Source organism: Protomyctophum parallelum, assembly GCF_964188405.1.
Source record: "Protomyctophum parallelum genome assembly, chromosome: 2".
Lineage (NCBI taxonomy): Eukaryota > Metazoa > Chordata > Actinopteri > Myctophiformes > Myctophidae > Protomyctophum > Protomyctophum parallelum.
In genome coordinates, this window is record NC_139699.1 from 27,968,834 (window position 1) to 28,040,922 (window position 72,089).

The following is a 72,089-nucleotide window of genomic DNA, read 5'->3' on the forward strand; positions in this document are numbered from 1 at the left end:
TAATTTAGTCCCTTCTTTGTGCCGAATCTGGGTTGCACATGGTTTGTTGAACAACTGGTGTTGTGGGTGTGAACTTGACATTGAGGAAGTATTTAGACGGGTACATGCATCTTGGTGGTGTAGCGAATCTTGTGGACCAGACCCATTGCAAGATACTGTATAGTACTCTGTCGTCAACCCTAAGCCAGTTTGTTTTGGGAAGATGCCAGCCACCTGTTTGAGAAAACTAATTTTGGCTGCTGGGCAGCAGAGGCTGACTTTCGGGACACATGCAGGGTTGAATATGGGACGATAATCATCATTATTGTTTATCGCAATAAAACATTTTTTATATGAAATTGTCCTCAGTCATATATGGGATACATTTGCTTTTGCTAAGCTGCATATCCAGTCTGGTGTTGGCTGTACTTGGAGGTCCTGCATTTTTTACTCTCTATACTCCCCAAAAATAGCCAATTAATACACAGCGGACACATATCTTTGTAGTTGCATGCGTATAAAATTGCATCAGGATAATTTCATTATTACGATCCCAGTAATCCGATTAATGTGAAGGGATCATGCACAAATTGTATCTGACTTCAATGTCACTTTACTGAAAGTCTCGATCAGATGCATGAACGAATGTCAAAAGAACAGAAAAAGATTAGTCATATCTAGAATGTAATATTTTCAGAAGGCTATAGTAGACTATTGGACAGTTGGACATTAACAGCAGAAAATGTTGTATTTATTAAAGTAAAGCTCAGTAATTTCATGGTAGCAATTATTGTAAAACGAATGAATTGTGTGTGCGTGTGTGCGTGCGTGTGCGTGCGTGTGCGCGCGAGAGAGAGAGAGAAGTCAGCTGATCTGCTTCCTAAAAACACCACGTGACCACTGGCAACACATGACAGTTCTGTGGACGAGAGCATCATGGCTGCCGCAGCAGAGTGAGTTGAGCTCTTACACATTATACGTGTCACTTATTATGATTTCTTTATAGAACGATGTAAGACATTTTAGAAAGTGTAAGAGCATGTGTTGGTTTTTTTTAATGCCGCGGTCATTTTCCCTCTTTTACAGAATAATGCTCCATAGAATGTGCTTTTTATGTGTCTTGACTCTTGAGTCAAGAGCTGCTCGCTGAAAGTTCACTACAAGTAACCGTATACAATATTAATTAACATGGAAAACTGATATAACACAATTTATGTCAAATGTATAAAATACCCTGTGGAATGTATGGGGAATTTTATGCTAGGCCTATCCAGATAGATAATTATGATATTGAGATTTATTTTGAAATTGCTTGATTTGCCCTAAACCTTTGCAAAATAGCAGTACTAACTATAGCTCTGATTCATAGCCTTCCTGATACGATTCTGCGAATTTAATCGTATCAGGAAGGCTATGAATCAGAGCTATACTAACTATAGCATTGTTGACATTTTATATACTATAGTATACAAACAAAGTATACTGTTACTGTCAGCTGCTATAGAGCGGCGCAGTCCCTCCCCCTTTCAGAACAACGAACGGCCCAGGAAATGAAAACGCAATGCATTTCCCCATAGGCAGTTTTTATTTAATTTATTTAAAGACCTTTTAAGCGTCGTACGAAGCCAACTCTTGTCGTGACAAATCATGACAACACACACAATATTTCGGGCCAAACAAACAATTAGAAAGTAGAAAAAAACGGCAGGTTACAACACTTTTTTGTTGTTTTTCTTCTTTGTAATTATTATTAATTAATTAATGAATTATTATTAAGGTTTCATGACATCTATTTTTATTTTTCGTGTTTCTTTTAGGTTTTATGACCTCAATTACACCCAAACAACCTGAACTCTGAACATTCAGTGGATTTTCTGTGGTCTGGGGTTTTCTCTGTGTGTTCTGAAGCCTTTTAAGCTGCAATGAAAACATGCAAAATCCCTCAACAGACATCTGAACATCTGCTGGCAAATTGTTATGTCATATTGGGATTTGTGGACTGTAAAGGTCCCTGCACAGTGCACACTGGACACGTTTTCGGATTTTTAGCTGTGTTTTCTGAAAAACGTGTCCAGTGTGCAACCACCTTAAAGGCTCATTCATAGTCTGGATTTTCGGTGGTGAGGTGACCACTGCTCCGGTTGTGAGCTGATCACTGGAGCTGAAATAATGTTGAGCGTTGGTGAGTAAAAACAGAGAGAAGGGCTGGGGTGGTGGCGGTGGTTTGTTCTTCACTGCGGCTCGTGACGTCATGTTGTAGTTCGGTGGTCACCTCACCACCGAAAATCCAGACTATGAATGAGCCTTTAGTGTTACATCACAGTCCACAGGCAAATCAGAGCACTTGTTTGAGCCTAATTATTCAGAAAACCACAAATGTTCAATTGAGTGCAATTGAGCTCAGAAAACATAAAATAAGAACAAAAAATATGTTACCTTTAAAGTTTTGGGGTTATTTACATTTCCATAGATTGATGTATTCTTTTTTATGTCTCTCAAGAGTTGCTTGCTTATAGTTCACTGCTACAATATTAACACGGACAAATATGATAACATAATTTAGCTCTGAAAATGATGAAATAAGTATCCCCCTGCTTCTTTTAATTTGAGGGGATTTTCTTTTTATTGGGGCATTTTATGCTGTCTAATTGTCTATACGACTGCCATACACTGATGAATGAATACCTTAAACAGCAGTACTACAGGTGTACTGTTGTCGTCTTAGTGTATACACTGCTATGTCAGTTGCTTCTATGGAGTTCAGTGGCAGCAGTGAAGAGCAGTGTCAGTGTTATGGTTAGATTAGGTTATATTAACCTTTGAACTGTTAAAGTTGGAGGAGATTTATATTGGTTATTATCTGTGGAGACACGGAGCAAAGATCAAGTTTTATTATAATTTATCTCATTCCCTCTGGGGGCACCACCTCCTGAAACAGGAACTTGGCTCTTCCCCTGTCTTTAGTCCACTTCCTCCTGGGTGCTACTGTGTTTCTCAACCTTTTCAGGCCGTGACTCGCCAGAATAATCATATTTGAACTGGGGGGCCCCCCAAAAAAAACATATTTGAACTGTGGACCTCCCACCACGATAAGCACTTGGAATGTAGGAGTTGAGGCATTAAATCTAGTCTCGGTCGACTCAGTTCCACAGATAAATATCAGATCTATAAACTCTTGAGCTTGTGGATTGGCTATTTTCACAATCTTTGCCTCTTCCTTATATTATTTGACAATTTGCCCAATGTTGTTGGGACCCTCACGGGGGCCCACAGGTTGTGAACCACTGACCTACAGTGAGAAAACCTTACCCATCTGCCTCTCTTCACAGACCTGTCTTCTGGCTTGGGAAGGACACGCTGCGGGTGTCTGCAGCTCTGTTTGCAGAGAACCGCCGCCGCCTGGCGGAGGGGCTAAAGGCTAATGGGGACCTCCAGCCCAAGTCACTGGTGCTGCTGCAGGGAGGCGAGCAGAAGCAGAGGTACTGCACCGACACGGACCTTGTCTTCAGACAGGTAGGAGGAGCTCAACGACCACTGTCATGACATTTTACTTGATGATTAATTGTCATAATAAATCATTGCGATTATAACAATCTGCATTGAACATTGGAACATATCGTATGAATACAAATTCCATTTCCGTTTGCTTTGAGGTTGTGTAAAAATAAATTGAGGAAGGCAGGGCTTCATGTGTTTCTGGTAATATTATTGGTAATCAGGTCTCGGGTCTCACTGTGGGTTGTCAGTTCAAAGTCTGGGCTGCGGCCTCCATGGGGGCCACCAGGTGGTGCCACTGCCTGGGGGTGCCAATTGGAACGGAGAGGGAGACATAGGGCTCTATTTTCGTCCCTGCCGTTACCCGCGTCGCTGCCCGCTAAGGTTGGGCGATATGCCAATTTTTTTCAACCGCCAATCGTCTGACCAATATTCGCCGATTGACGATGTATTCGTGTCATAAAAGTAAAGTGAGAACAGCTCACTGCAGGTCGCAAAAAAGCCAGATCTACAAGCTCTCAAGGCGCCGCGTCCTGCCTGTTTTCGCAGCTCCGTTCGCTAGGCGTTGAGAGCTTGTAGATCAGTCTGTTTCTGCAGACTGCAGCGCAGCCAGGCAGGGTAACTAGCTCCCTTCCCTCCCCGCACGTCGGAGGCTCGGAGCGGAGCCCACAAGCTGCTGCGGCCGCCCCGGGCTGATCCACACAGGCTCTCAAGGCATCGCGTCCTGCCTCTTTTTGCAGTGCCGTTCGCTACGCGTTGAGAGCTTGTAGATCTGTCTATTTTTGCAGCGCTGGTGTCGGGGTTCGTTCACGTTGTCAATAAAAATAACTTGGATTACAGGCGGAGATGAAGTTCAATCAGTGGGTTGCACCAGTATTGGCTACACGCTAAGCTAATGCTAAGCTAAGCGCTATTATGATCCCCGAGCCTATACACTAACACTAGTAGAAAGTTTTTTTTATTTCCCCCCCCCGCCACTCACGGGTGGCGCATTGGGATTGTGATGAGACACGAGACAGCAGTGTGCATTCTGTTGTGACTGTATATTATTAAACTGCATGGGTCTGGACTCCGGAGCTTAAACAACATGTAGGCTACATCCTCCCAGCTCCCAGCCTTTACTTTGGCTGGCGGCTGCCGTAAGTGCCGTGCCCCGGTGCCCGATGCTGGCTGCTGACAGTGCTGAGTGCGGGGACGGTGGGAGGCTGGGAGCATACCATTATAACGGGGGATTTTCACCCGGCCGCTGTTACTACATGTTGCTCACACTTTACATGTTAATTGGGCTAAATCGTCCCGAGAAATCGCCTAATAAAAATATTCGGCGATTGGATTCGTATATTCGCGATTGACGATGTATTCGTATCGTCACCCAACCCTACTGCCCGCAAGTCAGCCGCTGCCCGAAAATTTGAGTATAGGAGCTTGCTCTGTCCCTAAATGGTATTTTGGTCCAGCATCCAGGGCTTCAGCCTATTAGGTCGCAGATGCGACTTAATTTCTTAATGTGCGAGTTAAATTTGAACGAGGTCGCACCGGTGCTACTTATTGCTTTCACTCCCAGCCTCAACCATGAAGCACGGGCATTAGCGCGATAATAAAATATTACTTTATTCTCGCTCATTCCGTGCCTCCTCTCTCTCTTTCTCCCTCCCTCTCTCTCTCTGCCTGTCTGTCTGCACACGACACACGTGAGTTCAACAGCGGCGGCGCGCTCACTGATCAACCCCGAAAAAAACTAAACTGATTTCAGCATCGGCTGTACACATATGTTTCCCTGGAGCACGCATGCTGTGCATTGCTGTCGCTGAATCCACGGAGACAGCAGACACAACATATGGGGGACTGCGCCTCGTCCCCGACCCCAAAAACGGTAAACTTGTTGTTGAAAAATAGCTTCCAATAGCTTGTTATTTTGCGTCGAGTAGCGCTGTGTGCAGGCCATAGACTGTATGCAGGCCAGGCTACATACATGATCGCCTCGAACAAAATACATCTCCCACGTGAAACCTGGTATATTCTTCGTCGTACGACGTGGTCTTGCATGCTGAAAATAGCAGATTTACAAGCTCACAACGCGTCGCATCCACCACACGTTGTGAGCTTGTAGATCAGCACATGGAAATATGCAGGCTGAGACGTTTAGAAACTTTCCCCTTCACAATAAAAGCACATCAGCTTTCACATGTTCATTCCATATAAAGAAAAGACAGGAGGAAAGTGGGCAAGGATTATGAATTTGGTGGCATTTCACATTGCAAAAGGGTGCAGGAAGAGTGAGCAGTGGGCACCTCGGTGTTAAATATCCTTATTGGCTTTAGGTTGAACATGCCCATGCAGAAGGTAAGGGGTGTGTCTCATGGGTGTGTCTCATTTCTGTTTCATATACAGTAGCCAAATGATAATAACGATATGGAAAAATGCACTATAGGTTAATTAATTATAATATATAATATTTCCTATAGAATGTGTGAGTGAGAAATATAACATGTTATGTGCTTAATTTAAGGCATTTATGCTTCAGCCAAGAAAACCTGTGCTAGCCTTGGTGATAAGGTCATGTATTAATACAGCGCTGCGTGCCTGCGTCGCTATACAAAAAAAAGTTGGTGCTACCTAATTTGTGGCGCTACCAACTGAAAAGGTAGGTGGCACCAGTGCTACCTGTGAAAAAGTTAATCTGGAGCCCTGCCAGCATCACCCTCTATTTATTATGCCGACACCGGTATTTGTGCCTATGCGGTCATGGGCGTGTTGACACGCTTTCTCCTAAATTGCTATTTTCACAAACTTTGGGAAGGCGCATAGTGGAGTTTAAAAGCACCCGTAAGCCGTAATGCCAAATTAGTTTGGTATTGAGTGGCGTGCGCCGTGTGCCTGCAATGGAGATGTCCTCAGTGACCGCAGTCACGCTGCTTTATCTCTCCTTATTCTCCTAAACATCTCTGTAATTTTCCTATAATCAGCAGAAGTGAGTGCCTGTCACTTCCTTGTGTCCATTGTGTTTATATAATTGTCTAGCCAAAGAAGTTATTTGACTTGTGCCAGGCATTGTGTGCGATTCCATTTGCTCGTTCAGTTTCATCACCCCATAGAGCAGCAAATGGGGTTTAATCCGATTTTTCGAACTTTCCTTTTCGCTTGATACCATTTCAAGACGGCCTACACGCACTATATACCAAATGAAAGCTCGAATTTCGTAGATTACACAGCACTTTAACATTTTTTAAATGAGCAAGATCTGAGTGGGTCTGTTCTTGGCTCTGTGCGCGTTGGGGTGTGTCCCGATCGGCCTCCTGTTCACCATCGTTTTGTTTGTTTTTTATTTTTAACTGAGCTTTAACTGACCCGGCCTTGTCTCTTCCCGTTTGGCACGGGAAAGGACGAGGGGAAATTGCATGGTTGCAATTAAGTTACAGTATGATGATGATGATGTCTGAGGATGATGCATTGATAAAGTCGGGCAATTACTATAGTGTGGTTGAAAAGTTTTGAATCATTTTGAATTACTGATTGAGAACTACTGATTTAAAAGGCATTTGTAGAATCGGCACTCAGTCAGGTCTTAACCCCCTTGTGGCCAAGACTACGTCAGGCCCATAGACTGCCATGTTAATTGACGTAGTAAATCAACAAATCCCTCCAAGCCAATGACGTTACTGACGTAGTAGACGTACTGCCCTGTCAGTACGTCTTTTTATAACAAAATATTGCAATTGTTTGACATTTTTTTAATTATTTTTATGTAATCTACCAAAAACCGGCTGAAACCCGCGCGATCGTGCACTATCGTGCACGCGCGCCGTCTCTATGTGATCCGCGGCAAAAAAATTGATATTTTGGGATGTTCCTGGCCGTTTTTAAGCTTAATCTGACTAAGTTATGACAAAGCTAATGTTAGCTTAGCAATCCGGACGGCCAAGCTATAAGCTAGGGGTCAAATTAGCTTCCTTTGTTTACCTCGTTTGACAGGAAGTGATTTAGCCAGATTTAACACTTTTGTCAAAATCAGAATAATGGAACGTTCCTGCCATCTGGTGGAACTTCTGGGTATTACTTTGAAATCGAAAGTAAAACTTGATGTATTGTATTTAGATCGCTGATCCCTCTTATTGCATTAAAATTACGAATTAAGAAATGGGGCATTGGCCAGCATTGGCCAGATTTGGCGACTTTTTGAATGGCAATCGAAAAATGTGAGATATGACCACAATGTCACGAAATGTCTCATTTTATAGCTCCAAGTCACTACTTTACAATGAAAAAATAATTATGATTATAGCTTGTTCCATCGTTTACTTATAAGCTTTTTAGTAGACCTTGGTTTCAGTGATAAGTCAAACCAAGGTGTACTAAAGTGCTTATAAGTAAACGAAGGAACATGCTAGGAACATATTATTTTTTTCGGTGTAAACTAGAGATGTGCAGCTTTAAAATGAGATATTTCGTGACATTGTGGTCATATCGCACATTATTCTATTATCATTCAAAAAGTCAGCGAAAGCTGGCCTAAGGCACAATAAGATGTTATTAAGGTTGGCAACTTGGCCATATGGGTTAAAGTCTAGTACTCAAGTAAATGTACTTAAAAGTTTACTGTCCACCACTGTCATAAGTGACACCTGATCTTCTTCGTCATTTAGGAGTCATACTTCCACTGGGCTTTCGGAGTGAGTGAAGCAGATTGCTTTGGAGCCATTGATGTGGATACAGGGAGATCCATCCTGTTTGTCCCTAAACTGCCGGACAGCTATGCCACTTGGATGGGAGAGTGAGTCATGTTGATATCTACAGAGCTTTGAGTCTTAATGAACAATATGCAGAATGGTTTTATTCACATTTCAAAATGATTCTTATTTTCATGCAGTTTTTTCTCTCGACAGCCTAAAGAGAAACCTGTTCTGTAATTCATTCACGGTTAATTGTGTGAAGTAGTTTACGGAAAACAGGACATATATGGACAGACATATTGAATTCCATCATTATTAAATAATGATGGTAGACCAAATCTTGGTCTACAGTATACACTACATAATTATAAACACTCTTATGCTGCCTTGCTTTTGTTCATTAAAAGGCATGACTAATGAAGTGTTCTTGAACAGCAGTATGGGGTCCAGAAATAATATTTGATGCTCTGCTATGGTCTTTGAATTGGGGAATATTCTGCTATCTAATACCGGTATATTGATTTCTGAATTAATACTGAATTCAATCTTCATATATGGCATTATTATACAGTACACATGTACTTGACATTCATTTTGGCCATTTAAATCTAATGTTAATAGAGTGACAGCACTGTAAATCAGTGCTTCTCAAACTTTTTCAAGTGACCCCCAAATTGATATGTATTTGGCCACAGACGGACCCCCATCTCATTATCACCTTTATTTAAACTAGTACAATTGAGGGGCAGGCCTTCATTTTCAATGTAGCCCATCTGAAAAGGTTTTGTGCCAAGGAACCCCAGAAGATAATATATATGTAAAACATTTGTTGTGAGCTTGTAGATCTGCTATTAGAACCACTGCTGTAAATGCCTGAAAATGTTTCATAACCGCCCCACCCCACCAACACCTCCACCCCGGCCCACCCCACCTCTCCAAAAACGACACCAAAAACATTCTTGCAGTAGAACATCAATAATAGAGATGTTGTTGCTGTCCTGCTTACCATGAATAACACTGACGCATACGGGGGGTGTTGTGTTTGGAATGAAACGAAATCATGCCTGCCCTGCGGCATTAAATACAGCTTCCCTAGCGCATACAAGATTATGCTAAAATAGCAGGGGAATTATCACTTTTAGGTGAACTTGGTGGGGGAAAAGGATGTTGATACAAATTTGCATTCGGTGAGGAAAAGAGCTATCCAATTCTTTATGAATACTTGAGTGGCGTATCTTTAGTGTGACACATGAAATGTGAATAATTCATATTTGGATTCTTGGTGGTGGTGAGATTCATCTTAAAGGAGGCATTGCCTCTTTAGAAGATAAGAAAATAATAGTCTTAACTCTATACATGTTTTGACTAGTAGGTGTCACTTTTAGTGAGTAGGGCTGTCAAGATAACAATTTTAAGCTGTCACTCAATAATTGTGATTAACGATTTAATTGTGTTTTTTTGCATTGAACAATGGGACCTTAGCTTACATGTCACAAAGTGACGTTTTGTAAGCTTGTAGATCTGCGTGTAGATCTGCCCTATTTTCACTGGTGCCTTACCCTTACCCCCTTACCCTTATCCATACACTTCTTTGCCGTAGTTTTTCAAATAGTAAAATAATAGTAACAAATAGCCCCCCCCCCCCCCCCCCCCCCGAATAGGGACGCTATGATTCATAAAGGTTTAGTAGTACTTCCTTAGTAGTACTGGTAAAATGTTGAGTAGTACTGCCCCTGTCTTTTATATCACTCATTCAGTTATTTTATTATGTTGACAGGATCCATCCTAGGGAGCACTTCAAGCAGAAATATGCGGTGGATGAAGTGCAGTACACATGTGATGTAAGTCGAGTGTGTGCGCGACGCGCGTACGCGTGTGCGCCCATCCTCATGTGCCCGCTGACCTTTTCCTCATGCAGTGACTGTCTGAACTTTGATAAGTTATTGAGCTGTGAAGTTGGAGGGAGTGGGTGCCGTGCTTCCGTAGGCTGTTTTAAAGGTGAACGCTTTCATTCTTTTATTTGAAGCCGCGGGCAGAAATGTAAGCAGGGGCACCGGATTGTATGATGACCAATGGAGTGGGTGCCAATGACCTTCTGGAACTTGTAATAGGCTCTATGCACAGCAGCCGCAATGGAAATCTATCAGGCCTCTTCTTTAAAACTGTTTAAGTGCCAGGGACGTCATCCCGTATCTAAATCAACTATGCACTGGTTGCCATGCCCGTAAAGACATATAAAAAAAAAAAAGAAAAAAAGAGGTTTGGGTTGAGTAGTTACCTTACCATGATGTAACTCCAAAAAATGTAAGAAAAAAATCACACCCGTGTAAAGTGGGGGGCGCTCTTATCATTGTACGTCATCCATTCATTGTCAATGGGGAATTTAATTTTTGTGTAGGATACCGATTTGCTCATCTACATAATGACGTAAATTCTCTATTCAGTGTCAATGGGGATTTAACAAAGATACTGATTTGCTCGTCTACATATGACGTAAATTATCCATTCATTGTCAATTCATGGTCAAATGTTTTTGGCATCGTAATGTCTGATTTACAATGCTGACATTACGATACCTTGTGAGCTTGTAGATCGGCTATCTTCAGAGTGCAACACCCGATCACAATTCACAACCAACAATAGTCTAGGATCTGGCTAAGATATGTTTGCACTTCATTTAGGAGAGAATATCTCAACTGTTCTTGGCTAATATGACCGCCGCAAACAACTTGGGAACTATGGCTAATTCTCTATCCGGGACGAAACACCTGAAAATGACCACACCCTGTTTAAAATGAACGCTAGTTGGTTTTATACATATGTAGGGTTTTATACGTATATAGGGTTTTATACGTATGTAGGGTTTTATACGTATATAGGGTTTTATACGTATGTAGGGTTTTATACGTACTTAGGCTTTTATACGTATGTATGGTTTTATACGTATGTAGGGTTTTATACGTATGTATGGTTTTATACATATGTATGGTTTTATACATATGTATGGTTTTATACGTACTTAGGCTTTTATACGTATGTATGGTTTTATACGTACTTAGGCTTTTATACGTATGTATGGTTTTATACATATGTATGGTTTTATACGCATGTAGGGTTTTATACGTACTGTATGTATGGTTTTATACGGGTATAGGGTTTTATACGTATGTATGGTTTTATACGTATATAGGGTTTTATACGCATGTAGGGTTTTATACGTATGTAGGGTTTTATACATATGTAGGGTTTTATACGTATGTAGGGTTTTATACATATGTAGGGTTTTATACGTATGTAGGGTTTTATACGTATGTAGGGTTTTATACGCATGTAGGGTTTTATACGTATGTAGGGTTTTATACGTATGTATGGTTTTATACATATGTATGGTTTTATACGTATGTAGGGTTTTATACGCATGTAGGGTTTTATACGTATGTAGGGTTTTATACGTATGTAGGGTTTTATACATATGTAGGGTTTTATACGTATGTAGGGTTTTATACATATGTAGGGTTTTATACGTATGTAGGGTTTTATACGCATGTAGGGTTTTATACGCATGTAGGGTTTTATACGTATGTAGGGTTTTATACGTATGTAGGGTTTTATACGCATGTAGGGTTTTATACGCATGTAGGGTTTTATACGCATGTAGGGTTTTATACGTATGTAGGGTTTTATACGTATGTAGGGTTTTATACGTATGTAGGGTTTTATACGTATGTAGGGTTTTATACGCATGTAGGGTTTTATACGCATGTAGGGTTTTATACGTATGTAGGGTTTTATACGTATGTATGGTTTTATACGTATGTAGGGTTTTATACGTATGTAGGGTTTTATACGTATGTAGGGTTTTATACGTATGTAGGGTTTTATACGTATGTAGGGTTTTATACGCATGTAGGGTTTTATACGCATGTAGGGTTTTATACGTATGTAGGGTTTTATACGTATGTATGGTTTTATACGTATGTAGGGTTTTATACGTATGTAGGGTTTTATACGCATGTAGGGTTTTATACGCATGTAGGGTTTTATACGCATGTAGGGTTTTATACGTATGTAGGGTTTTATACATATGTATGGTTTTATACGTATGTAGGGTTTTATACGTATGTAGGGTTTTATACGTATGTAGGGTTTTATACGCATGTAGGGTTTTATACGTATGTAGGGTTTTATACGTATGTAGGGTTTTATACGTATGTAGGGTTTTATACGTATGTAGGGTTTTATACGTATGTAGGGTTTTATACATATGTAGGGTTTTATACGTATGTAGGGTTTTATACGCATGTATGGTTTTATACGCATGTAGGGTTTTATACGTATGTAGGGTTTTATACATATGTAGGGTTTTATACGTATGTAGGGTTTTATACGTATGTATGGTTTTATACGTATGTAGGGTTTTATACGCATGTATGGTTTTATACGCATGTAGGGTTTTATACGCATGTAGGGTTTTATACGTATGTAGGGTTTTATACGTATGTAGGGTTTTATACGTATGTATGGTTTTATACGTATGTAGGGTTTTATACGCATGTATGGTTTTATACATATGTAGGGTTTTATACGTATGTATGGTTTTATACGCATGTAGGGTTTTATACGTATGTAGGGTTTTATACGTATGTAGGGTTTTATACGCATGTAGGGTTTTATACGCATGTAGGGTTTTATACGCATGTAGGGTTTTATACGTATGTAGGGTTTTATACGTATGTAGGGTTTTATACGTATGTAGGGTTTTATACGCATGTAGGGTTTTATACGCATGTAGGGTTTTATACGCATGTAGGGTTTTATACGCATGTAGGGTTTTATACGCATGTAGGGTTTTATACGCATGTAGGGTTTTATACGCATGTAGGGTTTTATACGTATGTAGGGTTTTATACGTATGTAGGGTTTTATACGCATGTATGGTTTTATACGTATGTAGGGTTTTATACGCATGTAGGGTTTTATACGCATGTAGGGTTTTATACGTATGTAGGGTTTTATACGTATGTATGGTTTTATACGTATGTAGGGTTTTATACGTATGTAGGGTTTTATACGTATGTATGGTTTTATACGCATGTATGGTTTTATACGTATGTAGGGTTTTATACGTATGTAGGGTTTTATACGTATGTAGGGTTTTATACGTATGTAGGGTTTTATACGTATGTAGGGTTTTATACGTATGTAGGGTTTTATACGTATGTAGGGTTTTATACGTATGTAGGGTTTTATACGTATGTATGGTTTTATACGCATGTAGGGTTTTATACGTATGTAGGGTTTTATACGTATGTAGGGTGTCATAGCTGGCTCATGCTATGGCAATGATTGGGAGGCAGGAGACAGCGCAACAGTATAAGAAACTGTATTTATTGTAAAATAGGCCTAGACATTAACTTAAATAACTGGATGATAACATAATCAGGCAACAAATCCTATGAAGTGTAGAGTCAGTAATCAGTGGTGTGGTGGTGATGATGGATGTGTGGAACATGGTGTGGTGTGTGTGTGGATGGAAAGAATAAGGTAAACATCAATAGTGGGACATGGAGGCAAGCAGGCAATGGAGGCACATACAGCAGGTCTTCCTCCTCTGGATCTCTCGTGTGAATGGCAGGGACATTGCTTTTATAGCTCACTGGAGGCACCGGGCCCAGGTGCTCTCCAATGAGCAATCAAGATGGAGTGCCCCACCCAGGCTCACCTATAGGGAGACAATTAGGCAGGTGCTCCCTAACCACTACTGGTACTGGACCACTGTGTGTCTATATGTGCGTGGCATCACACCCCACTTCACATGAAATGAATGGACTACAAGTTAATCAAACACATAAACAAAAACATAATCAACTAAGTGCACTTTATATCAATCAAATTTACATAATGTTAACATTAGCTTTTACCATGGTTTTCCTACATATTAAAATATGTTGGATACTTTTAACCCTAGAGTGCAATAACACTCAGCACCCTGGCCCTGCAACACCCTGGACTATCCGGTAACACTTTAGAATAACTATCCACCGAGTGGCGCGATACGAGCTTGTAGGTCTGCTATTTTTGAAAAAAATCGAAGAACGACTGACATTTTTAGAATCTGATCTCAGGTCAGAATGGGTTCATCAGACCAGTGTGTGTCCGGCGGAAACCTCGTATGAATCTGATCTCAGGTCAGAATGGGTTAAGTTTTAGACACACTAACCTAACAACCGAAAATAAAGTGACAACAGTGCCCTACTATTGCCTACTCTACTCTAATCTAACAAACTGTACAAAAAGCAGGCTTCCGTGGCCCGGTGCTCAGAACATAGGAATGACACAAACTCATCACGCATGTAGCAACTCTTGCTATACGTTACATTACTCCGTGCATGTTCTCTCTGCACGGAGGGCGCGCTGCCTCTAGTCTGCTCCACTCTGGAGTGACTGATGGACAGCGGCCGTGACTGAAGGCTGCAGGACGGCTTTATGCCGTCAGGTGGGCGCAGGTGTAGAAGCCGGTTGGAGGAGCGAGGTGCGGCGCGGGCGACCAACAGCTGAGTGACGGTAATGCTCCCCACCAATGGCTGCGCTGACGGATCTACAGGGAGGGGTTAGGCAAAGGTGGCGCGCACTGTGCGCACCACGCACGCAAAGACATACCTATAGGCCTGCGGCCGTAACACCCCCACCCTCAAGAAACAAACCAGCTGGTTTGTTCTAAACCAACTGCACCCCTACTAACCAAAAATACATCATAGAATATTTACCATACAAACCTACCCAAATCGCACTTAGGTTAAGTTTTCAGACCAACTGTCACGGGTAATAATACAAATACAAACTGCACACAGCTATACTAACGAATCACCTCATGAAAAAAAAAAAGGGAAGATCGAATAATGACTCTCATACCCAATCTCAAGCTAAAGTAGCTATTCTGGTAACAACCACCTCATGAAGCTCTCTCCAGTCGTTCCCACGGTAGGACCGCTGCGGTCCACCGGCTCCCTCGAGCTGAAACGCTATACAATAGCTTGTAGGGCGGCGCAAGCGCTGCACGTCTGCCAGAACAGAACCAAACTGAATTAACATACAAGGCCAGGGACCCATACGAGTACGTTTGCATTTAATTTTCATCTTACACAAATGCATACCTTAAAGTTAGATGACACAAAACAAACCATATTATATTTCCTTCCTATCAGGGATCCTACTGAGAACATCCCCATCTCTGCTGCGGAGCTGCTTTCCATCTCCACTGAGGAGCTCTGCTCTACCCATCTCCACTGAGGAGCACTTTGACTTTAGCTTTGAATATGAACCACATCGAACTCACTCAAGTTCAATAAGAGCGAGGCTAGATTATCCAGCCGCTCTGTATAACAAACCATGTACCGAAAACACACCGAATTTCAGTAAGAGGCTAGACTCTCCAGTCCTCTTAACATAACGACGAACACACATTTGAACTCACTCAAGTTCAATATGAGACTAGACTCTCTATAGTCCTCTTAACATAACGACGAACACACATTTGAACTCACTCAAGTTCAATATGAGACTAGACTCTCTATAGTCCTCTTAACAATATGTTTAGAATCTGCTTCTCCTTATAGGCTACCACTCGGCATTTAATACTGTTACAACATGCTCAGGCATGCATAACATAATATAGAACGGAGAAAAATAAACACGCAAACTAGTCACGTTCCACCCTTTGGTGCAATGGCAAGTGTTGGCATATTGCAAAACCAGAAGCCAATAAACACATGACTGAATTATAGTATGGAGGGTAAAAGGCTGGCCTGGCCAAATACCAGTTCTCAAATATACAAAGTAATAAGTAAAACGAATTTCGAATGTATACCAAAACATTTGTTCATAATGGTGAGCACATCCACTTTATATAAAAAAAAAACACCTTCGTAGGATGTTCCCACAATAACCGAAATAGCCGCGCTATCGGGAAAGCTACATGAATTGAGTAGGCCTATGTAAAACTCTGACGATCATTTCATAGTGGGACCTGAACACATTAAATATTAATCACAAAAACAGGGGACATTCTAAACCACACGATTGGATACACAATCACTGGACAGTCAAATACATGACAACTGGATGGGAGGGACGGTCAGAGATATATGACCACTGAAGGACACATGTCCCATGTCTTCTGCTATCATGCTCTCCCCAGCACACATGCCAGACATGAACAAAAGGGTCACAAACACCCCAAATCATCTCAAAACGAATACTATAATTAAACGCTCATAGTATACATATACTGCCGCATATTCCGTCTAATGAGCCGAATACACAAGATTAACTGGTTGTTAACGAAACAATTAAACGCAGGAGCTTTGCATTAGCCATACGTTCAAACAAATTCACATTTTGGTCGACAGATTTCTTGACAGAACGAAATCTAAGTCTGTAATATTTCACTCAAAAACAAAACAGGATATACCAAAAGCACTTTACTTAAGTCACTATAAACGGAATCATACTGCATACTGCAGCCTGTATATCCCCAGACTGTACAGAGAAAGAGTAGCCATGACCACACGGCCTCGAATTATGCACTATAGCAGCGCATCTTTTTGTCCACTTGAGCGTAGAGGAAATTAAGCAAAATAACAATCCACCGTAAGACTCGATCCCCAAAGTAGCATTAAAACAAGATGCTTAGATACATCAAAAATGACTGGAGTAGTAGTTGAAACACCCGCCGACATACCTGAATCTGATGCGGTGTGAGCCCCTCGTTGAGCGTCCATTTCCATTTGTTTCGCACGGCAGTGTTGCCTCAATCTCCAGTCTCTCTACCTGGAGCTAGTGCTCAAGCTCAGCTTGTCATGTTTGCTTTCATCTGTGCAATACAGACTTCTGCGTCCTCCTTGAACCTTGGATCCATCTGGATCGGGTAGTGGATGACCACCCCCATGTACCTGTATAGCCTACCTGTGGCTGGATCGGCGCCTCGGCACCCTCCTTCACTCTGAGCATCAACTCGAGCGCCACCATTCGTCTCGCCTTGAGACATACTCACCACATCGCCATACAGACAACACCAGCAGGATATTCTTAATTACCAAACCAAACAAATGAGCGTCTTTAGCACTTCCTTACCTGCAACCTTCGGGACGGGAATCCCATAATAGAAAGCCATTTTACTCAAGTCCTCTTTCCACAAGCGCCAATTAAACCAACGTCGGGCTTTTACGAAATATTTTGAAGTAAAAAAAACCAGAGCACTCTACACCACGTTTCCACAACTGTATGCCACTTGAATAAACGGGAACACTATAACCAGGTCCAATTAAGTTCACGAGCCCCCATATGTTACGACTCACCGAGTCTAGGACGGTTAAGAAGGCAAGGTGGTAAGATGCCAAAGTTGTTTTATTGCTTATTCCGTGGCATACAAATTATGGTGGAAAACAATATACATAGGTATTCAATATGAATTACATTATCATTGACAAACATAAATGACACACGGAGCAACTAAGGGAAATAATCAAAAGCGTACTAAAACTAACCTCTTAAGTTTTAGACACACTAACCTAACAACCGAAAATAAAGTGACAACAGTGCCCTACTATTGCCTACTCTACTCTAATCTAACAAACTGTACAAAAAGCAGGCTTCCGTGGCCCGGTGCTCAGAACATAGGAATGACACAAACTCATCACGCATGTAGCAACTCTTGCTATACGTTACATTACTCCGTGCATGTTCTCTCTGCACGGAGGGCGCGCTGCCTCTAGTCTGCTCCACTCTGGAGTGACTGATGGACAGCGGCCGTGACTGAAGGCTGCAGGACGGCTTTATGCCGTCAGGTGGGCGCAGGTGTAGAAGCCGGTTGGAGGAGCGAGGTGCGGCGCGGGCAACCAACAGCTGAGTGACGGTAATGCTCCCCACCAATGGCTGCGCTGACGGATCTACAGGGAGGGGTTAGGCAAAGGTGGCGCGCACTGTGCGCACCACGCACGCAAAGACATACCTATAGGCCTGCGGCCTATATCATGAAACATGCGTAAGCTAAGAAAGTAACAGTGGAATATCTATATAATGAAACTATACATATATACTACTATGCTATACATATGTACTATGACGTGCTATGACTACATACAATGCAATTATAGTGCTGTCTACATAACAATGCAATTATAGTGCTGTCTACATAACATGCTATAAGTCTGTATCAAATGATATCTAAGGGGGTGGGGTAAGTGCTATGAGCCATGATGGAGTCTGAAAAGGTGGGTTTTCAGACTACGGCGGAAGATTGGGAGTGATGCTGCAGTTCTGACTGCAATGGGAAGTGCATTCCACAGTTTTGGAGCCAGAAGGGAGAAGAGTTTGGGACGTGTGGAGCGTTGTCCCGGCGGGTACTTCCAGCTTCCCTGCGTTGGCTGATCTGAGTGCGCAGGAGGGTTTGTAGGGTTCGATCATACTTGCAAGATATGGGGGAGCCATACCTTTGGTTGCTTTGATTGCCAGCATCAGAGTTTTGTATTCTGTGCGGGCAGCAACCGGGAGCCAGTGGAGGGAGCGGAGCAGGGGGGAGACATGTGAGAAGTTTGGCTGGTTGAAGACCAAGCGAGCTGCAGCATTTTGGATCAGCTGGAGAGGCTAGTCATTATTTTAAATAGGGTGTGGTCATTTTCAGGTATTTCGTCCCGGATAGAGAATTAGCTATAGTTCCTAAGGTTCCGGTGGTCATATTAGCCAAGAACAGTTGAGATATTCTCTCCTAAATGAAGTGCATACATACCGGTATCTTAGCCTGGTCCTCTACTACAACATAAAATGACTTTGTTATGCTGTATCTGTTTTTTATAGTCAGCATAGCTTAGTTTAAATTCAGTTTTTATTTTGTTTTCGTCAGTGAAAAAAGGTAGTCGAACAAACATTTTTCATCATAGTTTTAGTCGCTGATATGAACACTGATGCCATCTCACTGTTTCCTACAGATTGTTGATGTCCTGTCCAACCTGACGCCTGCACTGCTCCTCACTCTGGTACGTAGTATGTACTCCTCTTGAGACTTTTCATCCATGTCATGTTCTATTTTCACATGTCTGGCTCTTGAGACTTTTACATTCATGTTCTATTTTCACAGGTCTGCCTCTTGAGACTTTTACATTCATGTTCTATTTTCACAGGTCTGCCTCTTGAGACTTTTACATTCATGTTCTATTTAGACCTGCTGCAGGGGCTTTGCTTGGGCCCATGCCTCTGCTATTGATATCCCTATCCTGGTCATTAATTTCTTATCGCTGTTGGGGATATGTTTTATCTTTTTCTGGTCGGAATGAATTAAAATGCATGCATTTTATGATCTATGTACAATGGCTGCACCAGCAGAGTAAAGGCAAATTTATGCTTCAGAGAAAAATTATACAAAATTGATTTATTATCAACTGAATTTTTCCCCTCAGTGTCACACAACACTTGCACTGAACAGCATGCATTCGGCTTGAGTCTAAATGTCAGTACTGCCATAAATTAACTAATTATTTGTATTTTAATTGGTATGTTGACCACAAATTACTTGAAAGTGAAATAATGAATTAGCTTTTTAATTGTATCTTCCTTGTTTCCAGCGAGGGCAGAACACAGACAGTGGGAGTATCTGCCGCGAAGCGTCCTTTGAAGGAATCAGTGGGTATGTTAGATAAGATTGGCAATGGCATCAGTTAAACGTATTATTCACTAAGTGATCGTACATTGTTCAACAAGGTTGTTGGGAGCTTATTGTCAAGTATATGGTGAGTGGGGCCTCTAGATGTAGATTGTTGCCAGATTATTCTATTTTCTGAGCTAATTTGATAGGACAAATCTCACTTGTATAAATTCAAAGCCAAGTTGCTGTCTCCTCAACTTGCCTTAATCCCTTCATTTTTCTTGTGTGTGTGTGTGTGTGTGTGTGCACGCTACTGTATGCAGTAGTAGTCTTTGATTTGTCTCATGTGCGGGGAAAGACGTAGCTTTATATAGGCCTTCGGTTCAGATGTTGGTCTTTTTTTTTTTTTTTTTTTTATAAGATATTTTTTTGCGGCTTACGCCTTTATTGATTTTTTTAAGGGATAGAAAGTAGGCTGACAGGAAACGGGAGAGAGATGGGGGGATGACATGCGGTAAAGGCCGTGTCGGGTCCGGGAGTCGAACCCGCGGCACACCGCGACTGGATCACCAGTCCGGTGCCCAGACCGTTACGCTACGGCCTGGGCCAGATGTTGGTCTTTTAATGATAATCCCTTCATCTAGGGACTTTATAGATCTTAACAAATTTCAGCATGTCATACAGTTTTCTTATTTTTATTGTAAAAGCATATCTCTGTTTTCAGCTGTACAAAGGTACAAACGAATTGTCCAGTACCATAGCTACGATACACTTATTTCAATTCTAATTTGGTTCTGTGTAATATTTCAAGAAATGATCCCTGCCATGATGGTGCAGGATAACGACTTAGAACAAAGGCTGTCAATTTACTGTACTTACATATATTTCTGTATCTGTGATTTAACAGGTTCCAAGTAAACAACACTCTTTTACACCCAGTTATTGTGGAATGGTAAGTCAGACATTTTTTTCTAAAGTAAGGCTCTCACTATATTAGACTAGTATCAAAGTATCTGAAGTCTGTTAAAGATGGTTTGTATTTGGACATAAACTGCTCAGTTCAGTCATTGAATGGTTGTGGCTTTGCCGCCGGTTATCTACGTAAAGTGTGTATCTAGCATGAAGACTTTCCGTGGGCTGTTTGTGTCAGAGAGCCTATCCAGTGCTGTAATGGTGTCCGTGCCTTTCTGCCTATCACTGGCATTAGACTTTGCACCCTCCAGACAAATTGACATTTCTTGGAATGAGGATGAATGCTCCTCAGGCACACCTTGTTTGGTGCACCCATAGCCTGCTTCCACCCCTCCTCTCTTCTTCTCTCCCTTTCCCCTCTTTAACGCCATTGTTTGCTTGTGTACGGCTGTCCTTTGGGCATTCTTTTCAGGTTCCATTAGCGTTGCCACTGGTTACTGACTTTTTGAGTGGTACAACCACTCCTATAGACAGCTATGTGTGTCCCTGGGTCAATGGCTGGGACACACGAGAATAGTGTTATTCACAACCAACAGTCACTGTTATGCAGCCGCACGCACGCACGCACGCACGCACGCACGCACGCACGCACGCACGCACGCACGCACGCACGCACACGCACGCACGCACACACACACACACACACACACACACACACACACACACACACAGTAAAATCCTCTGTTTTAATGTATCCATTTGTTACTGAGAGTGGCCAAATGGGCCTCTTTGTTACATACAGTATGCACACTGTTGTGCTGTTCACGGCTCTCTGGCTGCATCGGAAACCCCCGGTAATCCAACACAGTAATGTGCATAAACCCATAGGCTAGAATAATGTCACACAATGTCCCCCAAATAGGAGAGCACCTGTCACTGACACATGGCATGGCATTTGAGAATCAGGTGGCGCTTTCCTCTCCTTAACTGAAGTGCCAGCTTGTGGCAGAATGTCGGAAGGACATGCATTCAGAGACATCACTCCCCTTGGAAATACTCCGGCAGTCCTGATAATCCTCTCATGCCTCTTGCACTTGTAGAGGATTTAATAGAGCCAGATGTGCCATTGTTGAGATCAGATGACTGTCAAAGCCCTTGTTTAAATAGGTGTCTTTTTTAACCTATAACACTGTAAACTAGAAAAAGTGCCCTTCCGGGCACAGGTCTCCACCAGGTTATCCACAGATCCGTGCAGTTAGAGGTAAAAACACTTTTCGGCCAGTTATAGCGCCACCTTGAGGCTGAGTTGAAATTGTTCATGTGGCATTTCGTCCTCGGCCTAGTGGGAATGTGGGTGCACAATTTCACGGAAATCACGCGATGTGTTCATGATTTGCAGCATTTTGTTTGAAACTGAGCACTCCTGTGAACTTTGGAAGCCAATCTTAACCAATCAGGATGGAGTCTGATAAATCTGAAAGACCCTTTTCGTTGAATGGCTCTAGAGAGACTGTGTACCAATTTGCGTGATGTTTGGACAAAATCTGTAGGTGTACTGTGCAAAAACTTGTTTTGCACAAAGCGGCCTCCTGGTGGCGCTATAACAGGCCGTTCTGGAAAGTTTGGGGCAGAGGTTCATGGTTGGCATCCAGGGAGTGTGTGTGCAAAATATGGCATTGAAAAACTTGTTTTGCACAAAGCGGCCTCCTGGTGGCGCTATAACAGGCCGTTCTGGAAAGTTTGGGGCAGAGGTTCATGGTTGGCATCCAGGGAGTGTGTGTGCAAAATATGGCATCGACCGGGTTAACGGTGGCCGAGATTAGCTGTTCACGGACACACACACGGACACACGGACGGACGGAGTGCAAAACATACTCTCCCCACATGCCTTCGGCCTGGTGGAGACAACAATGTTTACATTGGTTAATTGCTTGTAATTATGTCAGCTGTTAACCCGGTTATTGGGATAATGTGGATGTAGGATTTTACACAATAGAATATTTTGACATAGGTTACATATTTTTTTAGTAAATAAGTAAATAAGTGGCTGCCACTGCATATTAATTCTTTTCAGATTCCGATTCCAAGCTGAAAAACATTTGCATACAGAAGCTGAGTGTGATTTGAATGTTGGCGAAGCAAACGTCAAACTGATGACAAATTGATAAATGGCAGAGGGAATGCATTGCAATTGCTTTTTGGTTGCACACAAGTTGTTAACATCTTTTCCAATAAAAACTAAAATCACCAAAATACATTACTTGTCAAGGGCTGCCAAAACCTCTGCAAACAACTGTACATACATATGGAAATTGGCCCATACAGTATGTCCCCCCCCCAACCCAGTGTGTGTATCCCCCATGTAAACCGCCTTGAGTACCTAGAAAAGCGCTACATCTGAGATATTAATATTGATGTGGATAATATTATTATTTACTGTTCCTCACAAACAATGTATTGATGACCAAGCAGTTTTTGGTTTGTTTGTTGTAGGGGTTTTTGTGTGTGCAATGTTTAAAACCAAGCTAATTTACTACTTAATTCCTTATGTCTTGAGAAGTGCCATAATTTTGGTTTGAACAACACAGATATTTCTTCTTGGATGTCAGGATAAATGAGGACTAATCTGTACCATATATTTTCACCCGGGGGGAGTAGGAAGTATGGCCGCCAAAGATTTAAATAACAATGTCCTAATCTCAGAGGCTGCTTTTAAAAACATATATTCATAATAGAAGAAAGAATGTTTCAGAGAGCGTCCTGAAGGTATTGTGGTGCCCAGAAGAATCTTAGGCCTGTCAATCATGTTACATGTCAAAGTGAATGGAATCCTCCTCCTCCTGATTCTAAAATTCCAATCACCTCCGCAGTTTTTCATACTTTTTTTCCTTTTTTTCAGACCAGAGAAGAATATAATGCAGTTTTCCATGTGACCTGCAGTACATAATACATATTTCGGTTGCAATATGCTGCAGGAATGACAATGTTTTCATACATTGTGTTGCTAATATTGTCGCTGTCGGGTGGAAACCTCATGCAGTATGTCCAAAACTGTTGCTTTTCAGGACTCAAATTCAAATGTAGAAGATCTACAGCTTGCAGATCAGCTTGTATTAAATTATTGCTATTTTGACGCTTTTGTGTGACACTGTAGTATGATCAAGTAGTTGATAAGTAAAAACTAACATAAACGGTTAAAATATGGAAATATGAGGTTTCAGCCAGACTGTGAACAATATGCTGTTGACGTTCTGATCCAAAATAGCTCTCTGACTCCTTGTCTCTGTCTCTCCCTGCAGCCGTCTGCTTAAGACAGACATGGAACTGGAGGTCCTGCGTTACACCAACAGGATTTCCAGTGACGCCCACAAAATGGTAAGATCATGTAGGGCAGGAGAGGCCGTCTACAGGAACACCCCTGAATATTTTTTTAATTATATAAATTATAAAATATGGTTGACTCTTCAAGAACTCTGATGCATAATTATAGACGCATGTGTAAATGATTATGCAAGACAAGATACGGACCAGTGGTGAAATTTCCTAAAAGGGCACTTTTGGTGAAAATAGCAGATTTTACTGACACTCTGAGGATGTGGTGTACGACATGGATTTCTCCACAAATTCTTTCAACGCAAAATGCTGCGTTCAAGTTCAGGAGAGTTAGAAAAAAGGCAATTTTCCTGAATTCTACCTTTTGGATATGGCATTGATGTCTGTGTGCACGTGCCTGCCAATAGAACTCAAATGTCTGTAGTGTGACTGCTTGTATCTCATGTCCACCAATAATGAAGCCCCTTTGTTTCTCTGTAGCTGATGAAACATGTGAAACCTGGAATGAAAGAGTATGAGATGGAGAGGTGAGTAGCCCAGTGCGTTATGGAAGATCCATACAAATCAGCTGGAGACATCTTCAAGAGTTGGTTAATACATTTAAAAATAGATACATTTTTTCATTCCTTCATTGGATATTATCAGTCTCCATGTTTCCATTGGATATATCCGTCGCGATACTATTTCAGATGAGGGGAGTCCATTCCTGGTGTTTCGCCCAGGTGGACAGGGTTTTGAGCTTAGGTTTAAATAAAAGGACCTATAACATAAAATTCAACTTTAAAAAAAATGTTTGTGTTTTTTTAGCTCCCCTGTGTATTTTCTATCACCACAAATATTCAATTTGGAATAATCAGGATTTCTCATCATATAGGGGCTTTTATGGAAATTGCTCTCAGGAACAGCACAACTGATTTGGTCGTATTTGTGATGTCATCAATGTCACCCTACTTAGTATAATTCCTCCCTCTCTTCAGTCTTCAGTTCCAAATTTGCATTTCCACTTTGTTTACAATGTCCACCATTGTTGATTTTCCAAGCTGGCATGGAATGGAAAAAATACTGGGTTTATCTAGCATCAGTATTAATATGACTCAAATATTAAATAAGCATAGCACTTCAAAACTTTAAATGAAGCAATGTTTGTGAAATGAACTAGTACCCGTTAAATTACAATGTAGGCATTTATCAGATGTTCTTAATCTAGAGTGGTTTACAGTAAGCAAGAACAAGACATGGTAATACATAACATGCATAGAAATAGTCATCTATTATATAGGATCACATGTATTGATCAATGGGTTATCGCCCCAGCCTGTGTCCTCCGTGAGGAGGAAGCCCAACAAACCTCGGTGTGGCCTTTAGGAGGGCCATTATAAGCCACCACTCCTGAATGGTGTGCCTGGTGCTGGGAGTCTGGTGCAACGTAAGAGGGGCCCGGACAGGAGTCAACCCACAGAGCCTAGTCTTTCCACGCACCAGAATTTGGTTCTCCCAGTATCGGCAGAGTAGTTCCGGAGCAACGGATTGTGTGGCCTTGCTCATTCCCTGATGGACTGATCTAGGGTAGCTATTGGGATGTCAGGATTTGATCAACCCCGGCTGGGTCGCCTGAGTGAGGGGTGTGTTGGTAGACCCGAAACCCTGTTGACCTCAGGAAACCACACTGAGGATACGTCCCAGGTGCATCCATGCAATGTATTTTTTTAGTCATATCTGCCGTGTGCTCCTTTTTCATTACGACAGAAATGTAATTTATATTCATAAATGTTCCACTGCCAAAAACGCAATTAAATCGTCAATCACAATTATTTGTGTAACAATGAATCGTCAACTTAAATGTGTAATCGTGACATAGGGCATTAGAATGTTAGAGAGCAGATAAATAACTCAAAGCTACTTGAAATGTGAGAGATGGATAGTATTATGCAGTGACATCCATTCAGTGCTTGAGGCTTTACTTGTAGAACTCCCACAGGTCTAATGGAGTCACGACGTTCCACTCAATAAGGAATTGTTTGGAGGAAAATGGCCTAAGTGGATTAAACTTGTCAATTGATATCATACAAGCAATGTTGGAGAGGCGTAAAATATAAGCACTGTTGGAGAGGCTTTCACAGTGAATAATCAGTTTGAATAAGCGGTTATACACGCCACAGGGCTCCGCAGCACGGCAACAAGTTGAAAATCTCAGGGTTCACTTCAGAGTTGTTGTAAAATTGCTATGGAGGCGATGGGGTGGTGGCGTGGCGCAGTGAAACAAGTTACACCACTGAACACTGTATTGTATATAGTACTGGGTCAAGACAGCTGTAGGGTAGTTATTATTATGCACCTTTTAAAAATGAGTTATGCAACAGCAGGTTCTTTCAAATCATATACTACTATCCAAGCTAAACTATTTGCATGCTGTTTCTCCATATTTGACATGAGCTGTTTTTTTCTATTCTGCATTAACGAGTGTCTTGTATGTGCACACACTAGTTAGTAGTTAACCTATGTATAGCCTTGCATCACACAATCACTAACTTACTTCCTATCTGTTTCTACAAGCAGTAACTAGACTGCTTAAGTCATTATTTAAATATCTCCTATTTGGTTTTCAGTTTTTTCATGAATCCTCCAAGTCTGTCATTCATGTTCAGTTGCCTTGGGTGTGTGGGCCAAAGCAAGGAGCATACCGCATATCAATCTGTGCATCGTTCTGATGTTTGCATTGTTCCGTCACGACAGAGATGCAGCACCGAGGGTGTCTTGACGTGCATGACTGTGATGATTAGCGAGGGGAACGCTAAATGGGTTTCTCCAATGCGTGAGGTCAGGAGTAGGGCAGGGTGAAGCGTTCTGCTAATTAGTGTTTCATGTGATCTCAGCGGTATCATTCATTTGATTTTCTTCTGTGTTGCTTGGATATGTCTTTGAAGGTTGGGGGGGGATGTTTTTTTTCTTCTTCTCTATTCTATTTTCAGTCTGTTCCAGCACTACTGCTACACCAAAGGGGGAATGCGTCACACCTCCTACACCTGCATCTGTGGAACGTAAGGCCTTCTGGAGGGAAGCATGGATGGATGGATGGATAATTGGATGGATGACTAGATGGTTTGGATAGATGATCGGATGGATGATGAATGAAATGAAATGGATGGATAGGCCAGGGAGTTTGGCACTGAAAATGAGTCTGATATCTTTAAATAGGGATATCTGCTATTGGTTAAAGTGGTTAAAATCCAGCTAAAATATTGCACATGAAAGCGGGCGATTAACGGGAGGCGATACACTTAAAAGTAAAAAAAATGGGACACTCCCGCTACAGTTGGGAGTGTTGGTAGATCCCTCTGGCGTCTGGCCTTTTTGTTTTAAAATACAAAATGTCTCCGTTTTCATCAGGGATGGTATAACTATAAGTGTTTTAGTCGTCATTCTAATTTGTGCATGTCTGAGGCCCTGACTGACTTCCCTGGGGCATGCTTCAAGCCAATATAGCAATCCTGAATCTCAGAAGGTGTTTTTCTTTATTTTGAAATGTTACAGCCTAACTGTATCACCAGGAAGCTTGGAAATTGACTCTGGGTGTGCTGTTACTCTTACTTTAGTAGTAAGATCAAGTAAATAAAACATTAGTATATGGAGATAGGAGGTTTCCGCCCAACAGCGACGATCTGTTCTGCAATAGTAGGTGATCAACTAATGATTCATACTTCGTCTCACAACGTTGTCGATCTTCCAAATAGCAGATCTGCAAGCTCGAAACGTGGGTGGATTAAGACCTTTCTAGGTATTGCTGCTAATTTCACTGCCCTGGCCTTTTGTATCTAGACTGTTTTAAAACTTAACATAATAAAATGCGTCCTGGGGATTAGTGGCCAGTGAATGGAAATGTATTTTCCTGTTTAACCCTCTTATGGCTGCCCTTAATATCTTGGGCCAAATAATAAGAAATGAGAAATAATAAGAAATGAGAAATGAGAAATAATAAGAAATGAGAAATAATAAGAAATGAGAAATAATAAGAAATGGGAAATAATAAGAAATGGGAAATAATGAGAAATGAGAAATAATAAGAAATGAGAAATAATAAGTTAAAAAAAAAATAAGAAAAAAGAGAAAAAATAAGAAAATAAATAAGAAAATAAGAAAAAAAAGAAATGAGAAATGATAAGAAATGAGAAATAATGAGAAATGAGAAATAATAAGAAATGAGAAATGAGAAATATTGAGAAATAATGAGAAATAATAAGAAATGAGAAATAATAAATGAGAAATGAGAAATAATAAGAAATGAGAAATGGTTTCACTGAAACCAAGGTGTACTAAAATGCTCATAAGTAAACGATGGAACATGCTAGAAACATAATTTTTCGGTGTAAAGTAGAGACTTGCAGCTTTAAAATGAGACATTTCGTGACATTCTTGTCATATCGCACATTTTTCCAAAGCTGGCCAAAGGCCCATTTTTTTATTCGTCATTTTAATGCCAATAGAAAGATCCGCGATATGCACACTATGGATCATTCTCACATAGCAATGCTAGTGTAATATATATTATTGCCACTGTTGACTAGGTCTTAATAAACACGACGTTTATACAGTTGTAAATGAATTTATTTTCAATACACCGGCTGAACATGTAAACATGGTTCCCTCCACAATTCACATCTGAATACCTGCTCCCACTGCGCATGCGTATATATCCTAGTTGCCCGTTGCCGTAAAGGAAACTATAGAGAACTGTCGTAAAGTGTACAATAGAGAACAACACAAGTTAACAATCTCCCTCTTCTTTCTTTAAAATAAAAAATAGATTCAGTGATCCCATAAACCAAGTGCAAAGAAGAAAAGTCAAATAGAAAAACATTCAAGAAAAATAACAAAATACAAACTCTCCACTTTGTCTTTTTTTTTTTTTAGGCAGGATGCCATAGCCCTTCACAGAGTGCTTTCAAGAGCACTAGAGGTGACGCTCCCTTTTTAGTCAGACAGTCAGCGAGTTGGGCTTTCGTCACTGACCAGAGCACCTTTTTGATTGTTTTACTCTGAACGAGCTCTTTGATGCCGCTTATGTCTAACCGAAGTCTCTTCTCTGTGACCTGTTTAGTGGACTTAAGGGCATCGTAAAGGGAGTGATTGTCAGTCACACAGACCAACCCGGGAGCATTCAATTCGGCAGTCCCAGTAGTGAGCTCAGAAAAGAGGGTGGCAAGGAAAATTGCATTGTCAATTCCATCCGACATGGCAAGAGTCTCTCCCGCAAGTGTGCTCCGCACTACACGTCTGATCCTCTTCGATTGCCAACAGAGAGGAGAAAACTTTCCGCTTTCCCCCATGAGTGTGATCAATGTCCTCCATCTGGCAAGTTCCCCAGCGAAGCATCACTGAAAACAGTCAAGTTCAAAGCATCATTATTACCCAAATGCTGAAATTTCAGAGTAACCTTTTCAGCTTTAAGTTTACGAATCACCTTATTTGCATCATGAATGGACTGTACAGTAGAATGTTTTAGAATGGATGCCAAAATACAGGCATCAAACATAACATCAGGTCTGGTTTGCCTTGCAACCCAAAGAATTTGTCCTATTTTTGATCTCAGCTGCTCTCTTTCAGTTTCACTAAGAGCTGAATCTCTTTGTATAGCACGTGCTGGCTGCATGTGGATGAGTTGCATGTTGTCAATATAACTCTGCTGATGCATCTCTATGACACCATTTACAGTGACAATATCCAGTCCCACATAGCAGAAATTCCCATGTTCCTCACGTCCCACATGGAACGCAGACTTCAGTCGAGGAATCACATCAGTTACAAAGTGTTGTGAGCCGGCCCAGAGAAAATCATCTACATGACATGCCAGTACACCTTTAACTTTGCATTGGTCATCTAACCAATAAAAGACTGCAGGATCCACTTTTGACACTTTAGCACCTGTGCTCAGCATGATTTCTTTCACTCTATTATACCAATAAAGTGATGCATCAGCAAGACCATATACACATTTCTTTAGTTTCCATAGAATCCCTTTACTGTTTGCTTCCGGGGGTGGGCGGACATGAATGTCCCTTGACAACTCCATGCCCTGCAAAAAGGCAGATTTAATGTCCATAGAATGGACTTTCCACTGATTTTGGCAAATCACTGATAGCAATAACCTCAGGGATTCAGAGGCACAGGTCGGTGAATCTTTCTGCAGCTGTTGAGTATTAAACTCTTCAAACCCCCTGGCTACAAGCCTAGCTTTAGGTACAATACCCTTGTCAGTTTCTTTTAGACTACAGACCCAACGGGTGGAAACACATTTCTGGCCTGCATCTTCAACCTCTTCAAAAACATCATTATTATTCCAGTTGTCAATCTCTACTTGTTTTGCTTCATCAAATGATATGTCTTTTGTTATAAGAACATCAGCATCCCTGACTTCTGAATCGGATTCAATGTTGAGACTATTCACACGTGACAGATCAACCGCCTCCTTTTGACCATGACCCCCATCATTTTCAATAAACTGCAGGTTATACCAATTTTTGTACCCTCCTGTGGCTTTGCCTGCCCTATTAACGACTTTAGCTCTACATAGAACACTTTCATCTCTTTTCATAAAAGTTACAGTCTGTCCTGCTTTTACCTTGACACTTGCAGAAATCACAGGGTTATCATCACAGACATTGTGCTCCATTCCAGTTTGTGTTACATCATTTTGAGTCACTAAAGTATGTGCTCCCTCTCCTACATTGGACTCCCTGTCACTTTCCTGTTCGTTGTCTGTGTTTTGTTCAGTAAATGAGCTACCTGTGGCTCTGTTCACCACACCTGTGTTTTCACTATCTGCTGCTTGGTTCTGTACAATTGTCTCACTGTTTGTGTCATTGAGGACCTCATCTTGAACACGTGTGTGTATCTTATTAAGCCTTAAGTGATGTACTCTAACAAGGATACCACCATGTCGTACAAATACAACAGCCCCATCCTGACCAATAACTACCCCTGGTCCCTTCCACTCTGTACTGTCAGCTCGTTTGTAATAGACTTTGTCTCCTGTCTCATACTTTTCATCTGTGGGTCTGAGCTGCTTACGTAGTGCTCTCCTTATCCTCTCTGAACATTCAGATTCAGTGAAAGCTTTCCTAGAAGCATGCAACGCTGATATGTGTTGCCCTACCCTTGCACTTACTGTAGTGCCTTCTAGTGCAGGTAGTTTATCAATTAATACAGAAGGAAGGTTAGGGTTTTGACCAAATACCAGTTGATGTGGGCTATAACCATGAACACTGTGCATACAGTTCTTAGCCATAAGGGCCCAGTCTAGGGCAGTGTGCCAGTCACATCCGTTTTCCTGTCTCACCTTCAGGAGGATGTCGGTGAGAGTCTGATTATGTCTTTCCAACAGCCCGTTGCTCCAGGGACTGTATCCTGCTGTTGTCCTCGTCTCGATGTTGAAGTTTTCCGCCATATCTCTGAACTCTGCGTTATTGAACTCTCCACCGTTGTCGCTGTACAGGATACGAGGAGGACCGTGAACACTTATCCATGTGTGGATAAGGGAGTTGACTATTTCAGAGGCTTTCTTCGTTTTCACAATACTTCCTGCGCTGAAGCGTGTGAATTGGTCAATCACATGTAGATACCATACTCCTGGCTCCAACTCGTGCAGGTCCACCGCCACGGTTTCATTATACTCTGAAGCTAGAGGCAGACCAACAGCTGGCTTCGGCTTAGCTTTGCTGTATCTCTGACATATGTCACAATCATGCACTATTTGTTGCAAAATAGTGAGGCAGTCCTTGTCTTTGTTTCCCGAGCTATGGATTAGCCTCTGCAGCCTGTCTGCAGATGCGTGGCCAAACTGTTTGTGTAGCTTGAGAAGGACTTTGCGCTTTTCGGCTGAGGACATGTTTTCTGTCACTGTCAGGGCTTCATCTTCAGCTGTCGCTGCAAGTATCACGTCATCTTTCATTCGCTGCGTTGTGTTATCTTTGTCTCTTATGTCTACACAGTAGTGTCCTGAGCTAGTGAACTCAAGAGGAATCTGCTGCTTAAACATTACTGCTCTGTCATTCTCCATGTCTAAAACAGTTCCTGCCTTCTTCAGTGAAGATTTACTCAGTAACAGTGGAATGTCAGCATTGACCACTTCAGCCTCAATGTGACATTTTGTGTGTCCTATTTTAGCAGGTAGTTTCACTTTTCTGGTGGAATATACCAAGTTGCCATCTCCAAAACGAAATGGTCTGGAACTGGAATTTTCTGTCTTCATCATTTTGTCTGCCTGCTCTTGACTAAGACCATTAACAAAACTGTCAAGCCATTTCTCACCACATACAGTACGAGTGCATGCAGTGTCTATGATGGCGGATCCTACTGATTCAGTTATGAAAATCTCTGCGTCAGACATGGGGTTATTTGTCAACAACGTGATGTTAACTTCATCTACATTTTCGTCTTCAGTTAATCTTACTTGTTCGTTCTTCTTGTGGGGACAGTCCTTGGCCCAATGAAATGTGCTTTGACACACAGCACATCTTGACCGTTTACCGAACTTATCCAATGGGTTGGTGCCTGGCAACAATGTCCTTTCACTCCTTTGTTGAAATGTCGTGTTCCGTCTTCCTTGTCCTTGTCGTTGTCGTTGTTCAGTGAAGAAAGCTGCATCTTGGTTTAGTTGTATCCCGCGTGACGATCCTGGCGCCGTCTTCCCTCCAAAAATCCGCTTGAGTGCCGACTTCATCGATGCAAACTTTAAGTCGGGGCACGCCGTTAGTGCTAGTTGTCTGTCTTTTTCATCGAGGCAGGCCGTGTCTAACAGCTTGAAGGCTAACACCGCATCTGGAAGCGCCATGTTGTACCTTTTGATTCGGTTGTAACGCTGCTCAAAGTCGATTATGTAATCTGCCATGGAAACCGAACTGTCTTTCATTAAACGATCAAACTGAGAATACGCTTCGTACGCGCGGTCCTTTTCTTCTTGCTGAAACACGCCGTCCAGTTTAGCTAATAATGTCTCCATACCAGTATCATTGTCCAAGTCTTCTGCTGATATCTCCATCGCGATTTCCCTGGCTCGTCCTTCCAGTCCCAAAGCCACTGCAAGCGCCTGTTTCTTCTTGTCGAGTTCGGTAACTCGCGACCATATGTTGACTTCATTTTTCCAACCTTCATACGGCTTGGTTTCGTCAAACTTCGGCGGTACTCTGTAGTTTGCAGCCATCTTCAAACCATCCTCTGCTACCAATGTTGACTAGGTCTTAATAAACACGACGTTTATACAGTTGTAAATGAATTTATTTTCAATACACCGGCTGAACATGTAAACATGGTTCCCTCCACAATTCACATCTGAATACCTGCTCCCACTGCGCATGCGTATATATCCTAGTTGCCCGTTGCCGTAAAGGAAACTATAGAGAACTGTCGTAAAGTGTACAATAGAGAACAACACAAGTTAACAGCCACCAGATGGCGGGAACGCACCATTATGCCGATTTTGACCAAATAGACGAATCTGGCGAAGTCACTTCCGGTTCAACGATCAGAAACATCCGGTAGTAGTTTGACCCTGAGTCACTAGCTTAGCTGTCCGGTATGCTAAGCTACCATCGTCTTTTTCATAACTAAGTCAAATTAAGCTCTAATCAAGCCCAAAACATCCCAAAATATCGCATTTTACGCAGCGATGCACATAAAGACGGTGCGCGTGCACGATCGCGCATGCACGCACTATTATCTCTCTAGCCACGGGGGATTTATTGATTTATTACGTCAATTACGTCGCTAGCCATTAGGGGGTTAAATTAAGTACTTTGCTAAATATGAACATGACTGTGTATACCTTTTTTGTTTTTTTTGTCGATCAAAGAACCAGAAAAGATCCCAAAGCATTTTTGTTTAAAATGAAAAGCAGATTTTAAATATACATAATTCAACTGTTTTTCAAATGACCTGATGATTCTCTCGTCGTTCAACAGGGGTAACAACTCCTCTGTTCTTCACTACGGCCATGCTGGGGCTCCCAATGACAAGAGTATTGAGGATGGAGACATGTGGTAAGTAATTGTGTTTACTGTCTCCTATTTATGATCAGAAATGTAACATTTTATTGAAGCAAGTTTAAAAAAGAGCTTGCACCTCAACAGTAGGAGTTTCAGTTGAATCTTAAACCCATCTGTTACATATTTTGGCCTCGATTGTGACCTTTAACTTATTTTAATCAGTTCTTCAGGGCAGCCTACTGAATCCTAGGGTTGTCACGATTATAACATTTTACTTGATGATTCATTGTTCGCTCAAAAAATTGTTTCTGTTGTTGAACACTGGAGCATATCAATACAATTTACATTTCTGTTTGGCTTTTTGTGTTCTTACAGTTTCACAGGGCAGATATTAACGTCATACTTTAAGAAAAACAGTAATAGTGGAAATATCTATAAACTCAAAACGTTGTGTGACACATTTTGAGCCATTTCCAAAAGTTCAGCATGCAAATGATTATGACAATTATGTAAAATAGAATTGCGATTATGTCCTAATTCTTACAGGCCTGCTGATTCCCACCAACTTTCATAACAATTTCATAACGCATACATAACATACATAACATAACATCACAACGCGTGATTTCTTTCTACTCCGAGCATAGACATGGTAACGCCCCGCCTGCCTCTGATTGGCCTACCGACACTGCCCCTCTTGCCTGTCCTCCGAGATGGCTTTAATTAACAACTGATTTGGCTGTGTTCTAAATTAAAGTGTTAGTGTTGATTATCGTGTATTAATCTAATTATAGTAAACTAATACTAAAAAGATAAAGATCAAGGGAAAAGAGACCTTTTTACAGTACAATAATGTTTCAAGTTTACACATGTATACAAATAAACAGGCCAACGGCATAAACAGTATTAGTTTGCCTCTTCTACAAAAATAAAAGTTACTGTTGCGCGTGCCAAGCTGTCATTCTCTTGTATTATATCATACTTGTATTATTTATTTATTTCCCACCACGGAGTAACCTCGTAGCCTCGGTCCCATCCCATGCTTACTTATCTGCAAAAAGAAAACCTTGCGAGAGTCGCGGCAGACTATCCAGCACCAAGCCTGGTCTCTGTTTCAAAAGTCTGTATGATCCGGTCGGGAGCTCGGGAGGGGGGGATTGCATTAAACGGGGGTCAGTAGCCTATGCATGTCAAACTGGGCATCCTTTTCAAATGGGGTCTTGCCCTGAAAATGAAGGCAAGACCTCGACCTCGCGTGTGCGGACTCGGCCCCCAGCCTGGTACCCTAGTCCCTTGAGGAAAATGTATTGGGGAACCCTGGGGTAAGGGCTAGTGTTGCAAAAATGACTGATTACAGTATCTAAAAATGGCTATTACAAATTATTGGACACATACTGTAGCTTCAGGCAAGGTAATAGTGTCCACAATGGCCTTTATTTTACCAATTTGAACCTGGCGTCCCTATTTTGGTAATGTCATAAATTATACCGGTACTATAGGGCCAGGCGAAAATAATTCCAAACACAGCAGATCTACAAGCTCACAACACGTTGGATCAGAATGTCTTGTGAGCTTTTAAATCAACGATTTGTGCTATTCGTCGTATAACAAAGTAGACTATAGGGGTTCGAGTCATTAAAGGCTTTTTATAGTCTTGGGTAGTCTACAGTACTCAGTTGAAGTAAGGTTGATATTATATCCTTACGTTTCATACATATAAAACATGTTATTTTATTACTATTTATTTATTTATTTTTTGTTTTGATTAATGCTTCATTATTATTGTTGTGACTAACTCTAAGGGCTGTATTTTGTGTGTCTTAAGTACCAGGTCTTATTCCCTAACTTGAGTAAACTAAAGACCTGGAGGCGTGATCAATGCTCTTTGGCCAGAATAGCCAAATGGCATAGATCACGCCTCCAGGTCTTTAGTTTACTCAAGTTAGGGAATAAGACCTGGTACTTAAGACACGCAAAATACAGCCCTAGGTGTGTTAGTGCCCAGCACGTCACAATGTTCTGGTGAATGTTTTATTATTATTGTTGTGACTAACTCTAGGTGTGTTAGTGCCCAGCACGTCACAATGTTCTGGTGAATGTTTTATTATTATTGTTGTGACTAACTCTAGGTGTGTTAGTGCCCAGCACGTCACAATGTTCATTTGATGCTTTGTCCCTGCAGTCTGTTTGACATGGGTGGCGAGTACTACTGCTACTCCTCTGACATCACCTGCTCCTTCCCAGCCAACGGGAGGTTCACAGCAGACCAGAGGGCCATCTATGAGGCAGTGCTCAAGTCCTCCCGCGCTGTCATGGCTGCCATCAAACCGGGTACACTATCACCTCACTATAGTAACTATATATCGCTGTTGTCGGGCAGAAACCTCTTATCACCCATGTTTTAACTTTTTGTGGGTTTTTTTTCTTCCCGTCAATTAACGCCCCACTTGATCATACTACAGAATAGAGGGTAGCACGGGTCCACCTGGAACCGAATACCCGAGGGCTGAACCGAGAACCGAGCAGTTTCGAGTCACACCGCCGGCAATATTAATGCAATCATGGCGAACGAGGTGAAACGCAAAGCAAACTACAAATCACAGCAGTCAGTATGGGACAGTTTTGTTGTGATTGTCGACTGCTCTGGTAAGAATGTCGGTGCGCTAAATGCACTAATATAATGCAACCCTCCGTTCCGCTGCCTCTGCCTCGGAGAGGCTTGGGTGATGCTCATAGACGAGCAGTCTCATGTAATGGTGAAAATAAGCATAATATAGTAGAGTTCACAATATGGGTTCAAATCTATTTAGGATCGGATTAGCGCAGTTTAGTTCGGACCGGGTCCAAACCACCCAATCCTTCTCGGCTCCGTTTCGGACCGGATCCAATCCTTCTCTGGGCCGTTTCTAGGCGGTCGCTGCAAATTAGAATGTTTCTCGGATCCATTCGCTTCGGTTCAGATATCACCGTCCCGTATCGGACCAGGTCCAATTTTATGGACCCGTGCTAGGCGTGCTACAATCTACTACAGTGTCAACAAAAGTATCAAAAGCAGCTGATCTGCAAGCTCAAAACGCAGTTCAAAGTGACGTGTTTTGAGCTTGTAGATCTGCTACCTTTGCTATATTTGAATTTTAATCTTGAAAAGTTAAGACAGTCTAGAACTATTGTATACATAGATACTTTAAACTACACTTGCAAACAACACAGTTTGATCTAATCACATCTTTAATAATTGAGATGTCTGTTGTCTGCTTTGAGCTTAAACGAAAACTAGAAACCTATATGAAAGTACCAAGTTTGCAATTTTGTGTTTGGTAGTCGATCCTCGATTTCTATTGTAACAATGCTTCTTGGCAATAACTTTTATACCGTCGGAAAAACTGCTTGTATTAAATAGAAATTTCACGAAATACGGTACCTTTCGTTTATGGGTAGGTTTCCTTCAAAACCTAGCTGCAGAACATTATTTTATGTGCTCCCAGGACAGAAAATTCTAGAATTTTGCTGTCCTGGGGGTGACGTAGGAAGCTACGCCCACGCCGTATAAAACGGACATGGCTACGTCATCCCTCACTCGACTTTTCTTCTGCTATGCTGTGAGAACGAACTTTAAACTTCCCAGTGTGTGCAGGGTTATATATCTCGTAAACTCGGCCGAGAGATTAATTCTTTAGGACCGTGAGACCCTCCCCAGACCGCCCGATGTCTCCCAGACGTGAGCATCGGTCCACCAGGGAGGAAGGGGAGCTTCGTGATGACGAGCTCCCTGCCTACCAGGAGCCATTCAAGGCCTACCGTGTCTTGGACAAGGCCTATTCGGATGAGGGAGATAACCATGAGGATCTCTCCCCCGGTGACCACAGCAGCTTCCCTCGTCGCCGCTTCGACGACCTGGATGTCATGGATACAGGGGAGCGCCAGCAAGCGTCCCCGCCCTCTACACTCCCCATGGATGAATCCAACATCTATGATATTTACAAGAGGGCCTCCGCACGGTGCGGCCACAAATGGCCTACCTCAACTGTCGAGGTAAAACCCTGTGACGGCATGACTGCTGACTCCGCCCCCCCCCACTGCACCCAAAAGACAGAGGATCCCTCTAGCCACGGGCTTCGAGGGCGCCATGATGCACGCCTGGGACAAACCCCTCCTGAAGGTGGAACTTCCCAAGGCCAGCCTGAAGGGGCCCAACGACATCCCACATCAGAGCCAATAGACGTCGCCATAAACGTCATGCCAAAAATGGACACGGCTATCGCGGCCTACCTGGCCAACCCGGCAGCTCCTCGAGTGGATCACCACTCTAAGGACCCTCAGCTCATATCCAGCAGTGTGAGGGAGGCCTCAAAAATAAACAAGTGGCAGTACGGACACATGTCCCTCGCGGCAAGCGCTCTCAACGCAGGAGCACTTCTCCAGGGTTCTACCAAGCGCCGCCTCATTGAGATGGGACGGAAGTCCACTCCTGTCCAGCTGGCGGAACTGCCCGAGGACCTGGCAGAGCTACGCTGCTTGAACCACGAGATGGCCACTCTCCAGAGGAACACCACTCACCACAACGCCAAGGCCATGGCGTGCTCCATCCTCCAGGAGAGATGGCGTTGGGTCGATCAGACCAGCGCCATCTCTCTTGAGACAAAGAAAGAGTTTGTGGCTGGAAATATCCACCCAGACAACATGTTTAAGGACGCTCTGTCCAAAATGTCAGAATCCATTCAGCAGCTCGAGGCCTCCACCAAAACCATGAAGGCGCTCGAACCACTGGCCAACCAGGCTGCCCCGGCAGGCCGCCCCAAGGCCAAGAAGGCACCCTGGAAGGCCAAGGCTGACGACAAACCCAGGTCCCAGGACCAGAGCGGAGACAGACAGCGACACCCTGCAGGACGTGGCAGAGCAGACCGCCGCACCTCTCCACCGCCCTACAAGGCCAAGAGCGCTCCCAGAGGCCAAGGCCAAGGGAACCGCAAATGACCTGTCCGGGCCGGGTCATCTTCCCCACACTCAGAGTTCAGGGCCAGAGGTGGGGATCACGGATCTCACCTCAGAGCCTGCGCTAAAGCGCTTAAAATGGGCTGTACACAGTGCTGTGAGCACTGCTGTACAGACCCAAAATGTTGTTCAAATGTGCAATTCACCACATGTGCCTGTTTTAAGTTGTTAATAAAGAAAACAAAAAAAACACAAACAACAATAAACCAACTCTGAAGGGCAAATGCCCAGTGGGAGCGATAACCCACTCTGTGTCAGCAAAAGCTGGCACAGGCCAGAAACTCCATGCCAAAAAGATTCTTCACTACCAGAAAAATCCACTAGAGGGCGACATTCCACACAAGGTAAGTCTCCCCCTAGGCAGGCAATGCACCACGCTGACGAGCACAGGGAACCCTTTGTCACGTCATCTGTCACAATGGCGGATATCCGGGGCTTCCCCTTGGATCATCCGTACTATTCAGACAGGTTACAGACTACAGTTCGCCTCGAAACCGCCCACCTCCAGGAGAATCATTTTCTCAGAAGCGAGCGGGCAGAAAGCCATTTTACAAGAGGAAATCAATTCCTTAATGCAAAAAGGCGCAATCACAGAGGTGTCCCCCGATCAATCAATGAACGGTTTCTACTCCCGTTATTTCTTGGTAAAAAAAAGGGGGGGTGGACTCCGTCCCATTCTAGACCTCAGAGCTTTGAACAGTCACTTGAAAAAGCTGCGATTCAAAATGTTGACACCACCACTCCTCCTGCGCCTAATCCGCGAGGGGGATTGGTTTACGTCAATAGACCTGCAAGATTCATATTTCCACATTCCGATTTACCCCTGCACAGAAATTTTCTGCGCTTCGGGTTCAAAGGAAAAGTGTATGAATACGCAGTCCTTCCCTTCGGAATGTCTCTGAGTCCGAGAGTTTTCATAAAATGCACCGCAGCAGCTATTGCTCCCCTGCGACCGCAAGGAATCCATCTCGCAACATATGTGGACGACTGGATCCTGCTTGCAAACTCTCCGCGAGAAGCACTGTCACACACACATCGCGTGCTCAGCCACCTCGCCTCGCTCGGGTTTTTAATAAACCACGAGAAGATCATGCTTATGCCGACGCAGTCAATAGACTTCATAGGCATAACACTGAACTCAATCTCCTACACGGCTCGCCTGAGCCGAGAGAGAATAGACGCAACATTTCAGTGCGTGGCATCATTCAAAAGGGGACGCTCGATTCCCTTTCATGCATGCCTCCGAATGGCGGGGTTAATGGCCTCAGCGGTCTATTTAATCCGCCTAGCAAGACTACATATGAGACCTTTCCAACAATGGATAGGCTCTCTACATGTACCAATGCACCGTCGCCACCAGAAGGTAACAGTGACGTCACAATGCATACTAGCCCTTCAATGGTGGTCAGACAGAAAAACCCTCTCAGAGGGGTCCCCATGGGAAAGCCTCTGATCAGGAAAGTAGTCACCACAGACGCCAGCATGACAGGCTGGGGAGCCACGCTGGAAGGATTCACAGCAGTTTATGGTTGGGGCCACTACGTGCCCTTCACATAAATTACTTGGAGCTTATGGCGGTCTTCCTCGCTCTGAGACACTTCGAGCAGCGCATCCGGGGTTGCCACGTCCTAGTCAGGACAGACAACACCACGGCCATGTACTACATCAACAGACAAGGCGGACTCAGGTCCCCTCGTCTTCATCAGCTGGCTCGGAAATTAATCCTGTGGTGCAACACACGCCTTCTCTCCATAGTAGTGTGTCACGTTCCAGGTCTTCTGAACACAGGGGCAGACCTGCTGTCCAGAGGACCTCTCCGCTACGCAGACTGGTCGCTACATCCTCATGCAGCGTCCCAGGTCTGGAGCAGGTCTGGGAAACCCAGGGTGGACCTCTTTGCCACAGAGGAGAACACGAAGTGTCTCCTCTTCTTCGCAATCACGGGACCATCAACATCGGGGCTAGACGCTCTGTCACACCGATGGCCCAAAACCCTTCTCTACGCCTTTCCCCCGCTATCCCTCATCAGCCCCACTCTGGACAGAGTGAGGACTCAGGGTCTGACGGTGCTCCTAATAGCCCCGTCCTGGGGGGTCTGGAGGTCGGAAATAACCCCTCTCCTCTACGACCAGCCGTGGAAAATTCCTCTTCGAGCGGATCTCCTCTCCCAAGCGAGAGGGGAGATCTTTCACCCTCACCCCCAGGACCTAGACCTATGGGTCTGGCCCTTCAAAGGGTGATGTTGACCGCAGTGGGCCTACCTCTGAACGTCATCGAAACGATTCAGAAAGGCAGGGCCCAGTCAACAAGGGACCGTTGCGACACAGCCTGGCGCGTCTTCGAGCAGTGGTGCTCACGAAGACCAGACCAAGTTGTCCCCTACCAGGCCTCAGTGATCAACGTCCTGACATTCCTACAGGAGCTCCTAGACAACGGTCTAGGCTTTTCCTCAGTCAAGGTCCACCTGCCAGCAATTTCCGCCTGCCACCCGGGCCTTGATAACCAGACGGTGTGGAAGCACCCGCTGGTAAAACAGTTCATGAAGGGTGTACGCAGGGAACACAGGACATGCAGATCCCTTGTCCCCTCGTGGGATTTGTCCCTGGTTCTAAAGGCTCTGGCTACAGCACCCTTTGAACCACTACAAACGGTGAGCCTCAAGCTCCTAACCTTGAAGGTGGCTCTCCTGATCGCCCTCACGACGGCAAAAAGGGTCAGCGACCTACATGCGCTCTCGATCTCTCCAGACTGCATGAGGTTCAATGATGGGTCGACCAAGGTCACCCTAAAAGCAAACCCGCCTTCATTCCCAAAAATGCTCTCTCAGTGTGTGTGCCAGTGAACCTACAGGCTTTCCACCCCCCGCCGTTCGCCTCTGACGAGGACAGGAGGCTTAACTGCCTTTGCCCAGTCAGAGCCTTACGCATGTATACGTGGATAGACTGGCTCCCTTCAGACAAGGAAGCCAACTCTTTGTGTCCTGGGGTGCCAGGACCAAAGGAAAGCCTGTCACGAAGGTCACTATTCTCCAACTGGATTGTCGAAGCCATCCGTCTGGCCTACACTAGCCAAGGCGTCGATTCCCCTCAAGCTCTGAGGGCCCACTCCACGAGAGGTGTGGCAGCTTCCTGGGCACTCTACAAGGGTGTCTCTATTCAGGAAGTCTGCACAGCAGCAAGCTGGTCTACACCCTCGACTTTCGCCACATACTATAACCTAGATGTGGCAGCGCCTTCCCTAGCGCACGCGGTATTGGGCGCAGCGGCTCTGTAGAACATCAGGGCAGCATAGCGCTGCCTCCTGTTCTCCACAAGGACTAGGTTCTGGACCCAAAAGGGTCCGAGCCCCTCCCAAAAGACTTACCTGGGACCCACTGGAAGTTCAGGGAGTTCACGGGAGTCCCATAAACTAAAGGTATTTTGTGAAATTTCTATTTAATACAACGTTAAAGGTTACTTTAGTAACCACTGTTGTATAAATAAATTGAACGAAATACCTTTCGTGGAACGCCCTTCTGTTCTCTATAGCAGAAGAAAAGTTCCGAATGAGGGATGACGTAGCCACGTCCGTTTTATACGGCGTGGGCGTAGCTTCCTACGTCACCCCCAAGAGCCCAGGACAGCAAAATTCTAGAATTTTCTGTCCTGGGAGCACATCAAATAATGTTCTGCAGCTAGGTTTTGAAGGAAACCTATCCATAAACGAAAGGTATTTTGTTCAATTTATTTATACAACCGTGCTTACTAAAGTAACCTTTAACGTTATTTGTATTCGAGCCCTGGTCTCCTGCGTGGAAAGCCAACATCTTAACCACTAGACTAAAGGGGAATTCCCCCTTGCCCGGGGAGATATTAGGCTTTTGGTCATCAGGCCACTGATTCACTACTGCTACTGTACATATTTACCTTTATTTGTAAGGAGCATGCATTTGTGGGGTAAGCAGCGCAGTTCAGTATGTGGGTTGTGCCCATGAAAAATAAAAATCTCTGCCAACAGCTTATTCCATATCCTGAAGGGACGATTATTCACAAATATGGCAGCTGTTATTGACTGATCTGAAAAAAAAAACCATTTGAGAATTGAGGCCCCTGGCCTGCTGTCAATGTGTGCAAGAAATATGATCTGCCTAGCCACGAGATTAGTGGAAAGAGCCACACATACAGCACAAGATTGAAAAGATGAAAACAACATCTGGTTAACATGAAGGTAAAATAAAACATTATATTGAATTAATCAGCAGGTATTTTATAGATCACTTCATATTTCACAATTGTGGGCAATATTTCCTGTCATCACGATCAAAAGCTACAAAACAACATCATATAATGGATCTACTGGTTGCATGGCACAGTACAAAAATAACCAACTCTGCTAAAGCAGACATTTGAGACCAACGGTCACCTGCAGCGCAATTGCTGTGAAAGCATCAAATACCTGATTTTAGTAGCAATTTTTTATTATTTCAAGTTTTAGTCTCTAAGTGCTAGAAACAAACACTAAGCTATTATTGGCGCCAGGAACATGCTTGGTAACAGCACAGCAGGTTCCCTATGAAAACGCAGCACAAATTAGTACCTCACCAGCAAGCCAATAAATAAATAAAAGCAAGAAAGCGCTAAACTAGTCTATAGTTGAGTACTGTACATTGTCTCTGCCAGGTGGAAACCCCTTATTAAACTATTCTATAGTTGAGTACTGTACATTGTCTCTGCCAGGTGGAAACCCCTTATTAAAAAAAGAAACTGTTACTTTTCAGGATTCAAATTAAACAATTACAAATGCAGCAGATCTACAAGCTCAACCGTCTCTTTGCGCCACATTTTAAGCTTGTGGATCTGTTAATTTAGATGCTTTTGTGTGACGCTGTAGTATGATCCAGTAGGGCATTAATGTACGGGAAAAAAATAGTTTGAATGTGGAGGCATACTGTATGTTAGCAAGTACAGTACGTACAGTATAAGGAAGTAAGTTTGTTTACTACAGGATGTATAAACATAACTCCCCATGCAGGTGTGAAGTGGACAGAGATGCATCGGCTGGCTGACCATGTGCACCTGGAGGAGCTGGTTAAGATCGGCATCTTGAAGGGAAGTGTGGCGGACATGATGAAAGTCCACATGGGCTCAGTGTTCATGCCCCATGGCCTGGGACACCTGCTGGGCATCGACGTCCATGACGTGGGGGGCTACCCAGAGGTCGGTGCCGCCCTCTCTATCCCATCTGTATAGGGCGTAGCAGTGGCGGCCATTTTCTGGTGCCATCGTTCCTCCAGACACCACAAACATTTTGTGTCAGTTATTTTAAGCCTAGAATCAAGCCATCCAGGATCCTGGTGATTCATGACCATAAATCAACTGATTCTGTAAAAATATTTTTTTTTAATATTTAATTATGATATACCGGTACTATATTTATTAAATACCCTTTGTTTTGCGGTTTTCAATTATTTAATTTTTTTCACAGAATAAACATTTATGGTCATGATTCACCAGGGGCCTGGACGGCTTGATTCTTGACATTTTTTGACTTGACATTTTTGGAAATGTCTATTGGAAAAATGAATCGGGTCTGGAACGATGGAACCAGAAGTATAGTTGATTTTGTCAACAAATATGTATTTTGGCGAGCCTTGATTACATCGTAATGGCTGATTTTACACTTGGTTGCATACTGAAAATAACCGATCTACAAGCGCACAACGTTTTGTGAGCTTGTAGATCTGCTATTTTCAGAGCGCAACACCGGAGCACAACCAAACATAACCGGGTATCTTCTCCACTACTCCCTCCCTAACATTTTAGTCTAGTTTTTATTTGTTGGCGAAATTGTCAAGATATTTAGTCTTAGTTTTAGTCTTCGTAGCTTAGTTTTTATTTAGTTTTTGTCAGTGTGTGTATACGAACGTACAGTAGTGGACGAACATTTTTCATCATAGTTTGTCAACGAAAACAACTGATTGTAATTTGACATTTGCTGTAATAACAGATTCACTGAAGTGTACCATTATTCTGTGCTCAGGGCGTGGAGCGTACCGACGAGCCAGGCCTGAAGAGTCTGAGGATGGGTCGGCTCGTTCGCGAGCGCATGGTCCTGACCGTGGAGCCCGGCATCTACTTCATCAACCACCTGCTGGACCAGGCCCTGGCCAACTCCGCACAGAGCTGCTTCATCGACAACCAAGTGCTGGCTCGCTTCCGCGGCTTCGGAGGGGTGAGTCAGTCTGTCCTCGTCCTCACAGGCCGGCAGCAGTTTGTTTCATTGTGTTTGAGGAGTAGGATTCAGTTTAATGAAGAGGAAAGGCATATGAGTCACCCACCCCCAGCTCACATACGCTATTCTGTACTGTGTGTGGAGGCACACATCTCGCTTTGCCTGTTTTGTTTGCTTTCAATTGAGTGAAGTGAAGGTGTGTTATTGTGTGGGCCTTTCTTGTTTTTTTGTTTTTTTTTAATGGGATTAGTGTGAGTTCGTAGCCACCACATTAAGAGATACTTGTGCATGATGCTCTAACATTAAGCACATTAATTGTTTTGGTGTTGCAATTTAATTGATTTTAAAAGGAAATTAATAGAGCACAATCTCTGATGTAGATGTCGTGCAGACCATCGGTCTCCAACTGATCCGTCTTTCTTCTGTCTCACCGCCTCTTTACTGAATGTGTTGATTGTTTGAACGCGTGTATCTGTGTGTGTTTGTATTACTATACTTGTACCAAATGTCCCCCAAAGTATACTACAATTTGAGAAATACGGTAGACATTGTAAGGACCCCTTTCCTGGTCCTCACAAGAAAAATCTTTGTTTTATGGTAAAATATATATATAATTATATTTATTTATATTGGGAGAATATTCAGATTGGGTATAGGATTTGACATTTAGACTAGAGGTTAGGTTTAGGGGTTTAAGAGTTAAACATGATTTATACTTGTCATGCACCGGCAAATAGCTGATCTATAATCCCACAACGCATTGCGCTGCGACGCATTGTGGGCTTGTAGATCTATTCGTTTTCGGCTTTGGGATTATGATTAAATTGGCAGAATGCATTAAAAATGGCGTTCATAAAAACATTGTTTTCAAATGCTGATGTCCTATAAGTAATACTAATTGTGTGTAGGTGCGCATCGAGGACGACATTGCGGTCACTGCGAGCGGTGTGGAGCTGTTGACCTGTGTGCCTCGCACGGTGGAGGAGATTGAGGAGTTCATGACTGACCCAGCAGTGAAAGCCTTCAGTCCTGTGGTCTGCAGCCAGAGCTTATGAATGACATCGTTTCGCCAGAGGTCGCCAACAACACCTTTCCCATTTTATGCAGAGGGATTATTTTTTCTTTCTTACGATCAATTTATTTGTTTATATACTGTCTGTATTTTGCATTATTATTCATATCAGACACAACAGAAACATAGCTATAAACAATGACTTTGGACTTAATTTAGCTACAAATGAGCTTTAGCAACATACAAATGAGCAACAACACCCAGCTGCAAATATAAGAGGGGATTGCCAATATACTGTGATCCAGGAACGACTAATTCCTAGTAAGACATGTAGCATATAGCAAAGGAAAGTGAGGAAAGTTGTTTTCTCTTTCACATTCTCATCTTTGTACTTCCACAATTACGATTAATGAATCACACTCAACAGAAGCAGAACATGTCCATAGAAATGCAAGAAATGTTGCTCTTTAATTTGTACTATAAAGACTAAAGAGCACTTTTGTGCTGTCTAAAAAGATGTAAGCTAAATTCCAATACCCAAAACCTCGGACACTCGCTCACTCCCACTCGGTCACTCGGGGTCATTCCAGCGTGACCCGGAAATGGTTAACGTTCCATTTGTTAAAGTGCTCCATCGAGGAGGAGAGTGGAGTCGAGTGGAGGAGCCGAGTGGGCTCTCCGAGACCGCATAGAGCGAGTGTACATCAGGTGCAGGCTCGGTGGGGTATTTTGTCTCCTCGCAGCGGATTTCCGCATCACGTGTATTTGTTTTTTTCCTTCTCCAGTGACATAAGTCCGCCTCCTCCACATGTGGCACAAAAACACTGCTTGAAACCCGATACTATGCACCCCCACCCCACCCCATCCACTAGCTGCCGGCCGGCTGACTGGCTGAAGTCGCTGACCCAACGGCCAACACACACATGCACGCACTGTTCAACTGTTTGTTGAAGAGACACATTTTCGCTGAATGAATAGAGCTTCAGAATGATAAAGTAGCCTATCTAGCCTACATATGTGAAAGTGAAAGGACCACAACAAGCCACTGGCTTTATTGCTTTGTGTGATATAAGCATAATAAAAGTAGGATATATAAATTAGGCCGGCTATATTGTGCGCACCTCAAAAGCTATAGTTAATTTATCTCTGTGCATGCCTGAATGCACAGACTGCTATGAATGGGTGACAAAAATGTATTTATTTATGTGTGGACTGAACTGAATATGTAAGTCAGAGAGACTATACCTAATTCCTGTTATAGTGTCCGTTATTTGCAAAGACCGTGGAGGAGGACTGACTGTCGGAGGAGGGGGGGTGATTTATACGTGTGCGCATCCTGGCGCTTATTCACTATTTCAGGAATAAATAGCCTTGCCTTGCACATGTTACCAATACATACACATTGGCCTCGGTTACATGCACAAAATGATGAATTGTCTATTCTGTAGACTGTATATACGGCTCTGTTCGGAGTTCCAGTGATCCAGCTGTGTGACACTGTATTGTTCCACCACTTTTACTTTGGCAATGTTAACGTATGTTTTCCCATGCCAATAAAGCCCTTTGAATTGAATTGATACACGTCATTAGTGATCGCGGAATGTGCCGTCGCTTTGAAATGACAGCGTAGTACATTCCGATTCTAGAGGAAAATTCGACCACCACTCTGTCCTCGCATCGAATCCTCTCCTCCTCGCTGGGGGCGGAGCCGAGGAGCGAGTGGAGGACGCGAGGAGAGTGAGCGAGTGTGAAAGTTGCGGTATTGGAATTTAGCTGTAGTCTTGCTGCTAACATTTCTGTGCTTCCTGGCGAATTACCTGTTTTAATCAAATGCGTTTATTACTAATGACAAGCAATTCTCCAAATCACCTGTGACTTAATAAACTCCAATTTTCAATTGCTTGTATCATGTATTTTTCAGCTTTAGAAAAAGGACAATCTGAGAACCCATCGTCAATTATTTTTTTAAACTCTTTTCCTTTGAATTTGGGGTCAACAGTCTTTACTTTACTTTATTTGTTTATTTGGACAGGACAATGCATATTAATGGACGTCACATGGAAGTAAATACACCGGATATAGCACAGTTGCTAATTTTCATCCGCAGTCCTCACAAGAAACACAAAATGGAAAACAGACAGGCAAACAATGGAATACATTTACATAACATTACATAGGGAACACAGCATAAAAAAATAAATACACCTAAAATAATCATGAATGGTTGCAGCTTTGGTTTTCAAGCAACCATTTTTTCAGATTGTATTTAAAAGATGGAAATGTAGCACAATCCCTTATACGCAGAGGAAGCCCATTACATGCTACCCAACCCTGTACTGAGAGGGCATTTTGGCCGAATGTTGTTTTCCGGTGCGGCACTTCACAGTCTCCTCGAGTGGTTGCTCTGGTACTGATTCCCCTATCAGGCTTTCGTTTCATGAATTCACTTAGGGGGGGCGGGCACAGACCATGTAGGGTCTTGTATATAACCCCAACCTGTTTGAAAATGTTAAAGTTATCAAAGCTAAAAAAAAGATGAGCCTCCGGAGGATGTTACAATGATATGAGTGGGGCTTCCTGTCAAACACCTTGAGCGCACTTGTAGAGCTGTTCTATGGGTTTGAGAGTAGTCACACCTGTGCAAGACCAGTTTGTGAAACAGTATTCAATGTGTGATAGGTGTGGTAGGGAGATTTTACACTGTTGACACTTACAGTACAGTTCTATAGCTTCTGGAGAGAAATTAAAATGTGTTAATTTGGACAAGAGGACCCGGTGACAGACTGTGTCTTGAAGTCCAGGAACACCGCCATTGCACAGGGAGCTCTGTTCAAAGCACACTTTAATGTTTCTATGAACAGGCAGTTTGCTGATTCAGTGGAGTGGAAGGCCCGAAACCCAAACTGCATGTGATGCAGTGGCGTATGGCCTTTGTCTAGGTGTTTGATGATAGACGTGACAATCCACTTTTCAGCCACCTTTGATATATAGGATGCCTATAGGTCTACTCTATAGTAGAGTTCTCAAACTCTGCCCGTACCCGACCCGACCCGATATTTTAGGGCCGGGCCGGGCCTAAAATGTATGCTAATCGCTAGGGCCGGGCCGGGCCTGGGGCTCCATGAAAAAAAATATATAGCCTATATTGAATTTGTTTAGAATAATAAAAATAATAGTTCTGTTTGGTCTGTTTGTGTATTTATCTATTATGAAGATGTTGCTGACTGGCGTTTCACTTTTACTCTGTGTAGAGTTCTCAAATTATGCACAAACCCGACCAGGCCCGACCCGACCCGACATTTTAGGGCCGGGTCGGGCCTAAAATCTATGCTAATTAGTCGGGCCGGGCCGGGCCTAGGGCCTGATCAGTTAGGGCCCAGTTAGGGCCGGGCCTTAATTTCCGGGCCCGATGAGAACTCTAGTCTATATTTTGATATATCAGTTTTAGCGCCAGAATTGTAGATTGGTGTTATCACTGCAACTTTCCATTGACGGGAAACAGTGCGTTGTCTGACGGACAGATTTACCAGATGTGTGATCGGTGCCACCAGAGATTCAGCATTTGTTTTTAAAAAGTTTGTAGGCATCCTTGGCTTTGGATGCTTTCAGTGATCTGATGATATTTACCACCTCGGTTTCCGTAATTTCCTCTAGGTTAAAGATGGGGAGGTCTTTTTGGATAGGGCGGGGTACAAACTTGGAGAGTTTAAACATTTGTGTTATTTCGCTAGTTTAGAAAAAACATAATTACGTTACTAGCAAACGTCAGTTTGTTAATGCACTCCAAGACATTTTTTTACCATTTCCTTTAGCACTTTCTATGATAAAGATATAAATTTAGCTTTAGCCTTCCTTAGGAATTGGGTGACTTGGTTTCGTGCATGGGCAAAACAATTTGCCCATGCAAAAGTCAGTCTAGTCTGTCTCGAGACTAGAAAAAGGATATCTAAACCATAATGTGTTGTAATGGCTATTTCTGACCTCTAGATGGAGATATATACCCAAGGCAGTCCCATAGCCTTTGATTTTAGCCACACTGCTAAAATACTGTATAGCAGGGGTCTTCAACAGGGGGTCCAGGACCCCTAGGAGGTCCTCATAGTACTGCAGGGGTCAGCCAATTTTTTTTTACATTAACCACATTGAACCCAGCATTCCTACTCTATCTACAAGCTCACACAAGCCGTTGTGAGCTTGTAGGTCGGCTATTTTCGGTAAAATAAATAGCCGAAAGAATAGTAGACCAAGGAGCCTACAGAATCAAGGTCAGGTCAAGTTTACAATGTAAGTAGTTAAATGTTTAAAAAAAAAAAGTTAACATGAATATAAAACATTAATAGAGGAGATAGTGTGTAAAATAAACAAAGACATGAATCGACACGACTGATGAAATTATGTGCTGTGGTTTATTGTATCAGCACTGTTGTCTGCCCACAGTGTTTTCTCCATTGGTATTGAGCATGACATCAGATAGTCATTCGATATGAAGAAGATCGAGTATTAAATCATTTGCTGAGGCCAAAGCACGCAAGTTGTTTGTCATGGACAGACTGGGAAACCGACGTTTTGCTGCCATCTAGTGTTCACCAGCAGACTGAAGATTATTATGGTTGCAGCAGTTCTTGACAAACCTTTTCATATTATATAATTTGTGGGTCCTTGTCAAGGACCCACACATTATATAATGTATAGGCCTACAATATATATATATATGGGTCAGTGACGTGACACCCCAAAAAAAGTGTTTTTTTAAAACCTTTAAATAACAGGAATAAAAATGATTTACTTTTGTTCTACTCACTCTCATCTTTATGGAAACATATTTTGTTTTTAGATATTTTATTGGAATCAGAATTTATTCAGCATTTTGTTGTACTTGTGCCTAAAATCGTCATATGGTGTGACATGACAATAATTGTTTATAAAATGAAAATGGAGTACAACTTTCTTAAGTTGCTCACTTTATCAAAGTCCTTTATCATAACTAACCTGTGATCCACTATAGTTTTGTGAAAATGTATTAAATCTGTATATTATTTTCGTAATCAACACTCAATGTGAGGCCCATGTTATCGGTCTTTCAATATATTTTGCATTTATTGTGACAAAACTTTCTCTAAAATTACACAAATATTTGTGACTCTTCCTTAGACTATTTGCTATGTAATCCATAAACATTAATGGTTTCATCATTAATAAAGGTATGATTTTTTCACTATTTGGAACGTCACACCAAATTATTTAGTGTCACACCGTATGATCATATCTTCATTTTTCAAAGCAAACTGTGTTTTAACCTACTTATTAGTGAGTACTGAACTTTACAGATTGATTAAACAATTACTCAGGAAAAACAGCAACAGGAAAATTGCTTTAACATTGAATAACATGGCAATGACTGAATAAAACGAAATTAAACACAATTTATTGTGGATAGTTGCAGATTTTAGGTGAAAATGTTTAAAACAAATGTTTAAATGGACAAAAGAAACATGGGACAAAAAAATTACAGTTTGTATCATATGGTGTGACAAAAAAGTCATATGGCGTGACAGGAAAACAGTCACACCATTATGATAAAGTGTCACACCATATTACGTTTTCTGCACTTGGAAGAGTCGCATTTGTCAGCGTTCCAACAAGATCGTATTTTATGAAAATGTTAAAATGATAATTCACCACAGACACCTGTCATGCTATTGTAATGCAAGTGCTGAACAGCCTTACTGAAGAAGTACCTCTCTATCCCAATGGGTGTGTAAACAATTGCCTGTTGAAATTTCCCAAAATGGTGTCACACAATATGATTTTGGTTTGGGGGACAAAATATTTTTGATCAGAAATGACTGAAAACATTATGCTTGGACTTTGAAAAGATTAGGCTCACAAATAGACATCTATATTATATTTATGGATTTTTTTAAAGAATTTTTGCATTTTTTTCCTTAGTTTTATTTAAGTTCCTACTTTGAGAAACAAGGCCAGGACAGTCGCACCATATGAGTTTTGCTGTGTTTGGTTGACAATTCTGAAGAAATGAGGAATGAAATGTTTCAATCTTGAGTATGTTCACATGGACCATAATGTCCTGCACAATATTCAGAAGGTTTTTGACAAATATATTTCTTATTTATACATGAGTGACACTAAGGACAGCCAGGGACACCATGTCACGTCACCCACCCATATATATATATATATATATATATCTGTCTGTCTGTCTGTCTGTCTGTCTGTCTGTCTGTCTGTGCATGCAGCTTGTAAATCCACACAGCTGAGCTGTGATCCATTCACAATGACCGACGGTCCCGGATACAGTAGGCGGGGCTTATGATTTAAAATGGAGCCGCACGCGGTGCATAATAGATACATTGTGGTCGCAACTGTGATTGCATTCTAAATAGATACATTGCAGTCGCAACTGTCATTGCATTCTAAATAGATACATTGCGGTCGCAACTGATTGCATTATAAATAGATACATGCTTTAATACATAATGTACAGTACAGTACGGCTCACCTATAACGACATGCGACACATAATGTACAGTACAGTACGGCTCACCTATAACGACATGCGACACATAATGTACAGTACAGTATGGCTCACCTATAACGACATGCGACACATAATGTACAGTACAGTACGGCTCACCTATAACGACATGCGACACATAATGTACAGTACAGTACGGCTCACCTATAACGACATGCAACACATAATGTACAGTACAGTACGGCTCACTTTTAACGGCATGCGACACATAATGTACAGTAATGTACAGGTGTAACCATCAGAGAAAACATTTGGTCTCATTTGGTATAGAAATGTTGAATGGGTGAAGAGGTAGAAACCTGATTCTGTCCACCTTGGGGAGCTGGGGGAGTGAGGGCCATGTCTGCTGGTGAGCTGGGGGAGTGGGGGCCATGGCTGCTGGTGAGCTGGGGGCCATGTCTGCTGCTGGGGAGACAGTATACAGTAGTACGGCTCACCTATAACGACATGCGACACATAATGTACAGTACAGTACAGTACGGCTCAACTATAACGACATGCGACACATAATGTACAGTACAGTACGGCTCACCTATAACGACATGCAACACATAATGTACAGTACAGTACAGTACGGCTCACCTATAACGACATGCGACACATAATGTACAGTACAGTACGGCTCACCTATAACGACATGCGACACATAATGTACAGTACAGTACAGTTCGGCTCACCTATAACGACATGCGACACATAATGTACAGTACAGTACGGCTCACCAATAACGACATGCGACACATAAAGTACAGTACAGTACGGCTCACCTATAACGACATGCGACACATAATGTACAGTACAGTACAGTACGGCTCACCTATAACGACATGCGACACATAATGGTCAGTACAGTACGGCTCACCTATAACGACATGCGACACATAATGTACAGTACAGTACGGCTCACCTCTAACGACATGCGACACATAATGTACAGTACAGTACAGTACGGCTCACCTATAACGACATGCGACACATAATGTACAGTACAGTACGGCTCACCTATAACGACATGCGACACATAATGTACAGTACAGTACAGTTCGGCTCACCTATAACGACATGCGACACATAATGTACAGTACAGTACGGCTCACCAATAACGACATGCGACACATAATGTACAGTACAGTACGGCTCACCTATAACGACATGCGACACATAATGTACAGTACAGTACAGTACGGCTCACCTATAACGACATGCGACACATAATGTACAGTACAGTACATTACGGCTCACCTATAACGACATGCGACACATAATGGTCAGTACCGTACGGCTCACCTATAACGACATGCGACACATAATGTACAGTACAGTACGGGTCACCTATAACAACATGCGACACATAATGTACAGTACAGTACAGTACGGCTCACTTATAACGACATGCAACACATAATGTACAGTACAGTACGGCCATGGCTGCTGGGGGGCTGAGGGCCATGTCTGCTGGGGGGCTGGGCCATGTCTGCTGGGGGGCTGAGGGCCATGTCTGCTGGGGGGCTGAGGGCCATGTCTGCTGGGGGGCTGAGGGCCATGGCTGCTGGGGGGCTGAGGGCCATGTCTGCTGGGGGGCTGAGGGCCATGTCTGCTGGGGGGCTGAGGGCCATGTCTGCTGGGGGGCTGAGGGCCATGTCTGCTGGGGGGCTGAGGGCCATGTCTGCTGGGGGGCTGAGGGCCATGTCTGCTGGGGGGCTGGGGGCCATGTCTGCTGGGGTGCTGAGGGCCATGTCTGCTGGGGGGCTGAGGGCCATGTCTGCTGGGGTGCTGGGGGCCATGTCTGCTGGGGGGCTGGGGCCCATGGTCGCTGCTGCGCTGATGGTGGCGCGAGCTGGGGAGGGGGACTCGGTCGGGTCCATCTCTGATGGCAGGGTGATCCGAGCTCGAAGGACCATGAAATAATTGTATACTGTACGAAGGGGTTTGCTGGTTGTAGGCTATATCACCCTCACACCAGTGTGCCTATTAGAGAACCATGCAGGACCATAGTCGGCTTGTGGTTTCACATATATTTATTGAGGATGACATGGAGTGATTATGGTTGAATTATATTAACGCATCAAGGTGGACAGAATCAGGTTTCTACCTCTTCACCCGTTCAACATTTCTATACCAAATGAGACCAAATGTTTTCTCTGAGGGTTACACCTGGGCCTTTATAGGCCAGACACAGTTGTGCCCAACTAGTATTCAGTATAGCCCCGCCCACCACTAGAGGAGGAATGAGGTGATCAGCTCCGGTTCCACCCCACTCTCAGCCGGAGAGTGGTGGGTTTTTCTACCGTTACTGTTGATCACATAATCACCACCTGTCTCCTTTACTGTCGATCACATAATCACCACCTGTCTCCTTTTACTGTCGATCACATAATCACCACCTGTCTCCTTTTACTGTTAATGTCGATCACATAATCACCACCTGTCTCCTTTTACTGTCGATCACATAATCACCACCTGTCTCCTTTTACTGTCGATCACATAATCACCACCTGTCTCCTTTTACTGTTAATGTCGATCACATAATCACCACCTGTCTCCGTTTACTGTCGATCACATAATCACCACCTGTCTCCTTTTACTGTCTATCACATAATCACCACCTGTCTCCGTTTACTGTCGATCACATAATCACCACCTGTCTCCTTTTACTGTCACCTATAACGACATGCGACACATAATGTACAGTACAGTACGGCTCACCTATAACGACATGCGACACATAATGTACAGTACAGTACAGTACGGCTCACCTATAACGACATGCGACACATAATGTACACTCAGAAAACAGAAACTACTATCTACCCAAATATATTGGTGAATCATTTTTACACCCTTAATTATCGAGTAAACTTGACTGCTATGAAATCAAGTAAAATCTACCTTAAAAATTAAGTAAGTGCAAGTAATATATTAAAGCAGGTTGAAATGACAATTATTGAGTAGATAAACTTAATATGCATTAGCACCTTGAAATGACAATAATTGAGTAGATAAACTTAATATGCATTAGCACGTTGAAATGACAATAATTGAGTAGATAAACTTAATATGCATTAGAAAACCTAGGTTAAAATTACATATAAATTTGAGTATATGGGATTGAAATTGATAGGTTGATTTAACTATATACGAGTGTATGATTTAATAAAATATATGCGTTACATTTACTCAATATTTTAACTGTATTCAACTCATAGTATTTTAATCAAAAAGGAATTCTGTATTTACCTTTGTCAAAGAGAATACACAATGCAATTATACAGATAAGTACGTTTTTAATTGACCAAAGTGAACATTAAAGTATTAAACACTCACATACTGTATGGGAGGAAACAGTCTGGCCACACGAAACAATGTGCAAATTACAATGTCAGCAAATACATTTTAAGAACATTAAACATTTCCTACTATGGGCTATATCTTGTGCCACCCGATATCCGTAAACTTATTTGCCATTCTTTACGATTTTGACGATGGACTAGTTGAACCATTTTAGTGTGTTTCAAAATAGTAAAAAATGGCAAATAAGTTTAGGGATAAGGAGTGGCGAAAGATAGGGCCGTATAAGTACAAACAATGTATGCATTCTCTGCAACAGAACATTTTCCTTAGACAATGTGCAAATTGTTGTCTGCAACAACATTAAAGAACATTTTCCTTGCCCATGGCAGGTAAATAAAACAAAACAAAAGTCCACGCACACTATAGTTGAGAGGACATAAACATTATAGGATGGTCATTTGACTTTTTTTTTAGTCAAGGCTGGGTTTAATGAATTGCCTGCCGGTGTCCCACCGAAACTATACCGTATAGACACACATGCGTGCGCACACACACACACACACACACACAATTTGATTGTCTAGTGTCTACCCCCCCCCACACACACACACATGCACGTCACACTATACTTGAGGACATAAACATTTTAGGTCAAGGCTGGGTTTAATTAATTTGCCTGCATGCCGGTGTCTAGCACCCAAATTAGCCGATCTACAAACATGCGCACACACCTGAAAACACAATTTGATAGGCTACTTCATCATAGCAAAAATAGCTGCCATTCTTTTTTGAAAACATTCATCTATGGTCACATGCAGACACCAGATTGAAAGTATAGTTGGTCAACAGCCAACACGCATACAATTAAAACCTGGTGTAGTTGTAAAATTGTATAGCACCGAAAAACATGAACCCCAAAAGCATTATTTAACAAGACCCAGACAAATGAACATTAAGTATAAAAGAACTGTGGCCCTTTAAGCAACAAATGTTAGTTTTTAAAGTAATGTGCTTGGAGCAATCAATAACCCATTACTGTACAAGAAAAAAAAAGAAAAAGCAGGAAGGTCAAATGGGGAAGAATTTCTTAATATAGAAAAAAATAAAATAACGTTTTACTGTCTATCGGTGAGGTTTGTACAGATTAATACATTCTAATTGGCTATATGCACCGTGTACACATAAGCACCTCCACTTCAAAACAAGTCTGTCAGACGCACAGATCTGACATGCTGCTGTATGCTTTATACAATAGGCTTTCCTTTTGAACAGTGCAGTATCAGTCAGTGTCGTATGTGATGTGGTTCCCTACTAATGTGTTTTCACTGAAAACATTCAAACTGAAGTTGTCAGTCAGGACACTAGCCAAGCAGACAGTTTTTCAGTGTCTGCACTTTGGGTGTAAGCTGTTGAGGGTCTACTCTAGTCCAAGCAGTACCTTTTGAAAAACCTCCAAGATGTATTTGAACTTCTTGGGGTACTTCAAGTCAAACACGTACAGTAGGTCAGTCCCAGGAGATAGCAGCAGGCTCTGCTAATATCGCCGAGGTTGTTGAGGACAGGGATGCCCTCAATAACAATACCTACATCAGCAGCTGGTGATTCTTGAGTTTGCAGACTGTAGATAGTCATCAGTTCCCCCGACAACTCCTCTTCTACATCGACACCAGCATCCTGCACACATTGTAAAAATAGAATCTCATGAATGAAAACGTAATGATGACGTTCACGGTATTATCATTCTAAACAGTTACTACTGTTGCACAATTCCCTGCTCTGGGTGGGATCTCCGTCAGTGTCTTGAGTTTGCAATTGAAAACGTTTGCTGCCAACCAGTTGAAGAAATCACAGATTGAGGCCAGATTGAGACCATTCATGTTCATGGAAGAAGCTTGTAAACATGTATTCTATTGCCAATTTGTGACCTTGTAGATCTGCTATTTTTGCTGTACAACATGCTTCCATAATTAAGACATGCTGCTGTCTATGCTGCTATGGAACTTGTATCCATGTGCAGTGCAGACCTGAGTGTATCTTGACCTTACCAAGAGACAGTATGTAGGAACACATGTCTGAACTGCAGTAGCACTAGACATGCCATCTCACAACCTGATTCTCTGGACACTCTCTCACAAAACAAGCTCCTCACTCTGCCGTTCTTGGCACGTTTGAGATATTGTCTCACAATTTGCCATGATGATGACATTAGTTAAAACTACAAATTGTTAAATACTTTATTTTACTAACTTCAACGTCCTTGATCAGGGCACCAGGCTCTTCTCCCAGATGGTCGATGAGGCACTTGATCACGATTCCTCTGGTTAGCTGTATGGGGTCTCCACTCTGCAGACAAAGTTTTATCCTTAATACAATGCCTACCGTTTCAATTGTCTGCACACAGTTTTAGCATTTAGGGCCCCATTTCCACCAGTGCTAAACACATTATCCCGAAACTTCTTTGCCTTTTTTACTCTTTTGAAAAACAAAATTGGTCAACTAGCCAATCTAAATGAACAAAAATGTTTTTCAAAATAGTAAAAAAGCAAAGAAGTTTAGGAATAAGAGGGGTTTAGTACTGACAAGACTATTAAGCCATGCATTTCGTCTATCAGGGAATGGACAGGACAGAGACATAGTGATGCCTGTTTAGGATACATTAGTATCTAAAGTAAGTGATCGTAATTAACTTAATGGGACTGATCTAGGACATTTGACAGGTTTGCGTTACAGGCAAGATACTACAGTGGAAGTCAATGAGGAACATTTCTCACCCGCATGTGAAGTTACATGTCAAGGAAATTACAACACAAACTTCTACCAGTGTTCTAGCTTTTTAAAGTGAATGAATACCGAGAATAGAAGATCTGCAACTTCACAGACTTCAGTGAGATGCAATGTGAGCTTGCATATCTGCTATTTTCTGATTTAGAAGCCGTTTTTAAGAATCATCCTCAGGTCTAAATGGTTTATTACCTGAAGCAGAGCACTCATTTCTGCCCGATGTGGCTCTCCTACAGCACCTCTCTTAGATTGGAACATGGACAGCAGTTTAGGTGTGTAGAGGTCCAACATCTCCATGAATTTCGGCTCAAGCTTCATTGTAGTGATCAACTTGAACTCTGCGCTGACCTGAAAAACAGATGAGGGGAAGGGAGAAAAACAAATCACATTGTGATCTTGAACATCCATTTTCCACCACTGTTGCTCCAGGAATGGGTACAATTGGTTAAATACAATGTAAATGTGTGTCACATGCAGGATGTCATTTCTGTTGAACCCTGCTACAAGAATCCAATTTACTCACTTGTGAAGCATCAAACAAGGCCAGCCATCTCTCCTTTACATCCTTGACGCTCATCTAGAAGAGATACACTAGGTGTTAACAGGGAACCAACAGACTGATGTAATGTTTCTTTCAAAAATGAGTTTGACTAATATTTGTCATACCAACTAATCTATAAAAATCACACCTGTGTGAACTGAGCGATGCAACTATATGCATCGTACTGTACTGTACAACTCATACTCTACAGTATAACTCGTACTGTACACTGTACTATGGCTGCTGTGTGTGTGACCTGAATCAGCCCAATCAACCCCAATTCGTACTCATCAGGACATACATATGGACATAGCAGTTAGTTGGAGCCGTCAGGCACCACTCAAATCCATATCACTGATAAACTACATCTACTGAGTCCCAACTGTAAAATCTCAATGATTCAACATTTTAATTATCCTCCTCAAGGATCAAAATATTACACAGGGAAGAATTATTGAAGCAGCTGTGTTCATATAAGGCAGCGAGCAGACAACGCAGTGGTAAATGAATAATATCTGCAACACAATGTTTCAGGAATATAGTTGAATAACTGTATAGAAAGGTTGTAAAACAATTATTAAACAGTGTCCTACCAGTAAGGTATCCAGTCACTTGTTTGTCCAGACTGTTGAATTGCTGTCTGTATGAGTCTAGATGCCTGGGGGACAGCCACTGGGAGGCAAAGAGCACAGCATACCGGGAGACAAAGAGTTGAGGTGTAGCTGGAAGACATGGACAGTAGAAAATAAGACTAAATACACAATAATGAAACCCTGTTAATTTCCCATCAGGCACACTGTTCAAGCCTTAGCTCTTGTCAATACTTTGCATTGATTCAATATTTATAAATGCCACAGAAAGACTAATAGTTTAAAACCCCCAAAAAGCTGAAATAGCAGATTTACAAGCATGCACACAACGCAATGAGACTGTGAGCAATGCTGTGAGCTTGTAGACCGGCTATTTATTGTTACTTTTGTGCAGACACTGTAGTATTGGTGACAAAACATCAAACGTTGAAATATGGAGATATGAGGTTTCTGCCCAACAGCAACGATGTATATATGAAATTATGAATACATTGTGTGTGTTTTTTTACGGTTGTTACCTCCTGGAACCCAGGTCAAGCAGTGACGAGGCTTTATTGTTGGCAGCAGCAGGGAAGGAGAATCAAACAGAAGAGAAGGAGCCAGACATTGATGCCTACAGAGTCTACAGACAAATATGCAGACATGCACATGATCAGACAAAGCAACATACATTTTTATACAGGACTTTAGTCCATAAATATAGTCAAATACCTAATGTTGCGATCACAGTCACACGGACAGATGCAAAGATACAGTCTAGTCTACTATTAATGTTTAATGGAAGTGAGCGACATGAAGATACAGCCAATGTTTGTAGCTTTGTATCTTTTGCATCTGCCAGTGTGATTGCAGCATAAGAAGTTGGCTAGTAGTAGGCTAGTATATAAAATGCCTTAATGATACTGGACTTACAGGCTATAGTTGACAATGTCCACTCTGTCTGATGTTGGCTCTTAGCTGCAGTGATTTATTCAACAGTCTACAAAACAAACATTAACGAACATTAAACTGTATACTTTACACCGTATACTTTAAAAACATAAATGTGGAAATATAGCTCATCTACAAGCTCACAAGCAGGCTTGAGTTTTTAGAATGATTACTTTTGCTAACAGACATTTAGCACTGATCTAAATGCATTTCGTTCCATGCAGTTTATAATTCCAATGATTGTGCTGGATGACAATGTCCACATGTAATTGCACTGTCTGACGCTGCCTGCAGATTTATTCACCATTCTACCGCAAACTACGCAGCTGCGTAGAGGCCCCAAGAGTTCTCCCTGAAAAATGTTTAATATCGCAGCCCCGCCAGCCCGTTCCGCCTATTGCGGTCGGTTAGGGGGGCTCCGACGGCCCATGGCGTCGCTTCCTCGGCGTCACTTCTTCATGATCCTCCCCCGTTAAGCGACGCCCGGTCGCGGCCGTCCGTCCCGTCGTGGGCTCCCCTGTTGGTCTATGTCCCCCTTAGCAAAAGTAATATTTCTAAAAGCTCAAGCCTATAGCCTATACTGCTGGCCTACGTAAAACATGAACCGCACGCAGGCACCGCAAAACAACAAGCTTATCGTCTAACGTTTACTGTATAGATGAAGCATGTTTAGTTTAGTATTACAGCATAGAATTCAACATAATAAATAAGCCCGCGTTTATAGCGGCCATTTTGATAGTTCTTTCAGTGAGCCATACATACAATCGTAAGTCAAATGAACTACAATTACCATGCAGCCCTGAGCCCTTCCCGTTCGGCGCGAACTTTCCCTCGCAAATAATGTGTAGGCTATTCTATGCATTTTAACATGATATTGTGTATATGTACATGGCTGAAACATGTGTAGTTTATGTGTATAGTGTCGACGACCACAGGCGTTACGTTATGGTGGGGCTGAATGAAAATTAGCATGCACTCTTTAGTCTTGACAGTTGTTAGTTTTGCTAGCCCTATACGAGCGTCATGTAAACCATGGCTTTAGTCCTGTCCAAAAAAAAAGTATGAAGACACGGTCAACATTTAATTAACATTTGATAGCTGGCTACTTACCATGAAGGAGAACTTCTCTTGTAACTTCACTTCACTTGCGTGGCGCGGCTCAGCTACTGCTTCTGCTGTAAATTTTGTAATGGCTGCCAGCCTGCCACTCGGGATGACTCGTATCGGTCCGGCTTTCATCGCTGTTATGAACTCTGGCCAATAAGAGGCAGGTAGGCGTGTCTAATGGGTATCTTAGATCATTTCAACCCAATATTATTAGTAGATACCGTATCTACTAATAATATTGGGTAGGAATGAGTAATAATTACATTTCTTCAAACTGATCTGTACGATTACTCCATTCTCAAATATTATGATGGAAACTTACTGAGACTTGTATATATATTTGACCAATATTACCAGTTTGGCATATACTCATTTATTTTCATGAAATGAACTAAAACAATAGATGTACATTTAACTCACAAATAACAGTTGGATTTTTACTCATTAATTATTGTATATCCAACTAAAAGGATCCCATAAGTGATATTCACAGATTTTATTAAGCTAATATACCTTTTTTTAATAGTCGTACTTACAAAGCGATTGTTTTACTTTTTTGAGTGTACAGTACAGTACGGCAGCAACAACTCCACCACCTGAGAGCCCTCTGTTCTGGAGCCTCAGGCCTTTGTTATGCGTCATTGAAGTGAGTTCAGTTTGTTCATGTTCATTTGTATATTGCATTTTATCTTTATCTGTTTTCCTGAAACTCTAGAGAGTGTGTGTAATGCGCAGTGCACACACTCTCTAGAGTTTCAGGAAAACAGATAAAGATAAAATGCAATATATATATATATATATATATATATATATATATATATATGCATTTAATCTTTATCTGTTCCCCCCCAACCCCTCCCCTCCCCCTGTTTGGGGGGGGGGGGGTGTCGTCCCCACTCTCGGCTTGCACCTTGTCGTGGTGAGTGGGCTTTAAACCAAGACAGGCCATTTTTACCCATTAACTCATTTACTGAATGAATAAATATGGCCAAATGTTACTGAGGGATTCGATTTTTATGAATTTTGTGTGGCGCAAATCTTTGAATACCGTATATTTCCAAATAACAGCCCAGGTTCTGACACCATTTTGCACAATAACCGCCTCGTCCAAATAACTGCCCTTGTCCATATAACCGCCCGTGGGCCCTTATTTGCAAACTTAGTCAGCCTCTCATATATATATGTAAATGTAAATGTATGTGTATACAGCGTGCTGAGTTTGCAGATCTCCTCGTGGCCTCATACGTTTTTAACTCAAATCTTTGCTTCTGGTGGGGTGTCCCTGGAACAACATATTTTCAGATGGGGGTCGGCGGCCAAATACATATAATTCTGGGGGTCCTTGACATAAAATAGTTTGAGAACCACTGACATAGAAACAGAGTTTTTTCAGAAAACTGACTATTTAGAAGACTCTTTTTGTTTGTAGTTGGGGTCCGTTGAAAAGAGCATGCTGGCCAAAAATAGAGGAACATAACTGAAGACAAGCATTTATAGAAAAGCTTCTCTCTTCACCACTGGGAGTATTAAACATAAAATAGTTTTTTAACCCATTTAGACCTGAGGACGATTCTATAAACGTCTTCTAAATCCTGACAGTTTGTCTGAAAAACCCTATCAGTCCCACAGTCATTCTCAAACATTTTCATGTTAAGGACCCCCAAAAATATATTTAATTGCCCGCCGACCCCCATCTGAAAAGATGTTGTTTCAGGGAAGATTTGAGTTAAAAACGTTCATCCTGGAATATTATATTCAAAGATTTGCGCCACATTTTCACGATTTTTCAAAAATAGCAGACCCACAAGCTCGTAGCACGGCACTCGGTGCCGCAATATGAGCTTGTAGATCTGCTATTTTTCATAACATAATGCTTAAATCACCAAAAGGGTTCCCGCCCAAAATGGGTTCATGGACAATAGAATATTTTGTCTCAAGTATTTTCAATCTGGAAATTGTAGGCAAGACACACTGTGATTTGGACCTGTAAATTATAAAACAAAAACTAAGGCACTGGTTGTGGTACTTCTGGTTTACCAGAACGGGGTTCAACTCCCTGCCGTGCCCTGCTCATTGTGTTGTTACATGGTTCATTTTCTGCTCATTGTGTTGCCTTTTCATAGATGATTTTTTTCAGGATTTCAATTCAAATATAGCAGAAATAGCTGATCTACAAGATCGGCTTTTTTTTTTTGCTATGACAGTAATACATGCAATATGGCCCTCTGGAGTGAGTGTGGAAATATAATATAGTGGTCCTCTGGAGTGAGTGTGGAAATATAGTGGCCCTCTGGAGTGAGTGTGGAAATATAATACAGTCAGGGCTGCACACAACTTTTTTGGTCTAGTACTCAGAGGAGCACCTGGAGGAGTTACTTGGTGCTCCTAAAATGCGGTGGCCCGTCTCGCCGGATGGATAAAAGAGGGATGCATGAATAACTTATAGCAAAACAATATTTATTGGATAAGTGGGGACTGGGGAGTCAATGGAGAGTATTGCAACTCTAGATTCATCGTATTATAAAAATAATCTAGAGTTGCAAATTACAGCTATAGGTCCATGTGTATTCCAGCCCTATATGCACATTCTAAGGTCACAGACATTGACAGGCAGATATAAAAATGAACACAAATATATCCTATACATATAGGATATTTATATATATATAGGTTATTTTTTGTGTTCATTTTTATACACAGAAAGAAAGGAACATCTCCCGCAACTGTATCGCTTCCCAGTTCACTTAGCACTTTGCAGCACTTTATGAGCACGAAAAAAATAAAAGCAATTTTCTTAGTTTATGTCTGAGGAGTTTTTGTGGAGTATTTGTGGAGTGAATCTTCCGGTTTTCAATTGAATAAAGACATAATCATGCCTATCATTTATAGTCATGATTCAAATTGAGTGTGTAGGCTATTAAGGACTTTTCTTTTTTTTTTTTTTATCATCAAATGATCTTGCCGTGAGACGTCGGCAAGACACACAGGCAACTTTGATTTGGACCTGTAAATTATAAAACAAAAACTAAGGCACTATTGTAACTGTACAAGTGTCCACGTCAACGAAAATATAGGACGTGGAAGTTTCCTTGAGCCCAGAAGTGACTCTGGAAGAGCGGCTGACGCTGACGTCATGGCTTCAATACATAATATAGAACTGGATCCCTAACTCTGTCAGTGTCTTCAGTGGTCCAGTGGATTAGACTTCCGCCTTCCAATCCTAGCTACGTAACTTTGCGGGTTTGAGCCCTTTTGATAATTTTCCAATTTTACAAGCTTGAATTATCCTCTTTCCAGGGGCGCTGGAAGGTATTTATACCAGGGGGGGCTGAAGGGTGGGAGGGAAATCGCGGCCGAGCGCAGCGCGGAAAATTTCGGGTCTTATTCGGGTATAATTGGCCTAATAATGACTTATTTAGGACCTAGTTAACCGAGTTAATAAAATAACAGTATGTGACTCTTATTGTGTTGTTGTTTGGGTTAGATTTCTTTAAACCTGGTGCAGGTGAAAGTAAAACTACAATAGGTTTTTGCTGTGTTGTGTTGTGTTTCATGTTGTGTCTATCTGTCAACTCACTCGCTGTGCATTCTGCATTCAGCACGCTCTGATAGACATGTAAAAAAAATCTCCTCTCCACCAGCAGGGGGTGCTGGAGCACCCTCCGCACCCCCCTTCCAGCGCTGATGCCTCTTTCAATCTGCCGAGCTTGTTTTTCATAGAAATCCACCGTAGAGATGTTATGAGCTACTTTCTGTCAAGACATCCTCTGCAAGTGATTATTTTTCTAACTGCTGGAGTTTGGAAAAAATTCAAAATAAAAAAAAACATGGGTTATAGCCCATGAAAAAAGAAATTTACCTTGTTTTTCATCATTTTTAAACATGGGCTATAGCCCCTACCGTACGGCATACTATAGCACGCCGTTTTTCATCATTTTTGAGGATTTGAAAACATTTCAAAATTTCAAAAAACATGGGTTATAGCCCATCGTTTTTTGAAAATTTGAAAAAAAAATTAACCTCGTTTTTCATCATTTTTGAACATGGGCTATAGCCTCTACCGTACGGCATACTATAGCACGCCGTTTTTCATCATTTTTGAGGATTTGAAAAAAATTCAAAATTTCAAAAAACATGGGTTATAGCCCATCGTTTTTTGAAATTCTGAATTTTTTTTTTAACCTCGTTTTTCATCATTTTTGAACATGGGCTATAGCCCCTACCGTACGGCATACTATAGCACGCCGTTTTTCATCATTTTTGAGGATTTGAAAAAAATTCTAAATTTCAAAAAACATGGGTTATAGCCCATCGTTTTTAGAAATTTAGATTTTTTTTTAAACCTCGTTTTTCATCATTTTTTAACATGGGCTATAGCCCCTACCGTACGGCATACTATAGCACGCCGTTTTTCATCATTTTTGAGGATTTGAAAAAATTTCAAAATTTCAAAAACATGGGTTATAGCCCATCGTTTTTTGAAATTCTGATTTTTTTTTTTAACCTCGTTTTTCATCATTTTTGAACATGGGCTATAGCCCCTACCGTACGGCATACTATAGCACGCCGTTTTTCATCATTTTTGAGGATTTGAAAAAAATTCAAAAATTCAAAAAACATGGGTTATAGCCCATAGTTTTTTGAAATTTTGAAAAAAGAATTTAACCTCGTTTTTCATCATTTTTGAACATGGGCCATAGCCCCTACCGTACGGCATACTATAGCACGCCGTTTTTCATCATTTTTGAGGATTTGGAAACATTTCAAATTTTCAAAAAACATGGGTTATAGCCCATCGTTTTTTGAAAATTTGAAAAAAAAAAATAACCTCGTTTTTCATCATTTTTGAACATGGGCTATAGCCCCTACCGTACGGCATACTATAGCACGCCGTTTTTCATCATTTTTGAGGATTTGAAAAAATTTCAAAATTTCAAAAACATGGGTTATAGCCCATCGTTTTTTGAAATTCTGAATTTTTTTTTTAACCTCGTTTTTCATCATTTTTGAACATGGGCTATAGCCCCTACCGTACGGCATACTATAGCACGCCGTTTTTCATCATTTTTGAGGATTTGAAAAAAATTCAAAAATTCAAAAAACATGGGTTATAGCCCATAGTTTTTTGAAATTTTGAAAAAAGAATTTAACCTCGTTTTTCATCATTTTTGAACATGGGCCATAGCCCCTACCGTACGGCATACTATAGCACGCCGTTTTTCATCATTTTTGAGGATTTGAAAACATTTCAAATTTTCAAAAAACATGGGTTATAGCCCATCGTTTTTTGAAATTCTGAATTTTTTTTTTAACCTCGTTTTTCATCATTTTTGAACATGGGCTATAGCCCCTACCGTACGGCATACTATAGCACGCCGTTTTTCATCATTTTTGAGGATTTGAAAACATTTCTAAATTTCTAAAAACATGGGTTATAGCCCATCGTTTTTTTTTAATTTGAAAAAAAAATTTACCTCGTTTTTCATCATTTTTGAACATGGGCTATAGCCCCTACCGTACGGCATACTATAGCACGCCGTTTTTCATCATTTTTGAGGATTTGAAAACATTTCAAAATTTCTAAAAACATGGGTTATAGCCCATCGTTTTTTTTTAATTTGAAAAAAAAAATTACCTCGTTTTTCATCATTTTTGAACATGGGCTATAGCCCCTACCGTACGGCATACTATAGCACGCCGTTTTTCATCATTTTTGAGGATTTGAAAAAAAATCTAAATTTCAAAAAACATGGATTATAGCCCATCGTTTTGTGAAATTCTGAAAAAAAAAATTAACCTCGTTTTTCATCATTTTTGAACATGGGCTATAGCCCCTACCGTACGGCATACTATAGCACGCCGTTTTTCATCATTTTTGAGGATTTGAAAAAAAATCAAAATTTCAAAAAACATGGGTTATAGCCCATCGTTTTTAGAAATTCTGATTATTTTTTTTTACCTCGTTTTTCATCATTTTTGAACATGGGCTATAGCCCCTACCGTACGGCATACTATAGCACGCTGTTTTTCATCATTTTTGAGGATTTGAAAACATTTCAAAATTTCAAAAAACATGGGTTATAGCCCATCGTTTTTTGAAAATTTGAAAAAAAAAATTACCTCTTTTTTCATCATATTTGAACATGGGCTATAGCCCCTACCGTACGGCATACTATAGCACGCCGTTTTTCATCATTTTTGAGGATTTGAAAAAAAATCAAAATTTCAAAAAACATGGGTTATAGCCCATCGTTTTTTGAAATTCTGAAAAAAAAAATTAACCTCGTTTTTCATCATTTTTGAACATGGGCTATAGCCCCTACCGTACGGCATACTATAGCACGCCGTTTTTCATCATTTTTGAGGATTTGAAAAAAATTCAAAATTTCAAAAACATGGGTTATAGCCCATCGTTTTTTGAAATTCTGATTTTTTTTTTTAACCTCGTTTTTCATCATTTTTGAACATGGGCTATAGCCCCTACCGTACGGCATACTATAGCACGCCGTTTTTCATCATTTTTGAGGATTTGAAAAAAATTCTAAATTTCAAAAAACATGGGTTATAGCCCATCGTTTTTTGAAATTTAGATTTTTTTTTTAACCTCGTTTTTCATCATTTTTGAACATGGGCTATAGCCCCTACCGTACGGCATACTATAGCACGCCGTTTTTCATCATTTTTGAGGATTTGAAAAAAATTCAAAAATTCAAAAAACATGGGTTATAGCCCATCGTTTTTTGAAATTTTGAAAAAAGAATTTAACCTCGTTTTTCATCATTTTTGAACATGGGCCATAGCCCCTACCGTACGGCATACTATAGCACGCCGTTTTTCATCATTTTTGAGGATTTGAAAACATTTCAAAATTTCAAAAAACATGGGTTATAGCCCATCGTTTTTTTTAAATTTGAAAAAAGAATTAACCTCGTTTTTCATCATTTTTGAACATGGGCTATAGCCCCTACCGTACGGCATACTATAGCACGCCGTTTTTCATCATTTTTGAGGATTTTAAAAAAATTCAAAAATTCAAAAAACATGGGTTATAGCCCATAGTTTTTTGAAATTTTGAAAAAAGAATTTAACCTCGTTTTTCATCATTTTTGAACATGGGCCATAGCCCCTACCGTACGGCATACTATAGCACGCCGTTTTTCATCATTTTTGAGGATTTGAAAACATTTCAAATTTTCAAAAAACATGGGTTATAGCCCATCGTTTTTTGAAAATTTGAAAAAAAAAATAACCTCGTTTTTCATCATTTTTGAACATGGGCTATAGCCCCTACCGTACGGCATACTATAGCACGCCGTTTTTCATCATTTTTGAGGATTTGAAAAAAAATCAAAATTTCAAAAAACATGGGTTATAGCCCATCGTTTTTTGAAATTCTGATTTTTTTTTTTAACCTCGTTTTTCATCATTTTTGAACATGGGCTATAGCCCCTACCGTACGGCATACTATAGCACGCTGTTTTTCATCATTTTTGAGGATTTGAAAACATTTCAAAATTTCAAAAAACATGGGTTATAGCCCATCGTTTTTTGAAAATTTGAAAAAAAAAATTACCTCGTTTTTCATCATATTTGAACATGGGCTATAGCCCCTACCGTACGGCATACTATAGCACGCCGTTTTTCATCATTTTTGAGGATTTGAAAAAAAATCAAAATTTCAAAAAACATGGGTTATAGCCCATCGTTTTTTGAAATTCTGAAAAAAAAAATTAACCTCGTTTTTCATCATTTTTGAACATGGGCTATAGCCCCTACCGTACGGCATACTATAGCACGCCGTTTTTCATCATTTTTGAGGATTTGAAAAAAATTCAAAATTTCAAAAACATGGGTTATAGCCCATCGTTTTTTGAAATTCTGATTTTTTTTTTTAACCTCGTTTTTCATCATTTTTGAACATGGGCTATAGCCCCTACCGTACGGCATACTATAGCACGCCGTTTTTCATCATTTTTGAGGATTTGAAAAAAATTCTAAATTTCAAAAAACATGGGTTATAGCCCATCGTTTTTTGAAATTTAGATTTTTTTTTTAACCTCGTTTTTCATCATTTTTGAACATGGGCTATAGCCCCTACCGTACGGCATACTATAGCACGCCGTTTTTCATCATTTTTGAGGATTTGAAAAAAATTCAAAAATTCAAAAAACATGGGTTATAGCCCATCGTTTTTTGAAATTTTGAAAAAAGAATTTAACCTCGTTTTTCATCATTTTTGAACATGGGCCATAGCCCCTACCGTACGGCATACTATAGCACGCCGTTTTTCATCATTTTTGAGGATTTGAAAACATTTCAAAATTTCAAAAAACATGGGTTATAGCCCATCGTTTTTTTAAAATTTGAAAAAAGAATTAACCTCGTTTTTCATCATTTTTGAACATGGGCTATAGCCCCTACCGTACGGCATACTATAGCACGCCGTTTTTCATCATTTTTGAGGATTTGAAAAAAATTCAAAAATTCAAAAAACATGGGTTATAGCCCATAGTTTTTTGAAATTTTGAAAAAAGAATTTAACCTCGTTTTTCATCATTTTTGAACATGGGCCATAGCCCCTACCGTACGGCATACTATAGCACGCCGTTTTTCATCATTTTTGAGGATTTGAAAACATTTCAAATTTTCAAAAAACATGGGTTATAGCCCATCGTTTTTTGAAAATTTGAAAAAAGAATTAACCTCGTTTTTCATCATTTTTGAACATGGGCTATAGCCCCTACCGTACGGCATACTATAGCACGCCGTTTTTCATCATTTTTGAGGATTTGAAAACATTTCAAAATTTCAAAAAACATGGGTTATAGCCCATCGTTTTTTGAAAATTTGAAAAAAAAAATTACCTCGTTTTTCATCATATTTGAACATGGGCTATAGCCCCTACCGTACGGCATACTATAGCACGCCGTTTTTCATCATTTTTGAGGATTTGAAAAAAAATCAAAATTTCAAAAAACATGGGTTATAGCCCATCGTTTTTTGAAATTCTGAAAAAAAAAATTAACCTCGTTTTTCATCATTTTTGAACATGGGCTATAGCCCCTACCGTACGGCATACTATAGCACGCCGTTTTTCATCATTTTTGAGGATTTGAAAAAAATTCAAAATTTCAAAAACATGGGTTATAGCCCATCGTTTTTTGAAATTCTGATTTTTTTTTTTAACCTCGTTTTTCATCATTTTTGAACATGGGCTATAGCCCCTACCGTACGGCATACTATAGCACGCCGTTTTTCATCATTTTTGAGGATTTGAAAAAAATTCTAAATTTCAAAAAACATGGGTTATAGCCCATCGTTTTTTGAAATTTAGATTTTTTTTTTAACCTCGTTTTTCATCATTTTTGAACATGGGCTATAGCCCCTACCGTACGGCATACTATAGCACGCCGTTTTTCATCATTTTTGAGGATTTGAAAAAAATTCAAAAATTCAAAAAACATGGGTTATAGCCCATCGTTTTTTGAAATTTTGAAAAAAGAATTTAACCTCGTTTTTCATCATTTTTGAACATGGGCCATAGCCCCTACCGTACGGCATACTATAGCACGCCGTTTTTCATCATTTTTGAGGATTTGAAAACATTTCAAAATTTCAAAAAACATGGGTTATAGCCCATCGTTTTTTTAAAATTTGAAAAAAGAATTAACCTCGTTTTTCATCATTTTTGAACATGGGCTATAGCCCCTACCGTACGGCATACTATAGCACGCCGTTTTTCATCATTTTTGAGGATTTGAAAAAAATTCAAAAATTCAAAAAACATGGGTTATAGCCCATAGTTTTTTGAAATTTTGAAAAAAGAATTTAACCTCGTTTTTCATCATTTTTGAACATGGGCCATAGCCCCTACCGTACGGCATACTATAGCACGCCGTTTTTCATCATTTTTGAGGATTTGAAAACATTTCAAATTTTCAAAAAACATGGGTTATAGCCCATCGTTTTTTGAAAATTTGAAAAAAAAATTAACCTCGTTTTTCATCATTTTTGAACATGGGCTATAGCCCCTACCGTACGGCATACTATAGCACGCCGTTTTTCATCATTTTTG

At 41.5% G+C, this 72,089-nt stretch overlaps 1 protein-coding gene and 1 long non-coding RNA gene across 2 annotated transcripts; one reads left to right on the plus strand and one right to left on the minus strand.

Moving 5' to 3' along the window:
- The first annotated feature begins 847 nt into the window (after positions 1–847).
- pepd (peptidase D) lies at positions 848–48,117 on the plus strand. Its single transcript, XM_083759589.1, has 15 exons — positions 848–932; positions 3,309–3,492; positions 8,118–8,245; positions 9,922–9,985; positions 19,130–19,177; positions 19,763–19,824; positions 20,690–20,734; positions 23,994–24,069; positions 24,508–24,554; positions 26,997–27,065; positions 33,981–34,058; positions 36,187–36,335; positions 44,007–44,191; positions 45,015–45,206; positions 46,115–48,117. Exons 1-15 carry the CDS (start codon positions 916–918, stop codon positions 46,259–46,261), a joined length of 1,491 nt encoding a protein of 496 aa, XP_083615715.1. The 5' UTR covers positions 848–915; the 3' UTR covers positions 46,262–48,117.
- A 10,961-nt stretch (positions 48,118–59,078) lies between these two features.
- Positions 59,079–60,055, minus strand: LOC310854746. The gene is made up of 3 exons (XR_014568924.1): positions 59,981–60,055; positions 59,370–59,423; positions 59,079–59,194 (listed from the first exon to the last, which is right to left on the minus strand). It is a non-coding gene; the product is annotated as an uncharacterized lncRNA (long non-coding RNA).
- Positions 60,056–72,089: the final 12,034 nt, after the last annotated feature.

Coding starts and splice junctions, on each gene's coding strand:
- pepd (XM_083759589.1), top strand. Junction 8,246..9,921: donor TATGCCACTTGGATGGGAGA/GTGAGTCATGTT, acceptor TTATGTTGACAG/GATCCATCCTAGGGAGCACT. Junction 19,825..20,689: donor TCCTTTGAAGGAATCAGTGG/GTATGTTAGATA, acceptor GTGATTTAACAG/GTTCCAAGTAAACAACACTC.